The sequence below is a fragment of the Natator depressus genome, chromosome 5, assembly GCF_965152275.1.
Source record: "Natator depressus isolate rNatDep1 chromosome 5, rNatDep2.hap1, whole genome shotgun sequence".
Taxonomy (NCBI): Eukaryota; Metazoa; Chordata; order Testudines; family Cheloniidae; genus Natator; species Natator depressus.
Window position 1 is genome coordinate 16,599,991 of NC_134238.1, and position 72,089 is coordinate 16,672,079.

Below are 72,089 nucleotides of genomic sequence, written 5' to 3' on the forward strand. Positions count from 1 at the left end.
CACTGGGGTTCCCATTGTCTTTCTGGATCCCCCATTAATGCAGGGGGGCTTCAGCCAGTCCATTAACAACCCTTTCATACTGCCCCAGTTACATGACACAAACCCCTCATGGCTCCGGCTCTACCCTGAGACCAGCTTTTTAACCATTTTGAACCCAATGGGCAGCAATCCTTCATTAAAAACTCACGGCCATGCATATGACTCAAACATAGTACAGAAAATTTTCACTTCAGCACAAGAAGTCACGAATTACCAGCTCCCTTTCTAATTTACTCTGATGGACGTCTCTCACACATGAGCATCGGTTTAGTCCACATTGGCTGCTTGAGGGGTAATGTTCTATGCAGCTATTGGCATCCATTTGTATCGCCCCATTAGGAAAGATTACTCCCCTCACCCTCCTGCCTGTCTGGACTCATTTTATTGCTTAGTCTGTCTTGAAAGCAAAGAAAATTAGTTCATAGTCTCTTTATTATCTTCACATTAGAAGCAACACACCCATGGGTACCATAAGGTAAACTAATTTACTTCAGTTTATTCAAACACTACTGAGGAACTAGAAATAACCCTACAATAAAACCTTGAAGAGGAAATCTACATTAAACCACACGCTTACCCCTACTCGGCAGGCTCAGAGGAGCCTCCTCATTGTAGCGAGGTTGCGAGTGTCTTCAGAAACATGGACCCCTTCCCCTGAGATTATTGAGCCAGTAGGTCTGAAATCTAACCCAGGGCAACACAGGAGTCATAGATCATGCTGAACTACAGTTGCTTCCTTGCTGTTCTCTCCAAGCTATAGGCAGAGAGCTTCATTCCTCTCTGGCTGCAGTCCAAGGCTCAGCTCGCTCATTTTTTCCCCACTCACAAACCACCATTCGCTCTTGAATACCTTGAAGTATGTATCCAATATGCATCCTGCAGCTACCATGTGGCCCATGTCAGCTCTAGCCTGCTTGGTGCTCACATGCACCAGTAAGATTCTCTACACAGGTTGTTGGGTAAAAACCTCGGATATGTATTGACCCACTGCCTCCCAACTACTTATGCATCTTTGACCCCGCTAATTTTATTCATCTCTGCCCTAGCCCCTCCTCTCTGAGCACAAAGGCAGTTTATGGAGTCTTTTTTCACCTGCTGCTGTTGGAGCAAGTGGTTTCCGTTGGCTAGCTGGTAAAGCGAGCTCCACTCAGACTGACTACATCCCCTTCGGCTAGGTGATTGTGCAATAATCATCCACGAAATACAAATAGTGTGAAATACACTACATAACTGACCAGCTCCTCAGCTAGTGTCAATTCTTCAAAGCTCCTTTGCCCTTCAATTGAGCTAGGACAGTTGGCAGAAGTTGAAGATCTGACCTATTATGTGTAGCATATTTAAGGCTGTTTATTTAGCCTCTGCAAGCAACAGACAGCATCTACTCAATGGAAGCTCAGTCCAAGAAATCCTCCCTCCCACCTACCTGACCAGAGTGATTGTTGAATGGCTGATGTTGTCTTGAGTTCTTCTGAAGCCATTCCCTGGGGAAAACAGCTAGGTTGTTCTAATTCACCCACATTCACTCCCAGCATAACACTGCTTTGGACTCCTACATGTTCAAAACAGGGAAGCTTCGGTGCGTTCTTCCCCTCACAGGGGATGTGGAATAGAACCCAGGACAGGTGCATTCCCAGCCTAGCACAGGTAGTTAGTACATTAAACGAGAGCTGGTAGCATAAACAAAAACTGAAAACATTTTAAGTGCATCTTTGGAACAAACCCATTTTTTGTTTTTCAGAATGTGAGCAGCTTTGTGTTGTTGTGTGTTTTTAAATAACAGGATAAAAAAGGCCTCAGGCTGAACCTACCTAACCATTCTGGAACCACAGATTAATTTCCACGCAGGGTTAACACAACTCTGTATCCTCCTCAGGAAAACACATGAGTATAGCTTAGTTTTTTCTGTTACAAGTGGGTCTTTTGCAGGAGGAGGCTGAGCTGTTCTAGTAATGTGGACATTAAAGATCCCATGGCTTTTGAGAAAGGGGTTTGCCCCCATATCTTAGGCAAACTGTTGCCTGTCTCCCAGCTGGGCAGTGTGCTGTGGACTGGTTGGTTGCCAGATGCGTTTCAGCAGCACTTGGCTCTATCCTGTTTGGAATGAAAAAGGCAAATGTAACACTTTCACACCCTGCCCTGATGCTTCTGAGTCCATTAAGCTGCTTTATTTTCCATCCTCACACCAAGCCCCTCCCCCCCGCCCCCTTTGTCCATGCAGAGATATTTTAATTCTTAACCTATTTGAGGCAAGGAGCTGGTTGAAAAGTTCTGAAATTCTTTGCAATTTTGTGTGTGAAAAATATGCCCGTTTTAGGCCAACTCTACTTCCTACTTACAGGCCCCATAGCTGAATGCTTTGAACAGTGGACAATTTTTCCACTTACCTGATTTTAAAAAAGGAATCATTGCCCTTGTGGAAGTAGATACATCAGAAAATTAAGCTAGCAGGATATTAGCTCAGAGTTGGCTTTAAAGGAAACTTTAAAACTCTTGGTTTAGTGTTGCTCCTTTTCTCTTTGCCAAAGATCAGCCAGTGGTTTATTTGCTCCCAAACACTGTGTCTGAGATAGGCGATCCAGCAGCCTAGCTCAGGGTAATGAATTGCCTCCCACTACCCCTGCCAAACCTGCTCCCTGGGTGTTGAGAGAACATTTGGAATCACGACTAAGCAATGATTGGCAGCACCTGGGAAAGGTGAAATGTACTAACCACTCAAACATCCAGGAGTCCAGCTTGTACTAAACTCTCTCTCAACACTAGCAACCTCAAGCTACCACCGAATATCTAGTGCATAACTACCACAGTAATGGGCAACCTACAACCTCCTATCTTCCCCACCCCCTGAGCTAAATGAAGCTTAGCCAAAACATCTCCAATGCCACCTATCAATACGCAGGGCCTGTAAACAGACAGCACTGGTGGATGACCTCCTGCTGTCTATAGACAATGGCCATATTTCCATATTCATCTTTGGACTCAGTCATAGTAAGCCACCAAGCTCTATCCTCTCCTCTGTATTAGTCAGCATCTGTATGAAGGGGATCAGGTGAGACAACACTAATGGCAGAGTCATCAGTATTTGCATGACACCTAGCTCTATATTACACCCACAGAGCTTTCTTGGGGCCCAGACACGGTCAACACCTGGAGGAAGCAGAATCCAAGGAAGGTGGAAATATATTAAAGAACTTGTCTCCTTTTGTTAACATCCCCCTGTGCTGACAGTAGCTGCTTGCTATTTTGGGGCTCAATTGGACTTCTAACTATTGGATGACAGGATGGCCTCAGCTATGACAAATGCCCATTTCCACCTGCGTCTGGCAAGAATGCCATGCCTCAGCCTATTGGATTCAAACCTGGCCGTCATGAGCCAGGTCTTCATGAGACCTTGGGCTTAACATTGCAACTGATCTCAGAGTGACTGTCTTCAGTCCTCGGTGATGCTGCCTGGTGGGGAATGCAGCAGCCTATCTACAAGCCACAACAGGGTGTCACAAGCACAAGTTCCTAAAAGATAAGACTCCTGCCTAAACAGCCCGATTTTCAGAAGTTCAGTGCACAATCAGCTCCCTCTTGACTTCAATAAGAGTTGCTGAGTGCTTAGCACTTTTGGGAAGATCAGCCCACTTATTTAGAAGCCTAATTTTAGACTTTTTAAAAAATCTTGACCAAAAGTTATGTAGGAGCAAGTTGCTCAGAGAGGGGGCTAAGAATGCTATACGAATGTAGATTTATTGAGAGCAGCTCCACTGTTGCCCCCCTCCCCAGTGGAATGCTCCGCTCATAGAGCGCTTGTATTTGCTAAACCTCCACCAGACCAAGTTCTAACTGAAACCATACTTAAGATCATCCCAATACCAGGCAGACAAAGTGTTCTTGCATAGCAAGTCTTGGCTCTTTGTGTAAGTGAATTAAAATCTTTACCGTCACTTTTGCTTACTTCTGCCATAACCACCAAGTAGCCCGATATAATTCTTCATGTTTAGGGAGCAGCTTACATTATGGTTTCATGAAAGCTAAATGAAGACGTATCAGAATCACTATCCCCTGCCCCCCATCCCCAAGTTTCCCTTTGCTGTTTTCAGAAGGGAAAATAAAAGTGTCAATCATAAAAGTTCTACCTATAAATCACTTATGTAAGTACAGGTTTCAGACTGGCAGCCGTGTTAGTCTGTATTCGCAAAAAGAAAAAGGAGGACTTGTGGCACCTTATAGACTAACCAATTTATTTGAGCATAAGCTTTCGTGAGCTTCAGCTCACTTCATGCATCCGATGAAGTGAGCTGTAGCTCACGAAAGCTTATGCTCAAATAAATTGGTTAGTCTATAAGGTGCCACAAGTCCTCCTTTTCTTTTTACGTAAGTACAGAAACTCATTCAGGTCTTCCATTGGTGATTCATAAAAGATGTTTGCTGACAGCACTGAAATATATGTACCAATGGCACTTTAGATCACTTTAAAAAACACTAAATTAATCCTCAACACTCCTGTGAGGCAAGTATTAGATCTATTATGCAGATGAGGAAAGCAGAGACCAGAGGTTAAAATGGACAAGGCATCTGTGCCAGGGTTTGAACTCTGGAACTTCTGGCTCTGAGTTCCCGGGTACAGGATTCATTTTTTGTGCCTCAAATGATTTCTAGGCCAGCAGATTTTTGAAAGGTTAGTTCTCATTGGTATCTGCAGTGTTCAAAATTGAATGCATTTATCAAAACTTAGAACAAAACTATCCTTCACCCCTTCTACCTCCCACCAAGCAGAGGAACGGAAGTAACACACTCGCGTTGGACGCACCATGATGTCGGACGCGATTCTAGGTTGCAGCAGGGCACATTTGTGGCACGTAAATGACATGACCAACTAACTTGGCTTAAAATTTGCATGACATGAAAACAAACTTCTACAGAACTTAGGACACATTTAAAATCTTTTTTTAAAAGCTGACACTGCCTTAGCGTTTACAATTTTAATATTTAACACCAAAATCTGAAAGTAAAATGGATTTGGTTTTCTATTGCCCAAGCTGAACTGAAACAAGTAGATTAAAAAAAGTGTTCAGTTTTAATAACCATTTTATTACATCGGTAAACAAAAACTACGGGATTTTTAAAACTGTCAAACAAGGACTTGCCAATGAATTAAAGATTCATAGAAATTGTTTCACCTTTATTTAAACAGAAGCTAAAATACTGAACTTTAGTCACTGATCAGAAGTGTTTCTGATGTAGGGAAAAAAGTGTAATACAATAATTATAAGAAAATCAAAATTAGTCTTTTAAGCTAATTCCTGCCTTGTGCTGGTTAAGAAACAGATTTTATTGGAAAATCAGCTGTATATTTTGATATTATAAAAACATGTCTAATTGTGACATCTTCTCAAAGCCTGAAAAGTAAATTATTCCCTTGCCATGTGACACACTAAAAGAGAGCACAGGGTGAATTCACGTTTTATTTGTCCTCTTCAGGATTCTATCAAGAAAAAAAATTGAGAAAAGAGGAATCCTTAATCCCAATCTGACAGTGGACAGCAACATCTTCTCAGTGTTCCACAGCAACGGGCCAACTGCATAAGAGGCTTGAGCATCTCTAGAGATGCGGAGGAATACGGATGTCAAGGTAGGTGATGATTACAGAGTGGCAGATCTGTCTCTAAAATAATCAGGGCCCAGCATGTTTAGAGGCTTGAAGATAAATAGCATGACTTTTATTCAATACACTTGTTATTGCTGCTGGTAGAGAGCAATCACTTCAACAATATTTACTGGATATTCATTACATCATCATTTCATAACAGCTTGGACTGAAGTACATCATGGTGCTCAAACAACCAAGTGCTGCAGGTTCCAGTCCCTTCAAATGGAGAGGTCAACCGAGAACTCCTTTTCTTGGCAGGGACATTTGTCTTCACTCTTCCCTTTTAATCCTAATGCAGCAGATTCATAACCGGAGCTGCAGCATCCTGCAGAGGCAACAGAATCTTGCCCAGTGGTAGAAATCTCTTTACTGCACACTGTTAGATTATACATATCTGTAAAACACATACATGCCTTCTAGTTCTGGACAGTTTCTGAAGGCAATTTGAGGCCGAGTTCTGTACTCTTACTTGTGTTAAGTTATAGCTCACTGAAATTCAGAGGAAGGGTAGCCCAGTGGTTAGAGCAGCAGCCTGGGTTTCAGGAGACCTGGATCCAACAACTCACTCTGCCTCAGGATTCCTGTGTGACTCTGGGCAAACAGTTTAATTGCTCTGTGCCTCCGTTCCCCATGTGTCAAATCAGGATCATAGCACTTCCCTACCTCTCAGGGGTGTTGAGAGGATAAATGCATTAAAGTTTAAGATGCTCAGATACTACTGTAATGGGAGCTATAAACTCCTAAAATGGATCAGAACTGGGCAGCTTGCAGAGCAAGTTATGGATCAAAATGAGGGTGAGCAACAGAATCTGACCCTTAGTAAGTAGAACAGATACCATGCTTAAGACCTCAATGCATCTGTGTTCACATTCAGTTTAACACCAAATGCAATGCACCTGATATTGTTTACAATTTTCAATTAAATGGGAAAGGCAAAAAAATTATACCTGCAACTTGAAATCAGCGAGGAACTGACACGGCTGAAATAATTAAAGTAAAACACTACTTCAAACAAATACGTGATAATTCTCTTCTGCTGCTGTATGTGTGTGTATCTAAGTAGGGAAATACATTTATCTTAGATGTGCTTGGAACAGAAAATTTCTAAATTATTTTGACGACGTGCTCTCAGATATTACTAGTCCTACATCTAACTTTTCTGAAATTTGGTCAGTCATTGCTACTTTTAAAAGATTATGTGTAAAATTAAAAACTGTTCACTTGCAAAGCACTTCAGCAATAAAACCCCCAAGTTTTAAGGGCGTGAAAGGGAGCTATCAGATTATAGTTTCACAGAAGTGGTTTGAAATGAGAACCATGAAGACAGCAAGATCAGAAAACATTCAAGTTAATGGAAACAAGTCTTTATTAAGTAACTTTTAATATCAGAAAAATAAAACTCTTATAATTCTCTTTACAGCAAATATATAATATCAGTGCTTTGGCCATCATAAGTTAAAGGCCCTTTATCATAAAATATATGGTTTTTAAACTTTACTCAAATTGAATTTATAATCCCTATGACCTCCCTACATATACATAACAAAAAGAGTGTAGTAAAATTAGCAAATACTAAACTATATTGATAGTTTGTCATTGTTAGTTTGTGGTTTATAGAAATGGTACACGCACCTAATATCTGTCGATTCCTTGGCTTATTAGTTGCAGTGTACAATGCAATAAAATACAAAATACATGCTTGGTGAACATTTGTTCATATCTACAAGACTGCAGCTAAAGATTAGGTTTCAATACTGACATTTAACTATTCTACAAGCAATTAGCATTAAAGTTATGCATTACATAATATGCCATCAAGGCAACTCTTATACTGAAAAAATCGTAAAATAAAAACCATTATTTGTAAACTTTTATACGAAATGTAACTCTTCAAGTGGAAATAAAAAATAAAATTTCTGTATATTTACTAGTTCAATACATAGAATTTGTTTTGCTATACTGAGGAAAAAAAGCTTTTTTGTGTCTTGGGAAAAGAACGCTTAAAAAATAATAGAAATTCTACTACAACGCCACTTTGTGTGTGTGTTGGGGGGGGGGGGGGGTTCGTTTTTTTCAGATGCCAGCACAGATTTTGGAACATACTGAGGATGAAGATGCTAGAGACATCCACAGGTTGAAATGTAAGCAGCACATTTGAAAGACATTTTTTGTTGTGATTGGAAACAGTTTTGAAATGACGTAAAATAATTGAAGGGCCATGGTCACAGCTGCTTTCAGGAATTATACAAGAGCACATACATGCCTCCCCCTTTTTCCTTTACATTACTAAAATAAAATAAATATATATATATATATTATATATATATATATTTATATAATGTGCAAGACAAGTATGGATTGAACATAAAAATGCTTCACATTTTGAACTATATAATCTCTAAAATGTAATTTAAGAACACCTTGATCAGACTAGTGAATGGAATGTTAGCATCCTCACTATTAGCCAAAGTATGTGCACCCCAAAGCTCTTATTGAAATGGGATCAAGCCACAGCCAGGTTACTCCACATTCCATTAAGAAAAGCAGTGGGTAGGAATTCACAATGAAGGAGACCAAATCATTCCTGATCCTCTGAACATACCATTGTTCACAAACTGGGTGAGATGAAGGTCAATTTGGCAGTTTCCCTCCCTGCCCCCAATTAACAGTGATCTATTTAAAACTGCCAACAACCTTACCCATTCCCCAAAAAAATCAAACTGTGCATTAACAGGTTATTTGCAATACTGAAGAATTAGGCGTAAGTTGTTGTAAAATAAAACTAAACAAAACCCAAAACCTATTTCAAAACTGGCAGTGTAAAGAAGGCAGCATTGGAAGTGTTTTTTGATACATCAATAATACCATGAACCCTCCAGAGCAGACTAATTCTCTGTTTAGGCTATGGGGTTCATTGCCTTCAGAACTTAGATGTTACCAACTCTAATACAGATCACTAGGAAAACCTGTAAAATTCATTTGTTTTCTTGGTTGTGAAATTGATCTAAAGTTTCCCCCCTACTATTCCTTAACCTTATACCAGATGTATCTCTGATAAATGTGCCATCTGTTTAAACCAAACCGGACAGAGACCATTAGATTTAGTGTTACCGTAGCAGCCTTTTAGAAAGTATAAATTTACTAACAACTTTAGCCTAATCCCAAGAAAACCCAATAACAGTCAGAATTAATTAGGAAGTTTACTGGGGGGAGTACCATTACACCCATGCCTTTAAGAGTTTAAAAAGTCCATATATAATATCTATATATATTTAAGAGTGAATTTGGATTGCCTGAGTAACAGCTGTCTGGCAAACTGGACATGATGGCGTTTCTTTTTCACAGATCTTGTTGGCACATTCCATACAGAAGAGATTGTGGCCACAAGGAACTAGGGCAGCAATAACTTCATTCTCAAAGCATATCACACAGTCATGCTTTCGTCTAGACTCGGGTGGTGAACTGGATGTGGAACCGCCGTTGGAAGAGGAGTAGCTGTTGGTACCATTAGAAAAAGCAGGGATGTATATTGGAAGGCCAACCTGGTTGCATGTACTGGGTGGGTCATTTCTCACTCTCCTAGCAAGCGGATGTTCCAAAGTTTCAGGAAATGTAGGTGACAGACGAGGAGTGGATGGCTGACTTCCTCGACGCTGAGCCTTCATGTTACCAGCAGGGTCGCTACCAAAGCCGGATAGCGGGTTTACTGGTTCAAAAGGGGCCCAGATGGTTTGGGAAGGCGTTGGTAAGGAGTCATAAGCAGGAGAGTCAACTGCAAGATCTTCTGTGCCCACTGAAGGCAATGTTTCTCCAAACCAAAAGTTTCCTGTGCTGAATGGACTCGTTGGGCTGAAGTCAGCCAATCTATTGCTTCCAAAATAGGAATCAGTGGAGCCACTTCCTAAGGAGCTGGAGCTGTCATTTCTATAATTAGAAATCATTCTGGTGCGGCTAGGAGGGACAGGATTGGAAGTAAGCCAAGCAGATCCAAGAGTGCCGCCTTCAAAGCTCACATCTGTACCATTGTAATGGAAATCATTTTCTTCATTCAGCTCTATGTAGTTTCCAGTGCGCATGGCAATATGCATTTCTATTTCTTCACGTGCACGGTCTACATTTTCAGGCATCCCTGTAACCTCAAAGACTGGCTCCTTGTCTCTGCTGGGAGTAACAATGTACGTGTGTGTCTGCTGCTGAATTCTTTTGATTGTAGCTCCTTTGGGTCCAACCACCAGCCCAACTACACGGTAAGGCACCCTCACTTGGACTGTAGTCTGACCTGGCAGGTTGGGAGTACATGGCAACCCACCCACAGCAGGACCATTTTTGTTGCGTGATGCTCTGATCATGGAGAAGTGTTCAGCTGCTGAGAGAATTTCCCTTTTGGCCATGGCTACATCCTCTTTTCGTCCAGTGACGACAAAAATGGGTTCTTCTCCTCGAACAGGGGTCTTAATGTAAGTATTCGTCTTAGCTCTTAATGCTTTTATTTTGCAACCTGTTTAGAGGAAAGAAACACACATTTAGTAAAGAGGGATTTTAGAAAACCACAAGAAAACAGTCTCCTGTTTTAAACTGCTTGCAAGCTTCAAGGGTGAAACCTGAAGCCATCTGTTCTTCTCACAAGTCATGTCAGTGAAAGCAGCAAAAACTTCTCTCTCAATTATGTCCATGTTCATCTGTGGTGACCACAAGGGTGAGACTAACACATTGTGCAGTAACATTATTCAATTGATTTTTCTTAATCATTTTAAAAAGTGTTTTTACATTATGCCTTAATATTACAATCTATTCTGAAGGCAACTCTTCCTAGTGCTTGGTCTATTCGATGAAGCGTTATTTCTGTGGGGCTTTTTCTTTTTTTTAAAAACACATTATTAAAGACCGCACCTTTCCAAGGTTTCCCAGAGGAAAAAAGTGAAATTAAACTCACTGAGATATCAGAGTTGTAAGTGATGCAATTGAAGTTCTCATATCCTGGAGCATGGTGTTTACCGCACCATGATGAATTTTATGGAATGTCAGTTCTACTGACAAAAGCAATCTTCTAATCGGTGTCAACGTTTAAGATGAAAGGACATTCAGTTGCTTAGGTGCATGCTAAGGGTTTACCTGTGACAAGGTGGGCGGGGAGGGGGGAGAGGAGTAGAAATGTTGCTACTCAACTGTTCAATTCAACTCAACTCTTTTCAGCTCTGTCTACATCAGTTACTTTGTGATGAACCTTCAACGTTATGACTGGTAGACCTCCATGAGTTGTAGTAACAGTGGGAACACGAGGCAAGGTGCGGGCAGCCTTTCAATGCAGTGTGAATTAGGCCTACGTATCTGTAGCCTTGTCTACACTCATGCTCCATGAGTTGTTTATATGTCTGTATAATTTATTATACACACACATATATACACGCACACTTTGGATAAATGCCCTCACATTACAGAGCAAATGTGAGATATACATGGCTCCACAACCACCACGTGGCACTTAATTTCCACAGTGCCTGTAAATGTAACTAGAATTCTGTGCGTTTCTGGCTTTGTGGGGTCTACTTCCTCAATCATGTCAAGATGCATGCTAAACACCTGCACAATTAAGCTAAACCCTCGAAAAAAACAAATAAACAAGGCACACCAGCATGCATTAACACACGTTCCACTGACTTCCCTTGCTTCTCCCCATCAGAAGTGTTCAGTAAAGAGAAGTCAAACATTGACAGGAGTTAGGGAACAGACAATGCACACACGTACTAAAAGCCATAGGTACTTTAATCAACATCCTCAAAACATGACATTTACCAAGAAGTGTCATCGTTACCAATGAGCACTGGTATAATTTATACTTTACTCTTGCCTCATTTCATAAGTGGAGACTTCCCTCCCAGCCTGTTGAGTAACAGTCTGCCAGTTTTCTCCTCATACTTAATCTTTGTATATTAGGTGCTTGCTGGGATTTTCAGGCTGTATTTACATAATGAATGCTGAAGGAGTAATAGTTAAAGAAGCTTTACCCTTGTATAATTCAAAGTCTGAGGACAAAATGGCAGGCAGACCTCTTCCTAAAATACGTGAGGATTTTGAGCATGTTGTGCACACAAACAATAAGAACTCCCGCTGCACATCACCAAGACCCAAAAGTAGCCAACAGACTCTGTCAGTGATCTGCAAAAGTTATGCCTACATTGCCTAAATTTACAAGATATGCCTACATTGCAGCTGGGAGCAAGCCTCCTAGCCCAGGCAGACAGACTCGAGCTAGCAGAGCTTGAGTTAGTGCGATAAAAATAGCAGTGTGGACACCGCTACTCAGGCTGCAGCTCTGACTCGCTGGGCTTGAAAGCCCAAGCCACAATGGTCACACTGTGTTAGTTTCATCCCCACTAGTATAAGTCTGTCTACCTGGGTTGGGAAGCTTGCTTCCAGCTGCAGTGTAAACATACCCAAAGGGTACCAACTTTAACATTAGCCGCTTAACAGCCATGGGGGGGAGGTGGGGGGGGAGAAAGAGAAACAATTCAAAGGGCACTTCGGCAAGGGAAATCATCAATTTAAGTTCCCCAAACACTTTGGTCTCAAAACATTACCTACTACGGTTTCAAGTAACACTTCTGATGATTAGAATCGTGTGCACGCATGTGCGTGTGTTGGGGGGTGGGGTGGGGAATCATTACCTCTTGGGGCTCCTCTCCTGATCCTTTCGAGGAGTTTAGAAGCTCAGGGGAGGTCAGGCCAGCTGGCTTTGGGCTTGTGGGCCTTGCGCCAGAAAAATTGGTGTGCAGTGTTCGGGCTCAGGCTGCCTACAAGGGTGGAGGGTCCCAGAGCTTGGGCTCCAGCCCAAGCCAGAACATCGACCTAGCAGTTTTTAGCCCCAAATCCCAAGCCAGCTGCTCATGCCCCGAAGCTTTTATCCCCATGTAAATGTACCCTAAGAAGCCCTACATTGCAATGCTGCTGTCAAGGCCAGAAAGCAAGCAGGTGAGAAGAAGAAACAGGTACAAATGGTGTGGGTGGCACAGTGCCTGTGCCTGACTGCTCTCCTTTGCTGAGCAGGCCCCTTTGCGTCAGCAGGAAGCCAGAAAACCTCAAAAAAGGCTCTTTAAGAACATGAAGGCTTTTCTATCAAATATTCCAGGCTATGCTATGTACAAGGATGCTTGCAGAAAGGGAAATTTTTTAACTAATTTGGTAAAAAAAAGTCACCCCAAAAAATGACGATGTGTCCCTTTCATTTACTCTGTAAAGAAAGATTTTATGCAAGTGATTTGGGAGTGGAGTCTCCTAATATTCATATCCACCTAGCAGGACAACTGCCACACCAGCAATTGAGTGGGGGGGACTAAGAAAAAGTCAGATGGCACAAGCAGTATGGGAGGTTGTAGGTATCAGCTTTTGGAGAAAGATTCAATTTCTCTGCTAACAACATTAAAAGTACACCATAGCTCCTAATTTAGGTAATTTCCTCTTCTCCCTGTACACCCTAGATTGTGTTGTGGGCTTCCTACTCTGAATAAGTGCCCAGTCTGCCCTTGGTTTTTGATGCCACCACAAACACGAAGTTGACAAAGCAACATGAAATTTGCCTCTGGGAATAAACTAGCTCACTGTGAGCCCAATATGCTGCTGCTAAGCTAGTCAATGCAGTAAAGTCTTGTTTATCTGAATGCCCCCAAAATTGAAGTCCTATCCTCCTCATGTGCACCAACTATCCCCGCCCCCCCACAGACACATGCAAAAATTACTTTAATTTCTTTCATTCAACTTGGATAACTGATACTATGCCCTTTATTTCAGAGAGGGTATGAAACATGAACATTTAAAGAACTACTCTAAAGTGTTATGGCTATCTGGCACAAAATGTGATTTAAAATGGCATTTTTGAGCCTATTGAATACTAGTTTCCATAGTGCTTCACCAATCTGAATACGTTACACATTCTAAACAAGTTTCCCTGGTAGCTAGTCTTCTGTCTCCAACACCCAGTCCCTGCAACCTGCAGGGACTTGTAATGTCAGCAGAAAACTCATAAAAACAGTGCTTTTAATAAACTTCAGTCCCAGTACAATTCACATTGATAAGACTGTTTGTTTCACATGTCAGCATTCAGAATGGTGCACTGACCAAGAGGAGCATGGCTTTCTTTTAAGATATGACTCATCAGCCTAGAAAAAGCAAAGCCCCAGATCCGCCTCAGACATTTAAAAATTGGCTTCACAAGAAAGTGGTTTCCACCGAATCCAAGGTATACTCTCAAACTTTATCTGAAGGATAGAAAGAACTGCCACTGAAGGAAATCATCATTAGGACCTACCAAATTCATAGTCCATTTTGGTCAATTTCAGTCGTAGGATTTTAAAAAAATCAATTTTATGATTTCATGGTGGTGTAATGGGGGGAGGGGGTCCTGACCCAAAAGAGGGTCATGGGGGTTGCAAGGTTACTGTAGAGGGGTCTTGAGATTGTCACCCTCACTTCTGCACTGCTGCTGGCAGGGGCACTGCCTTCAGAGCTGGGCAGCTGGAGAGCACTGGCTGCTGGTTAGCCTCAGGAGGTCATCTAGTCCAACCCCCTGCTCAAAGCAGGACCAACCCCAACTAAATCATCCCAGCCAGAGCTTTGTCAAGCTGGGCCTTAAAAACCTCTAAGGATGGAGATTCCACCACCTCCCTAGGTAACCCATTCCAGTGCTTCATCACCCCCAAGGTGAACCAACCTCTAAAGCCAGTGCCATCGCCAGCAGCAGCACAGAAGTGAGGTTCACAGAGCATGGGTGGGGTGGGTTACCATATGTCCAAGTTTTTTTCCCCCAGAAGCCTCCCACCTGGATCAGAAGCTGTCCCAGCCAGCAGCCACAGAGCTTCTTGCAGCCAGGTGAAGTCAGAACATAAGAACGGCCATACTGGGTCAGACCAAAGGTCCATCTAGCCCAATATCCTGTCTTCTGACAGCGTCCAATGCCAGGTGCCCCAGAGGGAATGAACAGAATAGGCAATCATCAAAGTGATCCATCCCGTTGCCCGTTCACAGCTTCTGGCAAACAAAGGCTAGGGACTCTACCCCTGCCCATCCTGGCTAACAGCCACTGATGGACCTATCCTCCATGAATTTATCTAGTTCTAGGTTCCCAGAGGTGGGTCTCACCTGGCTCCTTGAATGGCCCCTGCAGGGGAAGAGGAAGTCCCATCTTTCCCTAGCTAGGGCCAGGACCCCCGACCTTGTCCTTCCCCTACGATAATCAGATTTCATGGGGGAGATCGGATTTCATGGTCTGCGGTACGTTCATGGCTGTGAATTTGGTAGGGCCCTAATCATCATGTATAACACCAGAGACCTATGAATGTATCAATCAATACCAACTCAGTTTAGTTTGCTAGGAAAGCTGGAAGACACCAATAACAGACTATTGTAAAAGGCAATCGTGTCATAACTAGGTCACTAAACCTCATTATATAGTTCTATTAGAACGATTTTTCTATTTGTTTTTACTTGGCTGTTCTGGTTCCCTACCCTCCTCTATTAATCACCGCAGAGGCGATGATGCAAAGCATTTCCTTGTACAGCATACTGCATCTGAACACGATGCCTTCAGTCTGACATGGAATCATTAAGCTATTAAGAGTCATATGGCTACTGTACAAATCAAGAGGTTTCTCAGCCTGTTAAGTCAGAGACAAAAACGCATGCATATGAAGAAAAGGCCCCTCCCCCCCAGTGTCTCCTAATTCTGGACTTGAATAGCTATTCTGATGCAAGACAATGTAGAATAGCCCAGTAACAAATGTAAACAGACATGAACAGTGAAGTCTGACAGCCAAGGAGTACTGTATTCTTTTAGACTGAGGCCTAGTCTACACTTAAATAGATTAACTTAATTGCATCACCAGGGCCATAAAAAATTTCTCATCCTGAGCACTGTAGTAAGGTTGACCTAACCCATGTTGTAGACACAGCTAGGTTGATGGAAGAATTCTTCCATTGACCTAGCATCCACCACTAACTATATCGACCAAAAAACCACTTGTATTGATACTGCAGTGTAAATATATCTGTAACTTGAGTAGTTCCATTGATTTGAAATGGGCCTACAACTGTACTTAACTTTACCACTGAGTAAGGCACAATAAAACTAAGTGTAGACTGGCATAGCTGTTGGCAAGGGGTGAAGGGTTTTTTTTTGGGTGGGGGGTGGTTAAACTGACATAGTTATGCCACTAAAAGCCTCTTGCACATGCGGTTATATCAGATAAGGGGGTTTTATATTGGTATAGTTTATTTTGCTTTGCTGAACATGAATAAAGTTATACCAGTGCAGAAATGCCTCACTTAACGTTGTCCCGGTTAACGTTGTTATGTTGCTGATCTATTAGGGAACACGCTTGTTTAAAGTTGCCCAATGGTCCCTTGTAGTCGTTTGGCAGCTGCCTGCTTTGTCCACAGCTTGGAGGATTCTCTGGAAAAGCAGCCCCTCCTTGTGGGGATTAGAACGGGGGGGGGGGGGGGCAGCAGACCCCTTCTCTCCCCTTCCCCATCAGCTACCTTACAGGGAATTTAGGGGATGTGGCTTGGCAGCTGCCCAGCACCAGTTCAGGTGGCCCTCCCCCCTACTGCCTCTGCCCTGCCCTTTGCCTTAGAGCTGCCCCCGGAGCTTCCTGCTTGCTGGGAGAGGGGGAGAGAGGGGTGCTGATAACAGGATGTCCCCCTGCTCCTGCCCCCCCCCCGATCCCCATACTCCCTCTTCACAAAGTGGAGGAGGGGGACAGGGCTCAGGGACAGAAAGGAGGGTGCTTGCTGGAAGCTGTTGCTTCTTGTCTGATCTGCTTAAAAGGGCAACATACTTGAAGTGAGGTCAGCATACTTAAAGGGGCAAGGCACGTGTCTCTCTCTCTCACACACCCACCCACCCTCATGCACGCACCCCCCAGCACTTTGGAAAGTCAGCACTTGTGCATGTTCTGTCAGGAGGAGGGAGTGGTGCGCCCCAGCTGGATAGCGTGGGCTCCTCATCATGTTCAGTTTTTGCAGGGAAGTGTTTGCAGCTACTACCCTGCATCTATTGTGTTTCCTCCCTCCTGCCTCAGTCCATGTTGCCTTGTAGAGTGTGAGGCTACATTAACCTCAGCATGTTAACCCTTGAGGGCCCAGCTGAGTCCTAGTTCATCATTTAGCAGCAAGGCATTCCCTGGGAAATATTCCACCCTCTTACTCCACCACCTCAACCAAGCTTCACAATCATTCACTGCTGTGTACAATATTAAACAGTTTGTTTAAAATTGTTTAAAACTTATACTAGATATGTATATAATGTCTTTTGTCTGGCGAAAAAAATTTCCCTGGAACCTACCCCCCTCCCCCAATTCAATTCGCTTAACATTGTTTTGCGTAAAGTCGCATTAAGTGAGGAGTTACTGTATAAGACCTTTTATATATGTGTAATTGAAAGCTTGTCTAAATGGTGGGATAATGCGCATTACAAGGGTATGATTTCTAAAGTGCACAAACATGCTGCACATTAATTGGTCCATTTAGACTGCTGGTGTGCACTAAATGTTCTGTAGTGCACTTTAACACAGTGCTGTTACGTTATGTTAACCTGTGCTAGAAAACTTTTAGTTTGCACTAGCATGGTCAACACACTGATGCACTTTAAAAATCACACCCCAGTATGTGCATTGCTATAAAGCACAGACAAGCGCTAAGATTTGCTCCCCTCCTTTATGCTGTCATATTTAACAAGCGTAGACAACACCTAAGTCTTTGAAGGACTGGGGCCTTAACTATTTGCCGGTTGGTTTGTGTGTTCATATCCAAAAAAGGATGTTAAGCCTGAAGTTCTAAAGTTGATATTCCAAGGAAAATGAGAACACTTGGTTTGGCTCATATTTCTCAAACCTCCTCCCCATTTTTCTTAAAAGACAGACTTGTCTGACCAGAAATTTTATAAGCTGTAAATATTGTACTTCCCCAAGAAACGCAATTTGTTCCTTTAGAGCACTTATCTCTCAAGTAAGCACGTGTTTAGGCTCAAATAAATATCTGAAGGACAAAATAGGTCTTTGGCAACATAAACGTTCTTAAAGCCTAAAAACAGATTTGGCATGTGTGTTAGTTTATCAGCTAAGGCTGGGTGGCTCTTACAAATCATGAGTTTAAGAAGAAAAAATATATATAGTGTCAGAAACATGGCTAACCCGAATGGCTTCAAGCGAGGTCACATACTGCATTAGACAAATATTAATCATACGAGTGCTGATGGCATGTTCAGCCTTATACAATACACAGAGGCACTGGAGGGGTAATATTCCAGGACAATATTGCCCAGGAAAAAGGCCTTAGCTAGCTGCCTGATCTAGTTAGTTTTTCCATGTTTTGTAAATATATGTACATTTTAAACACACACAAAAAAAACACAACCCAGGGCATTTAGGATGAGGGTTCAGTTCATAAAGGGGGAGGGAAGAGGATTTGTGATAAATAAGCCTGTCAGAATTACACTAAGAATGTCCTTATTTACCCCCATGCAATCAATTATTAAGTCTTTTTAAAAGGGCAAGAATTTTATAGTGATCGCTCCTTCCAAGATGTTCTGTGTTTGTTTCTACCAGGTTCTTCCACTGTAGACAGAGCAACTCCAGATTCAGAACTGATGTATGTACCTAGCAATTTTACTGAGCTTTTTATTTGTTCAAACCTGAATCTCAAAATATGGGTGTGCAGTGGAGAGGTCTCAACTATACTATAGCTAGAGTGATGCCTATGAGGAGCATAGGACAGCCAAACAAATTTTAAAAGATCTACTAAGTTTTAACTTTTGGCTTCAAGTATTTAAAACACACACAAACCCCCCGCCCCCCCCCCCAAAAAAAACCCAACACCAACTAGTTGAGGAGCAAACACTGATGTTCCTAAATGTAAGAGCAGAAATGGTAACACTAACGTTCTATACCAGTGGTAACCAAACTATGGGGTGTGCCCCCCCACTCCTGTAAGCAGGTGCAAAGGAACATTGGGGGTGGTGGGCGGGTGCACATCACGGCCAAGGCCAGCCCCCCTGGGGGGCAGGGAGGGAGCACCATCTAGCCCAGTTCTGCCCTCTGCTTTGCCCCCAGCCCCAGCTCATTCCCTCTCCACCCCCAGCCCAAGCTCCTCTGCTGAGCCAACTGTGTAGCAATGGAGAGGGGACATGGACACATTCAATTACTGGTAAGGAGGGGCAGGGCAGGAAAAGTTTGGGCACCACTGCCCTATACAGTTCTAATCTATTGTTAATAGGCAATAATAATCATGTCCTTATGGACTTCGACACCATAAACCAGATGAGACAAACTGCAAAGATAACAAGTTTCATGCGCCAAGCTTTGGAAGGGGAAACCTCAAAACAACTTGATAAAAACCATCTAGAAAAGCAACGACTACTGGAGCCCCTTCTCGTGCAGCCCAAAACCGAGGCCTGGTCTACAGTAAAAAATGAGAGAGTCTTAGCTATGTTGCTCATAGCTGTGAAAAATGATGTGCCCTCAGTGCTGTAACTGGGTCAGCCTAAACCCTGATGTAGACATAGCTAGGTTGACCTAGCTACAGCCTATTGCAGTGGTTCTCAAATTTGTGTACTGGTGACCCCTTTCACATAGCAAGCCGCTGAGTGCAACCCCCCCTTAAATATATAAAAAAGTGTTTTTCATTTATAACACCATTATAAATGCTGGAGGCAAAGCGGGGTTTGGGGGTGGAAGCTGACAGGTTGCGACCTCCCATGTAAACCTCACGACCCCCTGAGGGATCCTGACCCCCAGTTTGAGAACCCCTGGCCTATTGAAAAGGTGGATTAACTCCTGATGGAAAAACAGCTTCCTTCAATGTAGGAAGTGTCTACACCAGTGGTTTGCAACCTTTTTACGCACAAGATCACTTTTTGAATTTAAGGGCAACCCAGGATCTCCCTCACCCCTTCTCTGAGGCCCCACCCTGCTCACTCCATCCCCTGCCCCCCCTCCATTGCTCTCTCTCCTCCACCCTCACTCACTTTCACCAGGCTGGGTCGGGGTTTGGGGGGGCGCTTTGGGCTGAGGGGTTTGCATTGTGGAAGGGGGTTCCTGGCTGAGCCAGGCGGTTGGGGTGCAGGAGGGGCTGGGGTGCTGGTTCTGGGAAAGGGTTGGGGTATGGGGTCCCGCCAAGCTGCATTTACCTCAGGTGGCTCCCGGTTGGCAGCGTAGCAGGGCTAAGGCAGGATCCCTGCCTACCCCGGCCCCACAGCGCTCTTGGAAGGGGCCAACAAGCCGGGGGGGGGGCGCACATGGCTCCATATGCTGCCCCTCTGCAGGCACTGCCCCTGCAGCTCCCATTGGCCACAGTTACCCATGGCAGCTGCGTGGGCGGTGCTTGCAGGCAGGAGCAGCTCACAGAGACTCCTGCCCCCCATCCCCAGGGGGTGTGATGGCCGCTTCCGGGAGCAGCTTGGGGCTGGGGCAGGCAGGGAGCCTGCCTTAGCAGCAGACCTTCTGCACCACCAGACTTTTAGTGGCCGGAGAGCGCGATTGACTAGGAGAGTCTTCACGATCAACCAGTTAATTGCGATTGACCGGCTGGTGACCACTGGTCTACACTATAGCACTGCAGTGCCACTGTTATGCTGCTGTAGCATAGACGTACCCATAAACATTAAGGAAGGAACCTCAGTCCCAATCTCCCTCAATTATTTCCTTCCACTAAAATTGAAGTGACTCTTCCAAAGTGATTCTTCAGAACTGGGAATCGGGCATGGATCTGCAGAGGCAATATAGTCAAAGAACACCTACTGTTAAGTAATCCTCCTCTCCTTCCAAAGGGCCTCAGAACATCCCCAATGATGGGCAGTTAACAAGCAGTCACTACCCAGGAATGTGGCCAACAGTGGCAAATGCCAGCTGCTTCAGAGGGAATGAACAGAACAGGGCAATCATCAAGTGATCCATCCCCGTCGTCCAATCCCAGCATCCGGCAGTCAGAGGCTTAGGGAAACCCAGAACATGGGTTGCATCCCTGCCCATCCTGGCTAATAGCCATTGATGGACCTATCCTCCATGAAATTATCTAATTCTTTTCTGAACTCAGTTATACTTTTGGCCTTCACAACATCCTCTAGCAAGGAGTTCCATGGGTTGACCGTGCATTGTGTGAAGAAGTACTTTCGTAGGTTTGTTTTAAACCTGATGCCTATTAATTTAATTGGGTTACCCTTGGTTCTTGTGTTATGTGAAGGGGTTAAAAAAAAAACCCACTTTATTCACTTTCTCCAGACCATTCATGGACCACCCCCACCCCACCCGCAATGGGGGATTTGACAGAAGTCTATAAAACTGAACAGTCCTAGTATTTTTAATCTCTTCTCATACAGAAGCTGTCCCATACCCCTAATCATTCTTGTTGCCCTTCTTGTAGCTTTCCCAATTTTAATATATCTTTTCTGAGATGGGGAGACTAGAAATACAAACAGTATTCAAGGTGTGGGTGTATCATGGTTTTATATAGCGTCTTTATGATATTTTCTCTGTCTATCCCCCTTTCCTATTGGTTCCCAATATTGTCCTCTTTTTTGACTGATGCTGCACATTGAGTGGATGTTTTCAGAAAACTATCCAGGGTGATTCAAAGATCTTTCTTGGGTGGTAATAGCTAATTTAGAAGCTCTCATTGTATTTGTATAGTTGGTATTTTTTCCAGTGTGCATTACTTTGCATTTATCAACAATTAATTTCATCTGCCATTTTGTTGCCCAGTGACCCAGTTGTGTGAAATCGCTTTGTACTGCGTCACAGTTGGTTTTGGCTTTAACTTTCTTGAGTAATTTTGAATCCTCTGCAAACTTTGCCACCCCCGTCTACATCTTTTACTAGATCACTGATGAATATGCTGAATAGCATTGGTCTCACTACAGATCCCTAGGGGACCCTGCTATTTACCTCTCTCCATTCCGAGAACTGAACATTTATTCCTACCCATTGTTTCTTGTCTTTTAACCACCTACTGATCTATGAGAAGATCTCCCCTCTTATCCCGTGACTGCTTACTTTGCTTAAAAAGACTTTGGTGAAGGACCTTGTGAAAGGCTTCTGAAAATCCACACACTCTTATTATTCAAACCCAAGTACACTGATTGACCAGATCACCCTTGTCCACACGCTTTTGACTCCCTCAAAAAATTCTAATAGATTAGTGAGGTATGACTTCAGTCTACAAAAGCAGACTCTTCCCCAACATATTGTGTTGCTCTGTATCTGATAATTCTGTTCTTTACTATAGTTTCAGTCAATTTGCCTGGTACTGAAGTTAGTCCTGTAATTGCCAGGATTGCCTCTGGAGTCTTTTTAAAAATCAGTGTTACATTAGCTATCCGCCAGTTATTTGGTACAGAAGCTGATTTTAAGCAAGAGCTTACATACCACAGTTTGTAGGAACTCAGATTTAAAACTGCAGACCTTCAGAACTCTTGGGTGAATACCATCTGGTCCTGGTGACTTAGTACCCTTGAATTTATCAATTTGTTCCCAAGCCTCTACTGACACCTCAATCTGGGACAGTTCCTCAGATCTATCACCTCAAAAGAATGGCTCAGGCGTGGGAATCTCCCTCACATCATGTGCAATGAAGACCAATGCAGAAAAGCTAAGTGAATTCTTTGCAATGGCTATGTCTTCCTGGAGTGCTCATCTAGCACTTCAGTCATCCAGTGATTGTTTGGCAGGCTTTCTGCTTCTGATGTACACCTCTACGCCGATATAACGTGGTCCTCGGGAACCAAAAAATCTTACCGTCTTATAGGTGAGACTGTGTTATATCGGGATAGGGAGAGGAACCATTCCCTGCTCCAGCTCACCTCCGCTCTGCCTCCTCCCCTGAGCGTGCCGCTGTGGCTCTGCTTCTTCCCAGCCTTGCCGTGCCAATCATCTTGTGCTAATGTGGTAACACTAATTTGGATATAATGAGGTAAAGCAGCCCCGCTCCCCGGAGCGCTGCTTTACCGCATTATATCCGAATTCGCGTTATATCAGACCGCATTATATCAGGATAGAGGTGTACTTCAATTTTCTACCATTAGCTTTTGTTGCTTTTACTAGTTGCTCTTCAGATTCTTTTTTGGTCTGCTTAATTATACTTTTATACTTAGGGAAAGCTTCTCACGCCAACATGGAGCATCTTCACCAGAGATGCACTTGCATGTGTAGACATGCCTTTACTCTGTTTAGCTTTTTTGGTCCTCCTACTCTTTTTATTTTTAAATTGGGGTATACATTTGAACCTCTATTATGGTGTTTTAAAAAATGTTTCCATGCAGCTTGCAGGCATTTCACTCGTGACTGTTCCTTTTAATTTCCGTTTGTCTAGCTTCCTCATCTTTGTATAGTTCTCCTTTTGAAGTTAAATGCTACTATGGTGGCCTAAGTTCCCATATTGGTGCACATAACAAAATTCATTCTGCACATGGGTGGGAAAAATGAGAGAGAACACTGGTGGTGGCATTCAGTATTTCTCCTCCCCCCCCCCCCCAAAAAAAAAACCTACGTTAAATTTAATTATGTTACAGTCGCTATTATTGAGCGGTTCAGCTATATTCACCTCTTGGACCAGATCTTGTGTGTCACGTAGACCTAAATCAAGAATTTGTCTCTCTCCTTGTAGGTTCCAGGATTATCTGCTCCAAGAAGCAGTCATTAATGTTATCTAAAAATTTTCATCTCAGCATCCCATCCTTAGGTGACATGTACCCAGTCAATAAAGGGATAGCTGAAATCCCACATTATTGAATTTTCTATTTTTATAGCTCTCTAACCTCCCTGAGCATTTCACAACCATCACCACCAACCTGGTTAAGTGGTTGGCAGTATGTTCCTAATGCTATACTCTTATTATTCATGCATGGAATTTCTATCCATAGAGATTGTACAGTAGTTTGAGTCAAAATTTTTACTGTATTTGATTCTATGCTTTCTTTCACGTATATAGTGACTCCATTGCTCCTTCCCCCCATACCCTGCACAACCTACTCTGTCATTGCTATATATTTTGTACCCTGGTACTACCATGTCCCACTGATTATCATTCCATCAAGTTTCCGTGATGCCTATATCAATATTTGCATTTAACACCAGGCACTTACTACAATTCACCCATTTTAGTATTTAGACTTCTAGTGTTTGTATACAAGTATTTATACAATTTGTCAACATTAAGTTGTGGGTCTTCGTGCGATTTAATTGAATGGGACTCTTTCATTTGACTGGTTCTCCTCAATTCCGACCTGTACTTTATCAATGTCTATCCTAGGGGATGTCTCTAACCAAACAGTGTGCTCCTCTGCACCTGTTGGCTTTCCCTTAGTTTAAAAAAATAATAAAAAGAGAAATAAAAAAAATTCTCTACCTTTTTAATTTTTACACGCCAGCAATCTGGTTCCATTTTGGCTTTGGCGGAGCCCATCCTTCCTGAATAGATTCCCTCTTTGCCAAAAGGTTCTCCAGTTCTTAATAAACCTAAAACCCTCCTTCCCTACATCATCATCTCTTCCATGCACTGAGACCCTGAAGTTTTGCTTGTGTAACTAGCCAAGTGCGGGGAACTGGAAGCATTTCAAAGAATGCTGCCATGTGGGTCCTGGACTTTAATCTTACACAGCAGCCTAAATTTGGCCACCAGGACCACTCTCGTACCTTTCCCTATATTATTCGTGTCTGCATGTACCAGAACCACTGGCTCTTCCCCAGACCTGCACATAAGTCTGTCTAGAGGTCTTAAGAGATCTGCAACTTAAGGTTATATCTAAACTAGCGCTTTTGTTGGCAAAACTTTTGTTGGTCTGGGGTATGAAAAAAAAACAAACCACCCCGACCAACAAAAGCGCCGGTGTGGTCAGCACGATGTCGGTGGGAGAGCGTTTCCCACCAATATAGTTACCACCGCTCATTGGGGGTGGTTTAATTATGCCAGTGGGAGAGCTCTCTCCCGCCCCCTGGTATAGAGCGGCTACACATGAGACCTTACAGCGGCACAGCTTGATAGGTACAGTTGTGCTTCTGTAAGGTCTGTAGCGTAGACGTAGCTTAAGTCTCCATTTAAAAAATTTTTTTTCGGAGTGACTAAAAACAGAATGAGACCCTCTTCCTCCTTCCCCTCCCCCCAGACTACTGAGGTTCTTCTATGCTAAATATTTCCCATTTAAAGAAAGCTACTGTGACAGTTTGGTGGATGTATCTGTGTCAACTGAAATTCCATTTTGGCTCTGTGAAAGCCATGTTGTATCACAACTTCCATTTTCAATGTAACTTTATGGTGGCTGTGAGCATTCCTTGTGCAGCAGGAACTTCCTACCCAATGTGTCTGGGAAACTGTTACAGCACAATCAAGGGCCATCAACCTTGAATGGCTCTACCTCGGTGGAACAGTGAGTATGGCAGCAGGGCCATGGACGCTGAAGAACTCTGCCCCAAATCTGAGGGGGTTGCAACATGGAAATTCCCCAAGCAGCAGCACAGAAAGGAGTCAGAGACAGGAGTGTTCTCTATGCAAAGCAGGCCATTTCACTGCCAGAAGGCCACGGACTGGGCAAGAAGGCTGGAAGAGTTGCATGGTTTAAAGGACTCACAGAGGCAGTAATGTCACAAAGGACTGCATTCAGGAGTGGTGTTGTTTTGCCATACTCTTAAAGAGTAAAGAGTTTGTATGTATATTAAATTCTTTTGCCAAGTGATTTCTTGCTTTACTCTCCTGCCAAGCTGTGCTGGGGTGTTACCAGAAAACCAGAGCTCCTACAGCCAGGTGGACTCTGGAGGGGAACATGTCTAAGCAGCTGGGGGAGAGGGGTGTCAGGATGGCTGATGCATTTGTTCCAGGATCTAGGCAGCTGGACTTTGGGTCTCATTGCTGTAGAAGACTTAGAAGCACACAGAGAGCAGGCTTGGAACTGGTTGTAAGCAGCTACTTTTAAACAATTTTTTAAGTAAGAATAAGCAGCACAGAGTGAACTTTGATTACAGTAGCACCTACAGACCTCAAAAATTGGGGCTTCCATTGTACCCTTAGGGACTGTACAATCGCACAGTAAGGTTACTGAAAATCTCAATCCTAATCAGGCAAGACAAAAGGCAGGAAGGGAGAGAGGCATAGAGAGGTGAAGTAACTTGCTCAAGTTCACAGCAGTTTGTGTCAGAGCTGAGAACAGATCCCAGGTTGTCTCCTGTGTCCCAGACAGCGACATCTTTCTGTACCAGGCTGCCCCTTGATTGGACTGCATTGTCAGCCTCTAAACCTCAATGATCCATGGCAATTGCACTTCATTCCATATGGATCAGATGATACCCAAAAGAAGAAGGAAAAACAGACGAACTCTCAGGCCTCCTCTCACCTGTGATGCTTTAAAGATGGTGCAGACGTTGACAAATTTGAAGGATCACATGTCTACCTATCTTGTTTTCCTTTATGCTATCATCTTTACTGTTGATTCCTAGTAGGTAGTGACTTAAGACGATGATGCTGCAGACAAATGGCCAGTCCTTTTAACTTTGTCAGCTTCACACCATCACCCATGTCGGCAGTCTCTTTCATAACTTTCCTCTGAATGTTTGAGCCCACAGCCGTGACTCACACAGCCTCAATCGGCAGTGCTCTTCTAGATGGTTCTAAGCTTGTTGCAATGGGGGTATTCACGACTCATGGAAGCAGATCTTGAGTAATTTATTTTTAAAATGTGCGACATCAAGGTAAACAGATGGATCCCTTTGCCACCAAGTTTGGCGTGAAATTAGGTTCAGCCTGTTTTTGAGAGAGGTGGCTACGCAAACAGGAGATGCCTCCTCTTTTACTTCTAGTTGCAAATACAATAGTACCACAAAGCAGAGCCCTGCGGGGAATTTTTTAATCCTGCTTCCATCCTGTCCTGCAATATTCACTCCCACCTGTTCCCACATTGTTCCTTGAATTTTTATCCTGCTCCCACTACTATGGCAGCGGGTTCTGCGGGACCCCAGTCCCAACACAGGGCTCTACCATAAAGGCAAGCAACATTAGAGAAAAGTAAGTTATTGAATGGTACAAAAGTGTAAGTGGAGCTCTGGAGGGACTGTTCCAAGTGGCAGAAAGACAGACAATGTATGGGTCTCGCATGTTAAAGTTAAAATAACTTGATAAAGAGGACATTCTGATCCCTCCGCTCATTAAGTTACCACTGCAATCAGAATTAAGTGTTTAATTACACTGCATTATCTGGAGTCTTTTTACTGACCTGTGGAACATTTCTATACTGACTCATTCTTTACATAGCTATTTACAACACTTTCGTTATAAATTTAGTCATGCTTAGTTGTTTCCTTTTTATAAACGCATCAATGTGCACTCTTTTGGCCTGTGGCTTTATATTTGACTACTTTCAGTACGAGCCAAAAATGCATGCGGCCAAAGGGTTTTATCCAAGATTTTAGACTGTAAGCTCTTTGGGACAGGGCTTTTCTTTATGTGCGTATAGTACCTACTGCCAGGAGTCCTGGCCTTAGTTGGGGCCTACAAATAAATAAGGGATCTATAGTGCTGAACTCCCGACTGGTTGTGGTGACAACTGAAAGCACTCAGGTTTTTGTAGGATCAGGAATCCTTCAACTCTTAAAATGGACTTATGAAGGCTCCTTGCAAAACATCCAAGTAAAAAATTTGGCCCGGGGGGAGAGACGGGACAATGGAGAAATCACTCAAATTAAATGTGATTTACCATGGTAACTGGGGTTCTTAAAGAATTTTGCTTCTGTGGGTTCACAGTGGTGGGATATGGCCCAACTCTACTCCTGTCAAACCTGTGGTGTCTGCACAAGTGCCCTCTCATAGCACTGAGCGGCTGGGGTAAGATTATGTAATGGTTGTGTTGCCCCAACCACTCTAGCAAGACTAAAGAATACAGAAGACATGATGGGACTAGACAGAGGCAACACTCCGAGAGCCACTAATTACGAGTAACAGATTCTTTGAAGGAGACTATTTTCCCCATAGGAAGTCGAGCACAGAGTACAATTCTAGCAATTCAGGAAGGTGTGCTGACAAGTTCTAGTTTACACAAAGATAATAGAACTGCTCTCTGAAAGTGGGCTCTCAAGTCAGGAGAGTAATGCTGTGTAAGTCTGTGTACAAAACAGGTAACAGCCCAGCAGACTGCTATGATAGACATGTTATGAGGTGGGCATTCAATACTGCCTTGCCCTAGAAGTGTAAATTTGAATGTCATGAGGTAGACACCCAAGCCCAAAGCATAGTCTAGTCCTATACAGGCACTGACTGAATGAAGTGTAAAGAAAACTGCTATGCCCTTTAGACAGAGACAGAGGCTTGTGGATTTCCTCACTGACTTAGTCAAATAAAAACTCAAAAACCTTTTGACATCTGGGGCATACGTAGAGTCATTTCCTTTATGTGAGAATGAAATTTTGGAAACTCCACAAGATTAATGGTCTGATTCAGGTAATACTTCATAAAACAAGGATGGTCATTGAGGCACTAGCCTGGGACTATGAATTGAACTTGGTCTCCTCAGCTCTGCCACAGACTGTGTGACCTTGAACAAGTCATTTAACCTGTGCTTCAGTTCTTCAGTAAAATGGGGGTAATAGTACCTGCCCACCTCAAAAGGAGTGCTGTCAGAAGAACAAGTGCCTAAACAGAATTCAAACACCACACCTGGGATAAATCGGGGATGAGGAAAGTCTGCAACTCATTCTTCTCAGGTGTAAGTGCAAATGAAAATAGAGGTAGAACGATAAATATTCACCTACAAGGTAAACACCTGAACTGGCACCCATCAACCTTGTCGGCACCAGCTGGGGTCCCATTGTATAACAGATTCTTTGACCAATGGGAAGACTAGATCTCTACAGTCATCCCCCCACCAAAGATGCCTGAAAACAGAGCTGTCCACTGGCAGACGATATGCTGAAGTGATAGATAGCCTTTTGTAGTCTTACCTCAAGGGCGAGACTTTCAAATCCATTAAGTTGTCCATAATACAGGATATGGAGGTAGAATGTAGATACGGGCTATTTAGAAAAAGCCTTTTCCATTTCTAAGTGTAAAAACTTCATTGAAGATTATTTTCGAGACTGCAGCAGAATTTTCTGCACTTTTATATTACATGTCCCATGATTCAAACAGCAAGACAAAGCAATTCCAGACTGGGATGGAAGGCAAGACAGCAGGTCTGAAGATAATGGTAAGTAATACTGAGGCTCCACAAAAATATCTGTAATAATTACATTTGGTCCATGTTGCAGCAACCAGTATAACTCAGGCTCAGTCTATCTTTATGACCAGTGGTGGAACAAACAGAATCAACTAAGGACATGCACTGAGGCTCATCACAAAGAAGGCTATGGATGCACGGCCCTACTTCTTGAACAGTAGGCCCATCTGTTTAATCCATCAACTGTGATGTTCCTGAAGCCTATGAATGGCTACTGTGTTCTCTTTGCCTTCCAGACTGAGAAATAGGGGATGTCAGCAATCCCATAAAGCCAGTGTCTCCTGTCAGAGTTGCACCTCCTTTTTTGTTCATGTAATATACAGTGGTAGTTCTATTTGTTAGCATTTGAACAATGCAGCCATTGATCAGCGGCAGAGATTTTAGAGTTCACTTTATAACTTTCAGCTCCTGGACACTTATACGGAACTTAGCCTCCCACACATTCCACCAACCCTAAATGGTCAGCCTCCGGTGACAGGCTCCTCAACCAAGAAACATCTGTTAAAATTACAATAGTTGGGGATGGAATACTGAAACACTCACTTCAACACATAGTGGCAGTTTGGAGACAAACTGAAGAATAATCAACATAGCTCCAATGTCATCCATATTTGGAGTGAAATTTATTGCTAACTCACCCTGCTAACTTGAAATAAGATTTAATAAAGGTGTCTCACATGAGGAAGGGCCATCTACTCCATTAGTCTGAGGTAAGAGCTCACTGATTTTAGATTAAGCTCTCAGAGGAAGATACATTCAGGGACACTTAACAAGCTTTATTCTGGAAGAAATGTCTTGGCCCTAGGGTGGTCCATGCTAGCCCTTCTGAAAAGTTATTTGGGTAGGTACAGGGCCCCATTCAACTATCAATACGTTATAAATCTGCAGACTGCAACAGTCTGCAAGTCTCAAGAGAAGAATATGCTAATACCAGAGACAAGTGGCAACCAGTGTGAGGCACTCTGAAAACACCTTTGGCCCAAAAGAAAAGCCAGAGAGCAACACCTTTTATTATTTGTATTACTGTAGCACCAAGGAGCCCTACTCGCAGACCAGGACCCCACTGTACAGCGCCTAGCACCAACAGAACACAGATAGTCTCTGCCCCAAAGAACTTGCAATCTATTTATAAAGATCATCTTCCACATAAAAATGGAGGTATTTTCTGTGAATCACTCCAATAACTATATGAAAGTAGGCACCTTTAAGCCAAGAGTGTTAATTTAATCTGGAGGGAAAAGGTAGGAAACAATGGAAGTTAACCTGAACTGCCTAATGAAGTAGGTCAGTTTTTGGAGGCCAACTGTGGGAAGAAGACAGTCTTAATATGCACCCGATTGCCCAAGCAAGAAAACCGAGACACCTCCCATGTATCCCTTTAGGTCAGAAGGCCCAACTGTCAAAACTGTCAGCTGTCCTCCCAACAGCCATGACAGTACTGATATGTTTTCAATTCAAACCCCTATAGTGCATAACTTCCAAGTTGTCAGTGCCAAAAAAGGGATACTGCTCTCTTGCATTTGAGGGCAGCAGAGGTTCCTGGCAGTTTTGCTGCCTAGGACACAGAGCCTCATATGAAACAGCAGTAGCATATGGTTTGTACCATTACCCTAGGAGATTAAAGTATGAAGGTGTAATGTATTATGAATTCAGGAAAAGTATATGCATGGAAAAATATGGACGGTTAAATACCTGGATAGACAGAGGATATTTGGGGAGAGCTTCCTTTTAAAGAAATATCTGAAACTTGAAATGAAGTTGAATTTTTAATGTCCTGGACTTTTAAGTTACCTTTTTTTTTTTTTTTAAAACCTGAAGCTTCTAAGACCCAACAAGATTTTTTTTTAAGTTGCTGATAAGTTTACAACCCAATGCCAGTTTAAAAGGTTTATGGAATCCCCCCCCCCCCCCCAAAATCATCCTCTTTTTCATTTGCACCTGGGAACTGGCCCTTGACCTTTCATCTCAATTCTTACAAAATAGGTTTTAAAAAGAGAGACACCTTGCTGATCCTGCTGGAACACTGCATCTGGGGTCAGGGTCTTGCTCAGATTGTAAAGTCCATATGTATCATGTGGGGAAACTTTCAAGATCTGGTAGTTTTGCTGATGCAGCTTATGAAATAGTTTCCCCCAGGACCAGTTAGTCCAATGTGGTTTAGAAGTACATTAGTCTGGACTTATATAGATGTTCACACATGAAAATCCACAAGATCTTTGGCAAGGAAAATCTGTACTCTTCAGGTGAGAGTTGGATGGGAAGGTCTAGATGACTGTGAAAAAAACATTAAAATATGTTAACTACTGCAGGTGGTAAAAATGGTTCCCACTCTAACAGTGGCAACAGTTTGTTTTTAAAGCAGTAGCAGTTATGTTATTTACTTTGTCTTCACTACAGCTTTCTATCAGGGGAAGTGTATCCATGGTAGCAACAGTAGGAAGTTTTAGGAGATAAATAAGTCTACTGTAGACAAAACTTCTGTGGCTTATTTTTCCTCCTCAAACTCCTGTATGTCTGGAACCTCTGGAAAGCTTCATCCAATCTCCTTCAACCACTGCCCCCTAAACTACATTTTTGTCCTGTTTTTGTTTTTTAAATTCCCACTTCTATTAGCAATGTTGGGGGCCCAAGAAGGCAGCCCAAGTCAATGGTTTTCTGAGTTTGGCTACAGACTTATGTGACCTTGTTCAAGTTATTTAACCCAACCTTTGTCAAGCCAGTCAGCAGCTTGCTATCCCCCTTTCCTTTCTGCCAGTGCTCAAAAGGCCTCTCTACATTGTGGAAAACTTACGGGTTTTAGAATTTAAAAGGAAAATTCTGCATGAATTGTTTTGGAAAAAAATGCATGAATTCATTGGAACAAATGGTTTATACCTTCCTCCAAGTGTTTTCTAATGGGACGTGAATGCTCGCAGCAGGAAGACTAGGACTGAAACGTATACGGCTATGTCACTAAGGCCACATCTAAACTATGGGTGCTAGAGGCGCATAGTATGGTGCCATAGCTATGCTGCTATAACCCTGTTGTGCAGATACAAACTACAACGACTGGAGGGGTTCTTCTGTCACTGTACAAACACCAGCTCCCTGAGCTATGGGAGCTAGGTCGACTTAAATGTTCTTCCACCAACCCAGCTGCATCCACACCAGGGATTAGATTGGTTTAAACTTTGGTGCTCAGCGGTGTTGATTTTTCAAGCCCCAAGCACAGTAGCTATCTTGACAGGTTTTAAGTATAGGCCAGGCCTGAAGTAGCAACCCTCAGTGAAGCGTTGTCTACACGAGAAGTGCACATTTGCAATTTACACATCAACAGAACTTCTGTAATTTGCACTAGTGCAGGGTGTCCACACGATGCATCCTCGCTAGTGTAAACTTGCTGAATATATCCACACAACACAGCTCCTTCAGCTTGGACTACACTTTAAAATTAGGTCAACATAGCTACAGCATTCAGAGGTGTGAATGCACACCCCGAGTGCCACTGCTATGCCAGCCTAACCCCTGGTGTAGGCCAAGCAAAGTTGACAGAAGAATGCTTCAGTTAACTTGGCTCCCGTTGCTCAGGAAAGTGGAGTTCTTACAGTGATGAAAAAATCCCTCCTATCGCTGTAGTTCCTTATCAGCGCTACAGAGTTACAGCAGCATAGCTATGGAGCCGTACTGATGCCGCTACGCTGCTCCTAACAGGGACATGGCCTCCAACTGCTCCAGTATCTATGTCAGTTCCCAGCACAAGTCCCCAAAGTGGGAGTAGCAATCCAGAAAGATAAGTGCTGTATCAATATTTTGAAGTACTGCATAAGTTGTATTTATATATTAAAAATGCTAAGTATTTTGTAAGTTTAAATATAACTGGCAAATAGAAGTCAGCTTACACCTTTTTGTTATGGTATATAAAGAATGCTAGCAGTCCATTCCCCCGCCCCCTGTTAAAAATTCAGCTTGGCTAAAAGAACTTTTTTGTTAAGTTCCAATCACCCTAACTATTCTTTTCAAATACACACAATAAACATACTCTTCAGACCCCTGTGAGTCCTCCAGGAAAACCCACACCAGATTTGACATTCCTGATATTTCAGCAATTAAACCATCAGGGAACATATTAAGAGAACACCTTCCGGGTTCTCTTTGTACATAATAGAACAACAAAAAATGCAAAAAGACACAAATCCAATTGTTGTAAGCTCATTCACAGGTCACCTTGAAATTGCATCAGCACTGCATACAAATATTCTTTTTATTAAACAAAAATATTATAGAAACAGGAGACCCATGCACAGTGTTACAGAAGCTGTATTAGTTCAAAACCAGAATGCAGCCAGATGATGTTCAGGAGATATGATGGGATAACCACATTCTACAGTGTAGCTGCAATGTCCTTACTGGAATGGATAGCAAGGCAGGCAGAATTTAGCATCAAAATTCTCTAGTACAGCAGTTCCCAAACTGTTGTGCGTGAGCTTGATGGTCTATCCATTCACCTCAACACACTTTTTTAAGAAGGCAGTACATGAACAAATCAAGTTGGGATCACTGCTCTATCAATACATGGCTAGACTGTGTCTGTGTGAGAACACAGTTCTATTCAATAGACAGGTATTTCTAAATACAAACTTTGAAGATTCCTTTGATAAGTATACCACTTCTATACCAACTATTTGTTTAGCTATCTGAAGTATAGACTTCCTTTAATGAGTTGCCAATACATTTTTAAGAAAACCAATGCTTTTATGCCAGTGTTTTTGGTAACAAAAAATAGTAATGAAAATCCTGAGTTCTCTTTTCTGCTACTTGTCCTTTTCTGAAGCCATCATTCTGTTTTTGGCATGATCTTCTCCACTGCAACTAAGTGTTATCACAAACTAAAAAGTATGATGTCAGCTGAGGAGCAAAAGGAGGCAGAGCAGATGAACACTTCAGGAACAAAGATCCTGTCTTCATTGCTCTCTTGGACACGCTTTTAAAGAAAGGGTCTCAGATCTGTGTATTCGACCCTGTTGCATGGGGAATCAAGGGACATATTCCTACTCTAATAATCCGTAAACATTTGATTTTGAAGTTTGTTAAATGAACACTTCAACTACTTATACAACAGAAATGATTAAATAAAAAAAGGTATTTGTGTATAGGCTTTTCATGAACAAATAAAGAGAAAATCCTTGACCTGAGCAGCTTACAGTCCAAACAGGTAACAGACAAAGGATGGAGGAAAGTAAACCCAGTGAATGAACGGTGTTTAGAATGCATCTTTAGCGCTTCACTTATTTTGTATTATTTTAACTCACCCTTTGACTCAAACAGCAAATGTAAACAAAGTAATATAAAAAGGGAAATGGAACAGAGTGCTTTTGTTTAGGCACCCGTGTTTGATCATTTAGGCCATCCCCCTTTATAAATTAAAAAAATGCTTTTAATTTTCTTACCAGAAACACTTGTGCATGAAATGATCTTACCAACACCCCCATCTTTCTCTCACCCTGATACCACAAGAAAGTGACAATACTGAACCTGTGACATCACAAGCATGACCTTATCACAAAAGCATGATTTGAAAAACAAACATGTGACTTTGCAGTAAGATCAACAGGAAGCAAAAACTGGAGCGTGAGGGCAAGAACACTTAATCAAACACGCAACAGTTAAAAATAGCAACAAGGGAAATAACACATTTATTCCCCCCATTAAGTTTGCTCATGGTGGAAGTCTCATCTTATTTGTCTGAATGAGCATGAATGGAAGTTTGTCATAATAAAGGACTAAGCATGCAATTCTGCAAACATTCAGACAAGTGACTATCGTCATTCACATACCCACAGAAGCCAATGCGACTACTCACATGCATGTGTTTGCAGAAACTGGCCAAAAGTCAGTAAATTTCAAACTCAATTTTACCACAAATTGTATTTTTAAAAACCCCCACCACACTGAAAGCAAAACAAACTATTTTTACTCAAGCAGATTATATTGAAATGTATGGTTTAACGTTTCACACACACAAACAAGTAATCACCACTAAATGTAGGAGCCTGAACTATTCTTGCACTCAGCTCTTTATGCAGGCTTCCCAGGCCATTCCAGTCTCATGTTCTATTACACGCAAGGGCCCGTTCCCACCAGCCCCAAGCCCCGGTTATTGTATCCCCAGACAAAAAGACAGATTGGGGGAGTTAGTTTAAGGGACTGGTTGGAGAATTTATCCCACTGACTGAGAATGAAGAGAGGCATCCATTCAGCTCTTTCATGCCATTATGCAAACCTGAATAGCTGCAGCTACTAAAACTGAAAAAACCTTATCAAGTTTAACCAAGCAGTCTTTGATTCTAACAGCCTGCCCAGAAGAAGAGATTACAGCCCTATCCGTTCACAACACTACTGCTGTCTCCCTACAGTGGCTTGTGCTGGTTTATGCTCCAGCAGTTGTCCATCTCCTCTCCCCTGAGATAAGCTATACTATACCCCTCCATGTCTAGTTAGTCTGTTAAGCAGACTCCAGTTTCTCATTTTAGCAGAGCTGTCCTGTGCCAGCTCAGTTCTGCCATCCTGCCCCACTGGTGCACCTAGGCTTCAGGCCACTTGACTGGTAAATTTCACTTCCCCAGAGTCCTATCCCTTTTAGTATAAATACTCACCACCACCTTGCCTGACCCAGTGATAGCTGATTGCAGTGGCTCTGGCATTCTGCAAGGTTCCCCACCCCAGGCACTACTGCCCATTGCCCTGGCAGAACTTGCCTACCAACCTACTGCTCACCCCTCACAGAACTCATCCCACCCAACTCCCAGCCAGAACTGTGGCCCAGTCCCAGCCCCTGCTCAGCTCACCCATCTGCCATGTTATTGCCTATTCTCCTGGCAAGGCTCAACCCTCACCCTGCTTCTCCTCTGGGGATATCAAGTCTCCTGGCCAAGGTTCACACCAACACACGCCCCCTCTTCAGGGGCTGGTCGCCAGCCATCTTCCGTGGAAAGCCCCCCACCTCCCAGCAGATCCTCAAATCGGCACCCACCTGGCTGGGGCGCCCCCTCCCGCCCTCCAACCGCAGACCCAGAGTCCCCGGCCCCCCCCCCTTGTAACATCCTCCCACGGCCCCTGCCAGGCTGCCCACACCCCCACCCATGGCGAACACCCTCAGGGGGCTGGCCCGGGATTACCCCACCCGCAGGGAGCCTGCCCAAGCCCTCCCCAACGTCTCCGTCCCAGGCACCTCACCGGGGCCTCCCTGCCCCTGTCGGGCCAGCGCCCCACGGCCGAGGCTTAGCCGGGCCTTCTCTCGCACAGCCGGGCCGGCGGCCCTCCCCCTCGCCGGCGGCCCTCTCCGCCCCCCGCAATCCTACCAAGCGGGAAGGCCTCACCCCTCGCCCGCCTCTCTCCTGCTGGCCTCGCCCAGGCCCCGTCCCCGCTCTCCTCGGGCACGACTCCCCCTTGCGCGGGCGGGACTCACCCTGACGGCCGACGATCTCGGCCACATGCTCAGAGCTGGGCACCGGGACGCACTCGGTGGTGTTGACACTCTTCCTCCGCAGCAGCGCCGCCTGCTCCCCGTTCAGAGCCGGGGCCGCCGCCGGCCCCCCGCCTAGGCCGCCACCGTAGGCGTGGGACAGCATCGCCGCCATCATGCCCTGGGGATCGTCCGCCCCGTACAGCACCCCGGCCACCGCCGTCTCCTGGGCATCGAAGGCGGCGGCGGGGGACAGCAGCACGGAGCCGAGCCCGGGCAGCAGCGGGTGAGGCGGCGGCGGCCCCCCCGGCGGCAGCTGCGAGGGTGAGGAAGAGGAAGACGAGGAGAGCAGCAGCGAGGCCGGGTCCTCCTCCTCCTCCTCCTCCTCCGCCGCCAGCAGCTCCTCCTCCAGCTCCAGGTCCCCTTCGTCCTCGACCTCCTCCGCCCCGTCGGGCCCCGGCTCAGGCAGCGGGGGCAGCCCCGCCAGCCGCTCCCGGGCCTGCTGCCGGGCGGCCGCCTCCCCGCTGCCCGCTAGGCCGCGATCGTGGAGGCCCAGCCCGGCCAGGCACTCCCGCAGGAGCAGAGTGTCCGGCTGCTGGAGCAGCAGCAGCGGCGGCGGGGGCAGACGCTGGGCCTCGGCGGGCTCCTCCTGGGGGCAGGCGGCGGCGGCGGCACTGCCGCTCGGCATGGCCGGGAGCGGGGGCGGGGGGGCTCGGCTAGGTCCGGGTCCTGCTGCCGCCGCCGCGGAGCCTAGAGGGGCAGCGTCCCCTCCATGCCGCTGCCGGGGACACCGAGTGACGCGGGGCACCGGGCGCGGCCTGGGCGCTGCTGCCGCCGCCGCGCTCAGCGCTTCTTTTGTTCCATCGCTTCCCACTCCAGAAAGAGCCGCAGGCGGCGGCGAAGGCAGCTGCAGCCCCGCCCCGCCCCGCTCTCCCCGCCGAGCGATTGGACGGTGGAGCCGGTGCCGGGGCAGGCCTGGGAGAGAAGGAAAGCGCCCTCCCCCGCGGCCCCCGAGCAGGAGCAGGCGCTGATTGTTGGGGCGGCCCAGCGCTTATTGTGACGGCGACGGGGCCGGGCTGGGTCCCCCTTCCTCCGCCTCCGGCCTGGGTCGGGTCAGGTCAGGGCGGCCCCGCAGGCGGCGGCGGCGGCTCTGCTGCTAGGGGCCGAGGCATCGGGGCTGGCGCAGAGAAAGGCGCGGGGAGCGGCCACAGAAGAGGTTCGGGCGTCTGAGCATGTGGGTGGCTGGCTGGAGAGCGGCCCTAGGGGGGCTGCCTGGGCCCGGAGTCCGCATGTCCTTAGGGTGCGGCGCTGGGTGCCTGCCTGGCTGTGCCCGGACTCGTGTGTCCCGGGAGCGCGCCGGGGGGTGGGTGTGTCTGTCTGTGGTGCGTGTTCCTGGGGCATCTAGAGTAGCTGTGAGTGTGTGGTTTCCCCCGCGTATCCCCCCCACCTTCTTTTTTCACATGGGGAATACCTATCACAAGCTTTTCCAGTCTGTGTCCAGAAAGTCTGAGTCCCTTCCGATGCTGGTCTGTGTGCTGAGATACTGCATTAAGGTCTGGGTATCATTCGGCTGCTTTTGTGTTCAACCATAATGGGGTTCACTCCTGCAACAGTAACAGCACTAACTGCACTTGCAGAGTGATATTGCCCCTTTTTGGCCTGAGCAACTAGTAAAATGTCAGGATCCTGGGGATGTCCAGGTCAAAGCAGAAATTGATGAAGTCTGGTATTCTCTTTGATGCATCTGTTATTTACAAGGAATGTATAAAGTCCTGCTTCTCGGAGCACAGAAGGAACTAAGAACAAAAGGAACAGTTTTATAGCGTATACAGACTCAAGCCTCTTTAGTCAACAAACTCCAAAACTTGCTCTTTCTTGCTTTTCCCGGTGTCACACTACTCACCATTTGGCTTTCTTGCCATCTACTTCTGCCTCTTGCTCTGTTCTTGGCTGTCATTGGTGTCTGGCTGTGTGTTCTCTCTCTTCCCCCCACCCCACCCCACCCCACCCCACCCCCCGCTTGAGGTATGGGCCCTTAACCGTCTCTTACTACCTTAAATGAAGGGCACATTCACGTATCAGTTTGAACAAGTTTTTAACTCAACCTATAACAAGGCTTCACCCAGCTCATAGTAGTATTTTCAGCCTTTCATGTAAGCTGTGCACCATCTTTCTTTCTAAATATACTTGTGGCCATTTTCCTTGAACCCTCCAACAAGTTTCACAACTCTCAAACAATCTTCTCCCAGAAGTAAACGAAAGCCTCTGGCTAATATTCTGGTATTTTCCAGTGGCATTCCTCACCAAAGGAAATCTCCCGTGGAGCTGTTCTATTAATCACCCCCAATGAGCAGTGGTAAATATGTCGGTGGGAGAATGTCTTCTGCCGACATAGCACTGTCCATACTGGTGCTTTTGTCAGTGAAACTTACATTGGTCGGGGGTTGTTTTTTTCCACACCCCTGACCGACAAATGTTTTGATGACAAAAGTGCTAGTGTAGACAGAGCCTAATGTGTATACATGTTTGCAGGTTCAGGGCTAGGGTAGTAAATTAATCTCATGTTAAACAAAATTCTTCCATTATTATTTTTCTTCTTCATTCTGGGGCTTTGACCCACATTAGGATGTTTACTCATTATAGAGCCGGAGGAGTACCAATTGTTCTTTCTGCATGAGTGGAAAGAACAAGAATTTTTCCTGCACTTTTGTTGGTCCAGTATCTGCACCCTCTTCAGTTTTTCCCCTACCACAAACAGTGTTTTTTGTTCATTCCTGGTACAAGAGCCTCAGTAAATCCACCCTATTTAAGGCATATTATTGAATACAGCCAAAGAAAAAAAAAAAAAGTAAATCTTATTACATTTGCTTTTGTTATATTTTCTAATGCAATAATAGACAATTAGCATACAAGTGTTGGTGGCTGTGCAGTTTATCTGTCTCTCACATTTGTTCAAACAATTCAAGTGGTTGTCAGCCATTAAAGGGAACCATGCAATGCAAATCTTAACTGGAGAACAGAACACATAATCCAGAGTGAAACACCTTCAACAGGTAAGAGTCCCACATCAGACAAGTCCAGTGGCTAGAGCACTGTCCCAAGAGATAGGAGACCTTTGTTCAAATCCCTTCTCTCATTAGGCAGAGGTGAGGAATTGAACAGAGGTCTCCCATATCCTGGGTGAGTGCTTCAGCCACTGGGCTAAAGTTATAAAGGAGGTTTCAGAGTAACAGCCGTGTTAGTCTGTATTCGCAAAAAGAAAAGGAGTACTTCTGGCACCTTAGAGACTAACCAATTTATTTGAGCATAAGCTTTCGTGAGCTACAGCTCACTTCATCGGATGTGATGTATGTTTGTTTGTGTGTGTGTGTGTTTTGGGAAAGGGGGGGGTGAGAAAACCTGTATTTGTGCTGGAAATGGCCCACCTTGATTTTCATGCACGTTGTAAGGAGAGTGGTCACTTTGGATAGGCTATTACCAGCAGGAGAGTGAGTTGGGGGGGGGGCGGAGGGTGAGAAAACCTGGATTTGTGCTGGAAATGGCCCAACTTTATGATCACTTTAGATAAGCTATTACCAGCAGGAGAGTGGGGTGGGAGGAGGTATTGTTGCATGGTCTCTGTGTATATAATGTCTTCTGCAGTTTCCACAGTATGCATCTGATGAAGTGAGCTGTAGCTCACGAAAGCTCATGCTCAAATAAATTGGTTAGTCTCTAAGGTGCCACAAGTACTCCTTTTCTTTTTGCGAATACAGACTAACACGGCTGTTACTCTGAAACTTTAACAAAGGGACCTTCCTAGCCTTCTCTGAGTAATCTAATTAATTAACTCATCCCAGTCTATCTGCCTTGCTTCCAAGTTCTCTGTAGAAATAACCGCCAGATCATTTAACCTTTTCTGCCCCATGGATGCTCTTGCTTAGTTTTAGCTTGCTGAAACACCTTTCATTAGCAGCTACGGTAACAGGAAGACCGCAAAATTATCCAGTGCTGTTTCTTGCATCTAAAGACCTTTTGTGAATGTAGCTAAGGAGATCAACGGGTGCCTTCATTTCCAAGTCATCCTTAACAATTTGCTTGCAAAGACTGGTGAAAAGCTCAGTCTTGTTCTCAACGCTCCAGAGTTTACGTCTTCAGGATAGCTGCTTGGTGAGTTGTGTGTGTGCTTCTTTAGTCTTCACTCCTGATACTTTTAAGTTTCTTGCCTATGAAAAAAGCAAACCTTTTTCTGACTCCATCATACTTATGAATCGTATTCTCCAGCTGTGTTAATATTGTGTCTGTGATGGAGTTGAAAACCTTTCATTCAAAAACTTTCAAGATCGGAGGACCTTTCATCTTTTGCAAGTTTACCTGGCATTACTCTCCTCCTTTGAGATAATTTCTCTTTGAACTGCATGGATATTGCTAAACGTTTGAAAACAAGTATGAGCCATACCAACTGGGAGGAAGAAATTAATCAGAAAAATATGAATGGTAATGGGGAATTGTTTAAGAAAACTTTACTAGCTGCCCAAAAACCATGATCCCACAATTGAGGAAGGCCATATTGATTTAAAAACAAAAACAAACCACACCAATCTGGTTTAGAAGGGAAGTGAAGGCAGCTATAAAAAAATACAACAAATGGAAGAAAGGGGAAGTTGACAGTAATTAATATAATTCAGAAGCTATGAATTGTAGAAAATTGATAAAGGAAGCAAAGGGACACAATGAGAAGTCTATGGCTAATAGATTTAAGGACAATACGAAGGAGTTTTAAAAGTATATTAGTAACAAAAAGCATCCTGACTATGGTATTCGTCCATTACTAGATGAAATGATAGAATTATCAATAATAATAATAATAATAATGCAGAATAGGCAGAAATGTTCAATAAATATTTCTGTTATGTATTTGGGGAAAACAAACAGATGATGTAGTCATATCATAATGCTCTTTCAATTCCACTAGTATCGCAGGAGGACGTTAAATAGCAGCAACTAAAGTTAAACATTTTAAAATCAGCAGGTCTGAATAACTTGCGTCCAACAACTTTAAAAGAACTGTCTGAGGAGTTCACAGGACCATTAATCTTGATTTTCAATAATCTTGGAACACCAGGAAAGTTCCAGTAGACTAGAAGAAAGATAATGTTGTGCCAATATTTAAAAAGGCTAAATGGGATGACCTGGGCAATTATAGGCCTGTTAGTCTGACATTGATCCTGGGCAAAATAATGGAGCAGCTGCTATGAGACTTGATTAATGAAAAGGAGGGTAATATAATTAATGCCAGTCAATGTGGGTTTATGATATCTTTTCTATGACATTGCAAATTTGATGCCATATACTTAGACTTCTGTATTTGACTTGGTACTGCATGGTAGTTTGATTTAAAAAACCTAGTAAGATATAAAATTAACAAGGCATTTATTAAATGGATTAAAAGATGGCTAACTAGTAGGTATCAAAATGTAATTGTAAATGGGGAATCATCATCAAACAGGTGTTGATCTTATCGAACGCATCAAGAACACACTCAACCTGATTTTGAAATGGATGGATTGCCACAAACTTTGCTAACCATCTTGTCATGATTTGGCATTTTAATGTAATGCTAATAAGCTTGTTGGAATTAATATTTGAAATTAATATTGATGAGAAACCACCAAACACTAATTTAATCTAAATTCCTTCATTAAATCCAAAGGCCAAATGGTATTTGTACCATTCCTCTAAATATTCCTAAAAACCTAAATAATAAGCAATTTACTGCACCCAATAGAGTAACAAAACATTTATAGGCATTTAAATGATCAAGATACTTACACTGTGGTCAGACAAATATTGGCAATAAACCCTTTAAGAGTTTATTTTTTTATACCCCTTAACAAACAGGTAACGTCATTGCCAAGTACTGACTTTAGCTAAAAACCAGTTTGAGACAGTTCACCCATATATCCAGTCTTAATTCAGATAAGATTTACAACCTCCTTTCTTCCCAAAGCCTTTCCTTTTTTAAGATTTACAACTTCCTTTTTTCCTCCCCCACAGCTTTTCCATTGCACCTGGCTTCACATAGGCTTTAAGACTGGTGTGTAGTTTGGTAAGGGCCATGTTGGCTTATTTTAAGATATATTCTCTTTGTTTTATTTAAAACAATCTGTAGTAATGTGTACTGGTCAGAGGCCTTCTTTTTAGAAATTTCCTTCTCATTTAGTTATTCTTTCAACGAGATATTCTCCCTACTTTATTCCTTCTGGCTTTATAAGTTATTTTCAAGGCCTTCCTTCTACTTTCTAGTCGGGGCTTTCTTATCAACACATATTTCATTAACCAATCTTCAGGTAATTAACTCTAATTCTTTAAGTTCATATTTATCTTATAATGCTTTCTCTACACATCCCAAAACCTAGCAGAAAGCCAATAAGAGGCTTTACAATCTTTGAATAATAATTAAAAAAAAAAGAACAAATTTGTGAATAACCATTGCAGCAGTTTCTCCAACAAGATTAACTGAGCGGACAGCACATGGGATGAAAGATGCATTCTGATTTACCTGCTGAATTTGATTTTGAACAACTTTCTGTGCATGTTGCCCCATTGTCATAGTTTTGTCCCCTTCAATCAGCTGTATCTAAGCTGTCTTTTTTCAAGCTTCTCTAAAATAATCTGCGTAATGCCCCCTCCTATTTTGGTGTGGATATCAGTGAAATGTTAGTATACCTTAACAGTGGAGACAATTGTTCCATTGGGGATATGTCTGCAGTGCAAACAAACAGAAGAATTTAGCTTTCCTAATCTTGTCAAAAATAGTCTCAATTTTCTTTCAATCCTACTGATAAATTCACTTTGAATTTGATTTTATAAGAACATCACCCTTTGTGGTGCCAGCCTTAATTGCTTCCACATGCTCTCGCAACACCCTATCATACCTTGGTAAGCAATTCAGATAACCCCCCAAAATTACCTTTACAAAGACTAATTGCTTGTCTGAATCTTTCAGATCTAAACACCTCTAACTTTACAGCAAAATATCCAAGAGACAATACAAAATATTGTGCCATATGTCCTTCTGCATCTGACAGTAGGTTTGCACATTTTTGTCAATTGTGTGACCCTTTTCCATTCATTCTGCAAGTTCAGTCTAGCGAGTGTTTGCCTCCACATGTTCTTTTGAACGGTCACATTGGCATACTCATGCATTAAAATGGAGAGTTTCTGAACCCAGTTTTATGGTTTGCAGAGAAGATGAGGAATTTGACTGGAAAAGCAAATAAATGAAACAGAACAAGGAGGCAAGAGTCAGACTGCTTCTACGAAGACTGCTGGAGTAACTCCCCCCTAGGAGTTTTGACAAAGAACCGTGCTTTAATACTTGCCTTTCTTTGTGTTTGCTAGGTCAAAAGCCTTGTTCTAGATTAACAACAGGACCATTTTCTACCAAAAAAACCCAAACAAACCCAAAAAACCAAAACACAAAATCTCTCACTTGTGGCAAAAATTCCACCCCACACTTCCAATAATCAAACCAGTTTCAGTGCCCTCATCCATAACAATTGCATTAGCAACCAACGGGAAACTTTCTGTCCAAGAATCAGAGACTCCAGGACCCAACAATTCAGTTTCAAGTTCTGTGTTAGAATCAGACTCCAGCACCCAACAAGCCCAAATGAATGTCCTCACTAGCTAAGGACGGCTCAGAAGTGCCAGTAGCAGAACCATCGTCAGACTGTTCACTATGTACACAGCTGTAGCAGTTCACGGACTCACCAGTGCGGCGCCTCCTGCTGGTCATCTGGGAATTAGCTCTTTTCCAGCCTCGGAGCGCCTCCTTCTGGGCAGTGTCTCACCTGCCTCAGGCCCCCCGTGTTCCTCCCAGACCCCAGTGCTCTTTACCTTGGAGTGCTGCCCCCTGGGTCTCCCCTCCCAGGGGAACACCCAACCCACTATACCCACCTTGCCTCAGTGGCTACTGCCAATCATCATCTAGCCCCCACTCCACTGGGGCAAACTGCAGTCTGTCATGGTCACTCAACACTGGCAAGGAGGTTGGACCAGCTGCCTCTGCCTAACCCCGGGCTGCACCTCTGTAACTCCAGTACCTGCTTTGGCCTTTAGCAAGGCCTCAGCCTGGAGGTTTGCCAGGCTGGAGCTCCCCAGCTCCTCTTGCCCTTCTGCAGCACTGTTCTACTTCTGGTACCCTGAGCTCCCACACAGCAAGGTCCTTCTCCCTCCAAGGCTGGAGAGAGACTCTAGCCCAGCTTCTCCCTGTGCCCTTATAACAAGGCCAGGTGTGGCCTGATGGGGCCTGGCCCCAGCTGTGGCTTCCTCCCCAATCAGCCCAGCCTTCCTCTATCAGAGCAGGGTAACTGCCCTGCTACAATTGCCAAACTTCACACCTTTCAGGAAACTTTGCAGACCAAGCCCAGTCTTCTGATCTTCTTTTTCATAGGCCTGCTGCAGCTTGTGCTTTTGAGCACTGCTCTTGTGTTTGTAGGTATTCATGGAGAAAATGATGGTTGCCTGTAAGAATTCTCCAACCAATGAATTACTAGGTTTGGAATGACTGTGGTAGCAAGTAAAAGGTGTAACTAAAATTCTGAGAGAAATCGGGTGAAAGGTCATAATATGGCAGTGAAACTCAAACTTATATCAAGTAAAACTAATGACCCAGAGTTCAGGAATACAGATAAGGTCAATTGAGGTCAAGTGAAGGGAGCAGTTACAGAGAAGGCTAGCGACCGATGACCCGAAGAAAAGAGCAAGTAGTATAAAAACAGGGCCCTTTATGGGTCCTGGCCTTGTTCCACTGGGGCTGTATGAACCCTGCTTTGCATGGCCCTGGTTACTTGTCCTCACTTTCAAGGCCCTTCAGGACCTATCCCCACCCTACCTGTCATCTCTCATTCAGTATCAAAAGGTTGACTCCCACCTCTGATTGGCCCATGATGTCAGCCCCCATCATGCAGTTGTTAAATTTTTAAACAACCACCTTTGTGCTTCCTCCCATGCTGACCCAGACACTTGGGAGGAGCTCCCCATAAACATCTGCAAAACTAACTCATTCTCTTCCTCCAAATCAATCCTTAAAACTGAAACTTACTAACAGTTTGACAATGATTAGGCTGATGGTGTGCTGAGACCATACTATCACACTGACCAGTACTCTCTCATTCGTTGTACTCCCTAGTTGGTCTGTTTGTTGTCTCCCTCCATTGTTTCTTGTCTTATACATAGATTGCAAGTTCTCTGTGGGCAGGGACTGTCTTTTTGATCTGTGTTTGTACAGCTCCCAGCAGAATGGGGTCCTTGTCTATGAACGGGACTCCTAAGCACTCCAATAATACAAATAATAATAAAATAATGATCATTTCACATTCCCTTGGGCATCCATATTCTCACTATAGCAAACACTCCCAATGCCAAAGTTATCCAGCTGCTAATATTTTGCATTTAAGTCCATTGTCAAGTTTAAGGGCTACCACTATAATTACTGTACTTTAAAAATAATTCTTTTGCTACAAACACTTTTTTAAGCCATGCAGATAAATTATGTCATTACTTATAACAGATCAGAAGTAACTTTATAAAAAACGTGTACTACAATAGGTAACTTTTCTTACTCTTCCCTCTCAAATCTCCTCCCTCCACCCTTCAGTACACCTCAGCAAGAACCATCTCAACACAAACTTTAGAGTTCTTTAGGTTACTTTCCAAGTGTACCTGATTTGCAAGATCATCAATCATTTTTTAAAAAATACCTCTTGGCCCAGATCCCTGCTGAAATCTCCTCATTTATAAATGTCAATTAGTAGTATTACAATTGGTTTTAGAATTCTGTAATTCTAACATAGCAGTATTTGCTTGAAGCTCTCTGCTGTTTGAGCAGGTGTTGATCCTACTGGGAAAGGGTTTTAAAAAAGTTATTTTGACTTCTTGGCTCGTTACCCTACTGAGTATGGCACTATGGGAGAGAGATGTTCTAAGGTGTGGGCTCAGCAGTTATAGGGAGGAACCCTGGGGGCAGTCCAGCCTGGGTAGAAGGCATGAACTGATCTTTATCTTATTGTTGCTATCAGTCTTTGTTAATAAAATTAAATAGCAGGATAGGGATGAATTTGAACATTACATACTGTATGGACTGGGGTTGTAGAATTGGTTGAGAAAGGCACCTGCTCACACCAGTATAACATTTCTTCTAATATATTAATGAATCCCACCTAAATTGAAGATTCTCCTTTGAATATTTTATTGTATGCTTCATTTGGTGTCTGTGGTATATACTTTATGTATATGGAACCAGAGGTGTATATTTTCAAAGCCAGAGCAGTGCTTTATGGGGGGGGGGTCTTCTGTCTGGGTATTCATGGAGGTGAGTCCTGGTTCAACAACAAAAAATACACAACCGTGGCCCTGTAGAACAACATTTCGGTGCTTGGGCCATAGTCAGTGGCCTCCACAAAGCTGGATGCTGTACCTCTACCCGTGATCACATATGGACAGCAGCCCAACTGATTATATCATCTTCATAAAACAGAGTATGTTTGGGTTTTTCAGAAGCTGAAACTGATCTCGCTTAGAGGGGAACACTTGATATCCTATTATTCACCCGCTGTAGCTAGATCATATGTATTTACAAGCAGAGGATTATGAGATTTGCAAATGTCCCTCACCTTAGATGACCTGGAGTCCTATTCAGATAGTTGCAGCTGTAAGCTGGAATCCATGCACCTTGTCACTTAAAATTACCAGAATTAGTGTAATCACCCTTACACCCTTTAACTGACTCAGGACTGATTCACTATGGCCTTACAGATAGTCATCTATGAACTGGAGAAATAAGTAACTGTTATCTTTGGACTCCATTCTCTCCTTTGTGAGGGAAAACGTATAAGGAGGAAAGACTTTGGGAGATAAAACTTGTGATGTTTCCTATGTGTGAGCATAGAAGGGTGGAGTGGTTTCAAACACACATTAATGGAAGAAGCTGGCAGTTCTGCTTTCTTTCAACTTCAGGTTGTATTATTGTGTTGTTTCCTCTGTGAGTTTTGGAAGGAGAGAAGCCTAACCAGCTACCAAAGGAGCCTGAGCCACTTTAATTTAAGCAAAAAACAGACCAGGAGTAATACAAATATCTCAAAGGCTTTCATTAGTGCAGAGAGACAGTAACCAGGAGGCTGGTTTCATTTCCATCCAGGCTACGGGAACCACACCTGTTTTGGCCAGGACAGTCCTCTTTTTAAGCTCTGTCCTGGATGTCACAACTTTTTTGGCAAAACTGAGCATTTGTCCCATTTGCTCTTTCCCGACGGGGAACACAGAGGAATGTCCAGGCAAGAGCAAATGGGACAAATGCCCAGTTTTGCCAGAAAAGTCATGATGTCAGCTCGGACAAGTGGCAACACCGGGTGGTTTGGGTTGTCAGCCGGGGGGGGCTTGAACTGTCGGCACCACACAGCAGGGCTTGGGCGAGCAGTGACGCAAGGTGGGGCTTGGGCGAGCAGGGATGCAGGGTGGGGCTCAGGCGAGCAATGATGCCAAATGACTCAGGGGGGCGCAAGTTGCCTGGTGTCGCTGCTTACCCAGTGTCCCATTTTCACTTTAGTGAAATATGGTCACCCTGATTTAGGCAGGTTTCTTACCTTTTTTTTTTGTTGCTACTTTCATTTTCTCCCCAATTTTGCAGTTTTAGCTCTTTTTCTTTCTCCAAGTCATGTTCACATCCCTTTTCCTGTTTGTCTCACATGTTTACCCAGCTTCCTGTTAGTTTATCTTCCCTGACTCTGTTTGCCTGTCTCCTCAGGGGATCTCCTCCTGAAGACAACCTTCTTGAGACTGCTCTGCCAGGAAAATAACCCTTCAGGAGAGCCAATCTCTCTGGGCAACCTAATGAGCACAGCTGGCCTGAAGTAGGCTTCCTGCTTGGCTATGATGCCTAATTGGTTGGCAGAGTCAGCAAACTGTCTCTTAAGCCCAGCAGTCAAAGCATTTGTGCATGGCTGTGATAGCTCCTGCCCTGTCCCCAGACTTGTCTCGCTGCAAATAACCCGATTCTGACCTTTGGCTCAGATCCTGACCACTGACTTTGGCTGGGACCCTTGGCTTTGGCTTCTGGCTCCCGACTCCGACTGTGACCTTTGGCCTCTGACTCTCACCTGGGTTCTGATTCCTGTTGTAACCACTAGGCCTGACTCCTGTGCCAACCGCTAGGCATGACCACCCACATCCCAATCACATGACACTTTCCTTAGCTTTGTCCAACAGCCCCACTCCCAAATGGCATGTAACAATCCGTTTCTAACATTCTAATCTCCTGTTTAAAGGGATATTAACCAAAACATGACCTTGCTGTTTAAATAGCATGCAGAGTGGAGAAGAATATCAGTCCAGCTGTACCCTGTTGTCTTTTACTGGGGAAAATGCATCTCTCTGTAGTGGAAACTAAACCTGTGCTGCTATTGTATTATATTTTTCCTTTGTGAATTTAAATAAGTTTCTCATTCTCAATCATGTTCGCAAGTCAAGTAAGTTACTATCATAGTGCAACTCTCCACAGACTCCAGCACTTGGTCATAATTTGCATAATCCCCTAAAGAGAGCTGGTCAAAAATTGTCTTTTTTTTAAAAGTTTAACAGCGAGGGTGGTTAACTATTGGAACAAACTACTGAGGGAAGTGGTGGATTCTGCATATTTGAAGTCTTGAAATCAAGGCTGGGTGCCTTTCTTGAAGATATGCTTTTAGTCGAACATAAGGTTTTGGGCTGAAAAGAGGGGCATCTGGGTGAAATTTTATGGCCTGTGTTATACAGGAGCTCAGACTAGATGATCTTGCATCCAAGAGTTTTAAAAGAGCTGGATGAGGATCTCACTGGACCATTAATGTTGATTTTCAATAAGTCTTGGAATACTGAGGAAGTTCCAGAAGACTTGATGACAGTTAATGTTGTGCCAATTTTTAAAAAGGGTAAATGGGATGACCTGGGTAATTATAGACCTGTAAGTCTGACCTTGATCCTGGGCAAGATAATGAAGCAGCTGATACGGGACTCAATTAATAAAGAACTAAAGGAGGGTAATGTAATTAATGCAAATCAACATGAATTTATGGAAAATAGATCATGTCAAATTAACTTAAAAAGAAAAAAGAAAAGGAGTACTTGTGGCACCTTAGAGACTAACCAGCATGAGCTTTCGTGAGCTACAGCTCACTTCATCGGATGCATAGCATATCGTGGAAACTGCAGAAGACATTATATACACACAGAGACCATGAAACAAAACTTCCTCCCACCCCACTCTCCTGCTGGTAACAGCTTATCTAAAGTGATCATCAAGGAGGGCCATTTCCAGCACAAATCCAGGTTTTCTCACCCTTCCCCCCCCCTTTTTCCCCCACAGACACACATACAAACTCACTCTCCTGCTGGTAATAGCCCATTCCTCTTTGAAACCTCTCTTTATAATGCGCATGATAATCAAGGTGGGTCATTTCCAGCACTAATCCAGGTTTTCTCACCCCCCCCCACACCCCCCTCCAAAAACCACACACACAAACTCACTCTCCTGCTGGCAATAGCTCATCTTACAATGTGCACAGCAATAATCCAAGTTTAACCAGAACGTCTTGGGGGGGGTTTGTAGGAAAAAAACAAGGGGAGATAGGCTACCTTGCATAATGACTTAGCCACTCCCAGTCTCTATTCAAGCCCAAATTAATAGTATCCAATTTGCAAATGAATTCCAATTCAGCAGTTTCTCGCTGGAGTCTGGATTTGAAGTTTTTTTGCTTTAAGATAGCGACCCTCATGTCTGTGATTGCGTGACCAGAGAGATTGAAGTGTTCTCCGACTGGTTTATGAATGTTATAATTCTTAACATCTGATTTGTGTCCATTTATTCTTTTACGTAGAGACTGTCCAGTTTGACCAATGTACATGGCAGAGGGGCATTGCTGGCACATGATGGCATATATCACATTGGTGGATGTGCAGGTGAACGAGCCTCTGATAGTGTGGCTGATGTTGTTAGGCCCTGTGATGGTGTCCCCTGAATAGATATGTGGGCACAGTTGGCAGCGGGCTTTGTTGCAAGGATAGGTTCCTGGGTTAGTGGTTCTGTTGTGTGGTATGTGGTTGTTGGTGAGTATTCGCTTCAGGTTGGGGGGCTGTCTGTAGGCAAGGACTGGCCTTTCTCCCAAGATTTGTGAGAGTGTTGGGTCATCCTTCAGGATAGGTTGTAGATCCTTAATAATGCGTTGGAGGGGTTTTAGTTGGGGGCTGAAGGTGACGGCTAGTGGCGTTCTGTTATTTTCTTTGTTAGGCCTGTCCTGTAGTAGGTGACTTCTGGGAACTCTTCTGGCTCTATCAATCTGTTTCTTCACTTCCGCAGGTGGGTATTGTAGTTGTAAGAATGCTTGATAGAGATCTTGTAGGTGTTTGTCTCTGTCTGAGGGGTTGGAGCAAATGCGGTTGTATCTCAGAGCTTGGCTGTAGACGATGGTGTGGTCAGGGTGAAAGCTGGAGGCATGTAGGTAGGAATAGCGGTCAGTAGGTTTCCGGTATAGGGTGGTGTTGATGTGACCATCGTTTATTAGCACTGTAGTGTCCAGGAAGTGGATCTCTTGTGTGGACTGGACCAGGCTGAGGTTGATGGTGGGATGGAAATTGTTGAAATCATGGTGGAATTCCTCAAGGGCTTCTTTTCCATGGGTCCAGATGATGAAGATGTCATCAATATAGCGCAAGTAAAGTAGGGGCGTTAGGGGACGAGAGCTGAGGAAGCGTTGTTCTAAATCAGCCATAAAAATGTTGGCATACTGTGGGGCCATGCGGGTACCCATAGCAGTGCCGCTGTCAAATTAACTTGATTTTTTTTAAAGAGATAAGTTTGGTTGATAAAGGTAATAGTGTTGATGTAATAGACTTCTGTAATTTGATTTGACATTTTGATTAAAAAATAGAACAATCTAAAAATTAACATGGCACCCATTGAATGGATGTTTCCAGGGGGGTTCTGCGGGGATTGATTCTTGATCCTATGCTATTTAATATTTTTATTAATGACATGGACGAAAACATAAAATCATCACTGACAAAGTTTGCAGATGACACAAAGATTGAGGAATTGGTAAATAATGAAGGGGATAGGTCACCGATTCAGAGTGATCTATATTGTTTGATAAACTGGGCAGAAGCAAACAATATGCATTTTAATATAGCTAAATGTGAACGCAGCTCATACTTAAATGATAGGAGATTCTATCCTGGGAAGCAGTGACTCTGAAAAGATTGGAGGCCATGGTAGATAATCAGCGAAACATGAGCTCCCACTGTGACACTGTGGCCAAAAGAGCTAATGCGATCCTAGGATATATAAACAGGGGAATCTTGAGTAGGAATAAAGAGGTTATTTTATCTCTGTATTTAGTACTGGTGCAACCACTGTTGGAATCCTGTGTCCAGTTCTGGGGGCCAGAATGCAAAAAGAATGCTGATAAATTGGAGAGGGTTCCGTGAAGAGCCATGAGAATGATTAAAGGTTAGAAAACCAGCCTTATAATGGTAGACTCAAGGAACTCCATCTATTTAGCTTAATAAAGAGAAGGTTATGGGATGATCTGATTACAGTCCATACATACCTACACAGGAAACAAATATTTAATAATGGGCTCTTTAATCTAGCAGAGAAAGAAAAAACATGATCCAACGGTTAGAAGTTGAAACTAGACAAAGTGAGATTGGAAATAAGGCATACATTTTAATTTAGCCATTGGAACAATTTACCAACAGTCAGGGTGGATTCACTATCCCTGACAATTTTTAAATGAAGATAGACAAACATCCAAACATACAAACACTCCAAAGAGATATTCTCTAGGAATTACTTTGGGGAAGTTCTATGTCATGTGTAACTCAGGAGGTCAGACTAGATGATCACAGTGGTCTCTTCTGGCCTTAGAATCTATGAATTTGTTGGAATTAATTTTCCTAGTCTTTATATGAAGTGTTAACAATCCCTGGAAATGTTCCTATCCCAGGGATATTAATTCCAAACAGGAACAGTGTGGTGGGAAATAACAGTGCTTCATCCGTAATACACTAATCCCTTTTATTTCAGGCTATGAAATATTCACAATGGTTAAAGTATGTGACTACCATCGTGGCTGTGTTCTGCCAGTCACATTGTGACCCTTGGAGCCCCTCAATACCAACTGGCAGAGGGCATACCCTACTGTGACTCACATCAGGCCTGACACACTCATTGCCTCAATACACTGTTGTCGTAATCTGTATCTAAAAGGTGTCATGTAAAGTATGATATGCAAACTAGTAACACACTGGTCCCAAAAATAATTATGTGGTGTATGTACATAGTGTATACAGAGAGTTATATATGTGTGCTGGAAATCTGTTCTCAAGCTGCGTTTGGCAGACAGCGCATAAGCCCAGCCTGCCCTAAACAAAAGAACATGTATTTACTTGTTTGAGGACAATGTAAGTATATTTACATATAAAGATGAACAAAGACATCAAGCCAACAAGCAGGGGCGAAGAGCATCTAATCATTAATTGGGGGGAGGGATAGCTCAGTGGTTTGAGCATTGGCCTGCTAAACCCAGGGTTGTGAGCTCAATCCTTGAGGGGGCCAGTTAGGGATCTGGGGCAAAAATTGGGGATTGGTCCTGCTTTGAGCAGGGGGTTGGATTAGATGACCTCTTGAGGTCCCTTCCAACCCTGATAGTCTATGATTCTATGATCATGACGAGGGATGGAATCTGTACCGAGAAAGCCAACCTGGCTCTTGAGACAGAAACAATAAACTTTGGGGAATATAAAGACAAGCAAAAAACCATTTTGGTTATCCATCACTGAAGGCACTTCGGATTCAGCACCCTCTGAGCCTATGAAAGGTGGATTCTTTTGGCTTGGAAGGCAAGAGTAGCTAGAAATTGACTAGGTGAGAACCTGTTGAGACAAAGATAGTAACTTGCTGAAATTAAGGTTTAGTCACTAGAAAGTGGGTTTGATTTTGTTTTACTTGTAACCTTACCTGTTTCTTTTATTCTTACTATCACTTAAACTTCTATTCTTGTTTTGTTTTATTACAAAACCATCTCAGTGCTTTGTATTACAGTGACTCGTAAGCCTTCAGCTAAACTAACAGGCTAGTGTTCATTTTGTCTCTTTGGAGGCAGAGAACGTAATGTCTGTTGAATGTCCAGTTAGAGCAGTGGTTCTCAACCTATTTACCATTGTGGACCGCATGTGGGGCCCACACTGTGTTACGTGGGCCGCATCCAATAATACCTGAATGACCCTACTGATGTCACATGGGCCATATCTCTGTGCTGACTGGGCCGCAGGTTGAGAACCACTGAGTTAGAGGGACTGGATACTGCAGAGAGATGTCTCTGGGGAAGTTGGGAATTGGGTTCACTGACACCTGGAAGGCAAAGTTTGTACGACAGTGTGCCAAAGAGTCTGGTGGCCAGGAGGATGAGCTAGTGTGTCAGGGAGATGACATATAGCTTAGCAGCTGCAAAGCTCTCACTTGCTGAGGCTGAAAGGGGTAACATAGTGGCTCACGGTTCTCAGTATCCCAAGCAAGACATCATATGCACCAAGATGTGACTAAGCATGGATGACACCAGCGTCCCCTGATGCTGGTAGTGGTGATCTTGAAGCTCACAATGAATGACGTAAAAGCCTCTGTTTGAGTGTGTGACTCCATGAGCCTGTTCACCCTTTCAGCAGAGCTGGTTAGATACTGTTTAAGGCTCCATGCTTCCCCTGCCCTGCATCCATGTGGAAGGAGCCTGTGCTGGTGGAAAGGGGAATTACGTCACTGCAGAATGTTCTCCTCTCCCCAGGCACCGCTGATGCCCCTTGATGAGGGTTCCAGCTCAGCAGAATTGGAGGCTGTGGAGGAACTAGCTTGGCTTCTTTGACCCCCACCGTGAACTGAAGGGGCAAATGGCCTAAGGATATATTAACTACTGCAGGCGGCACGCTAGTCCCGCACTTTGTGGGGAAGTAGTCTGGAAACAGTTATAATCAATGAATCCCTGACAGCCTGGCTCCAATGGGCCAACACTTCCTGGGAGCCAGGACTGAATGGGCAGAGGTTCCCAGAGATGGCACAGAACCTCCAAATGACTGACCCTGTGTCTCTGGCAGCTCCCCTGAGAGTCACCCCAATTCCAGAGAATCTCTAGCTGACACCCTGATGGAAGATTTCCCAGCAAACTATGTGAAGGGCCCTTAGAGATTAGAATTTGCTCACTGGAGAAAACAAAAGTTATCTTGTTTACACCTTATTGGGCATGATTTCAAACCTGTCCTATGCCAGAAGACACTCACATGGTCAGGTGGTTCTCTTAGTTGTATTCTTTCTCTGTTCTCCCTTTCTTCCCTGACATTGTTCTTCACACCAACACTTTACCCTGCTTCCTGCTAATGTTTCCTCCATACTTTCTTCAGACTTCCCTGTACCTCCCTGGCTGCCCAAACTCAGTTACTATTCCCCTCTGTCCAACAGTCATAGAACCACCCAGCACTTTCTGATTCCAGCCTTCTGTCCCTTCTTCTTAAAGGGAATAGCATGAGTTAAAAAACAATGGGCCAAATTCACCTCTCAGTTGCAGTGCAGTGACCGGGTGCACCATCTTCCTGCATTCCAAGGAGGGTGATAAGGTCAGGAAGCCCTAGAACTTCAGACCAGGAAGGGCAACGAAACAGCTGGAGTCCATTAGCCTTTCTAGAGCATATCAAAGGAAATAAGCCAACAGCAGGAGAGTGCTAGAAATGTCTGAGTAGCCCAGTGTGGCATTGATCATCAAGGACTTGGAAACATTACAGATTTCATTGTAAAACCATTCTGGTTAAAGACTTTTTTCATTTTCCCTTCCAGGGAGTAAGGTTCAGGAACTGTGTTTGATTTCCCTCTCCTGGTCCCGCTCCCCCCCCCCCCCCCCAGACTTTTTCAGTTCAACCTTAAGAAGGGAAGGAATTCCAAAGACAGGCTATAAGCCAAATACAGACCAAAGGGCTGAACTTTACTTTATTCAGAAAAGGGAAGAAATCCCAGGGGCTTGGGCCTCACTCTTTAGGGGCAGAGATCCCAAAGGGTCTTTGGAAGTTAGTACAGAGTTTTGTGAAGCTCATCTTGACTACTGCTTTTGTTCAGAGCCCAAGTTGGGAGCTCTCATGTTCATGGTGGGGGCCCCTCTTAGCAATGAGAGACGACTGCTGGCCACTTGATCTAAAATATTCTGGTATAAAGCCAGAGTCACTCCACTGACATAGGGGAGTAATTCTAGCTGTAATTAGAGCAGAATTTGGCCAAACACCCTCTCCATATATATTCAGTGCTGCAGCCAGCAGCCACACTACTCTCTGGCAGCATTTAGATTGGGAATATGCCTTGGAGCCAGATGGTTTCTTCTGGCAATGAAATAGCGCAATATCCCTCAAGATGCTAATTCCCTGTTGTAGGGCACAGTGCTTAAATTACATTTTTTTAAATAAAATGTGAAACATCAGAACTTGACAGCTGATTTTATAGGAGAAATACAGATAAAATGTTGATAACATTTTAAGTCAGCTGACTTCATATCAGGGTCTGACACATCAAAGGGATTTTGCTTTCTGAAAAAACACTGTAAATGGGCTCCCGGAACAGTCAAACATAATATCATGGAATGTTCTTTGCAAGTGGAACACCTGAGAGGTGTTCATGCTACAAACAACCAACCATTTACTTGCACAAGGAAAAGCTGCTCCACCTTCTTAGCTTCAGAGGAAACAACAAACCATGCCTTTCACCTGAGCCTCTTGCATTTGAACTATTTCAACAATATTTTTAACACTACTTGAGTCTCTTAATGGGTAGAGCATAAACAATGCAATACTTCCCTTTGTGTACAATATTGTTCTCTGCCATGGGTTTTCCTTTGTTCAGGCACTCTGCCATCGAGGAGACAAATATGCAAGAGCAAGTAGTCAGCAGTGTTTACACAAAGTCTCCTGATGCAGAACAGACTACTTAGGGAGTGACACAAATTATCTCATAATTCAGTCTGCCATCCTCTTTATCCCTGAATTTGGTTTAGCATCTAGGGTGCAAGTTATCGTGTGGGATTGGAGCTGGCCAAATTATTCATTCTGACCTGCTTTTGTTTTTTTTCCAACTAATGTATCCATAGTTGATTGTTTGTTTGAGGAACTACTTATACATTCACCAACCTATAGGAAGAGGAAGCTGTAAACATTGACTATTAACAGAATGTGACTAACAGAATTAGTTGCCACCCAAGCACCCTCTTGTGGCCAGAGGTCACTGTGCAGCACCCTTCCTATGTCTCCCCTCTTGGTTGTCCAGTAACACCACATCCACAGTCCAAAAGGTAGTTAAAACACTCCCTTTTGATGATCCAATTTATTTAGTCTTTACCATCCATCCAGGCCCCATTTGCAGTTCAGTGTTACTCCCTCCCCTTGGCAGGGGGCCCCAGCCTCCTTCCGACAGCAGGGTTTCAGTTCACCATCTCTCAGGCTTTACCGAGCCTTCAGGCTCTGACTTCAAAACTCCCATGGTGTCAGCATCTTCCTCCTACTTTAGCAAGCTACTCCGAGTCCTCCTACCTAGGGCAACTCCCTTGGTCTCAGGATCTTCCCTGAAGGATCCTTTCCATAATCTCTACCACAGGAAGTAGTTCCTCACACGATACACAGTAAACCTGGTGGAACTCTTTGCCAGAGGATGTTGTGAAGGCCAAGACTATAACAGGGTTCAAAAAAGAACTAGATAAGTCATAGAGGATAGGTCCATCAATGGCTATTAGCCAGGATGGGCAGGGATGGTGTCCCTAGCCTCTGTTTGCCAGAAGCTGGGAATGGACGACAAGGAATGGATCACTTGATGATTACCTGTTCTGTTCATTCCCTCTGGGGAACCTGGTATTGGCCACTGTCGGAAGACAGGTTAGTGGGCTAGATGGACATTTGATCTGACCCAGTATGGCTGTCCTTATGGGTTCGTAATCTTCACTGTAACCTCCTGCTGCCTTTTATAGGGGAATGAGCTGTCCTCCACCAGGCCCCATCCAGGCTGTTAATGTGGCTCAGGTGGGTTGGAGCACTTCCTTCAGGAATCAGGGCTGGCTGGCCACTGGCCTCCAGCCCTTAAGGGGAACTCCACCCTGTCATAATGACCTAACTCACTTGCTGTTGCTTCTGCTCCCTGTGTGGATGACTGAGAGTGACACACAAAATAATAGATACCCTTGTTTGTCTGCAAATACAAGCTAGTTCATGCAAATGTTCATGAACAGTGAATTTAAAAGGGGCATGGACTCCCCACCAGCCTGAAAGCATGATGTGCATCCCTGTTACTAAAATGGCTGGCAGATGTTTGAAAGGGGAGCACCATATTTTTAGGGATCTAAATAGCCAGTCCCTGCTGCTTCATTTTTCCCACTGGGTGACATAAGAAAAGTAGCTTTTTTTCAGAGGCTGATAGGAAACAAATTAAGCCACTTGGATTGCATATCTGGCCATGCTTAGATACTATAGGTTTCAGAGTAACAGCCGTGTTAGTCTGTATTTGCAAAAAGAAAAGGAGTACTTTAGATAAGCTATTACCAGCAGGAGAGTGGGGTGGGGGGAGAGAAAACCTTTTGTAGTGGTAAACACCCATTTTTTCATGCTTTGTGTGTATAAAAAGATCTTCTATACTTTCCACAGTATGCATCCGATGAAGTGAGCTGTAGCTCACGAAAGCTTATGCTCAAATAAATTGGTTAGTCTCTAAGGTGCCACAAGTACTGCTTGTCTTTTTGCGAATACAGACTAACACGGCTGCTACTCTGAAACCAGTTATTTTAAGAAGTTCATAGACTTTAAGCCAGAAAGGACCACTGTGATCATTTGTCTGCATAACACAGGATTTACCTACAGGCATTTCTGTAGCATTCATCACTGTCATATCTGAGTGCTTTAGTTATGCTGGCTCAAGCACACTTGAACAGGCAGAGTTATGTGGTATGTCAAAAGCAACCGAAGACGGGGAGAAACTACTATATCACCCTGAGCTGGTAGACTGGAGGTGTTGAATGGGTTGCCGTGAATATAAATAACTGGATCAGCATAGTTCAACACTATTTCATCAGGTGTGTATTACAAGCCTGCCAGCTACAGCTAATGCATATTAAATTCTTATAATCCTTCCTTATAAACCAATCCCTCCAGCCCCTTAATCACTGCATTGCATAAGGAGTGGGGCTTTTGGTGGGCATATACGAGCGAAAGCTTCCTCCAAGTCGGTTGCCATCAGAGGCTCCACTGAAGCCCAAGGCAAGAAAGTGGAGAGCTCCTCCGTTCCACGTGGGCAGGAAAGCATTGCCACAGACCCAGACAAGAGCCCAAGATTTTGTCTTTCTCTGAATGGTGGTGAAATAGTGCCTTGTACTTGACACTCCAGCTGCCATTCTCCACCTCAGTGGCTTTAAGCTGATGAATCAACAGTATACTAATTGTTTCAGCTCTCAGAGCAATGGGGTTTGCGAGGCAGTTTAGTCATGCCTGGAATTTGTGTGTCTGTAATTCGCTCTCTGCTGAGGATTACAGGCATGTTGCTGTCTGGCTAGCTGAAGTATAGCACTTCCCTTGTCGAAAAGTATTCAGTGCAACACTAGAATCTGCCTCATCATTGTGCTCTCCGTGCAGCTGTTAGAACATTCACTGTGTGAGGCTAGCCCAGAGGCAGCCCCATCACACAGAAGTCAGAGCTCCTTTTTATGTTTGGCTAAAGCATCTGCTACCATCGCTCCAGGCTATATCTGAGGCCCCTCTGGAATGTGGGCGTGGAGCAGAGGCAAAAGGGAGAGTCCTTCAGGTAGCTTTCAAAGGAATGCTTTCCAAACAAATCAAATGGCCATGTGCTGGACTGATGAGATATCTTGAGGGATCCAGTTAGAAATAGACAAAATATTCCATTCTTAATTGTCTTTCCATGTGTAGCCCCAAAGCAACAAGGGTTATTCTTGGGATTGACACTACTCTGATCTGCTCATAGTGGAGTAGAGAATGGTGGTAGGAGTATCAAGATAACATAAGAGAACCAGGAAGATTTGGTGGGATAATAGCAATTGCAATTAGGCAAGGCTGATTATATATACAGCCCTTGAGTGCTTTACAAACTGAAACAGAAAAGAGACGAAGGGACAATTTCAACCATCGCAAAAATGCAGCCACTTCTGCAACCCAGCGTCTGACACATGTGTGGCACCAATTTAATAGCAAAGAGCAGCACTGCAAAACAGATTGTGGCAAGGAGAAGGAAGAATAATGTATGCACTTGAAATTGTCTCTCCGCCTAGTCTGCACATAGATTTTCCCTGAATTTCCCAGGGGAAGTGAGTAGTTCTTAGACACCTCCCTGCTACCATTCTTCTCCTTCTTACTATCGTGACAGATATGGCAATTTCCTGGACAAATCTTATTGAATTAAGTTAAAGTTTATTGAATTCAGTTTTTGTATTTTAGGAGGTCACTGCTTTAAAAATGCAAATATGTATGTATTATTGTGAGACTGTAGGTAACTTCTCTAGGAGATGTAGCCAATGTAAACTTTGGAAAATGTTATGAGCTTCAAAGGACTCTGACACAACGTGCTGGACAAAGTTAAGTGGGATTCCTGGGAAATACTTGGGAGGAGAGGAAGGCAACATCCCACCTCCGCAGCCATCTTTTTGAAGCAGCACCCAGAGGAGGCATCCATTGTCAGCTGATTGATCACTTGTTACATAAAGACAAGCGCAAAAGCCCAAACTGGATAAACACGTGACTCACAGATTCCTGTCGGTGCTTGTTCTGAGCCAAGGTGGTTATGAACTTGTGACCTCAGAAAAACCTGTTGGTGGGGTTTGAAGGACTGTTCACCTGCCAGAATCCTTGTTGGAGTCAGGGATGATCTCTGGTAACCTTAGCATGCGTGTAGCTTCTTTTATTGTTCTTAATATATTTTCTCTGTAATGCTTTTATCTTAAGAATAACTGTGCTTGCTTACAAAGAGTGTGTGCTAACTTAACCGTGGGTAATTATGCTATTTATAGCCTTAGAAGGGAAAGCACAGCACAGTCATTGGCCTGCTTAGGCACTCTATATGGCTTAGGAATAACACAGTGCCGGCAGGGAACTGGGCAGTCTGGAAATACCCTGGTCAAGAGGGAGAGAGACGTGTGTCTCCGGCCAAGAGAGGCGACATCTGGGGAGCCATAAGCCTGAGCGTGGGTGCTCTTTCTGGACCACAGAAGGGGAATATAGGGGCAGCTGCCCTGAACTCTGACAAGTATCACTTCCAACCGTTTGATGTCTTCCCCTCTTCTTGTAAAAGTGCACTACCTTCTCCTTAGAACCTCCAGCTTTTGACTTTTATTTGATTTTTGTAGTTTATTGCAGTTTTGCTCTAATCCTTCCCCATCACCTTAAAAGAGAAAGATTGCCTAGTAAGAGTCTCCCCTCCCTTTCACAATTCCATAACATCCCTATGGCAACTACAGTAATTGCTTATGTGAAAAAAATAACCTTAGTAATGCCGTTTTAACTGTCTTTAATGTAGTGTTGTCTCGTCTCTAAAAAAAAAAATCAAACACACTGTCTACTTCTGCTGTTCATTTCATCTCTCCCCACCCACCTGTTCTGTTCCTCTCCTTCCTCCTGCTGTCCTGCTCATGCTTCTGGGCCATCTGGTCCTTTCTTTCTTCAGTCTCTTGATGTGCTTCCCCGCAGTCTGCTTTTCTTCCTCTCCGGGCGTACTCAGTGACGCCAGCTCTCTCAATTTTTGTTGCGAGTCTCTTGAGACGTGCTGTTTTTCTTTATGCCCCAGCTCCTGGAGTCCTCTGATTCCATGACAATCTCAGCTTTCATTTAAAAAACAAAGCACATTTCTAGCTCTCATGGCCGCAGAGAAAACATGAGCCCTGAAGGTTTGAACACCAGGAAAGAAATAAGTAGAAGTCCACATTTATTATTTTAATATCTCATGATTTTTTCAGCTGATCTCAAGATTTTGGGGGTCCAAACTCAAAATTTTTGATTGCTTAGAGCTCACAATCCTACATATTGCCCACCTCTCTCTGCTCCCCTAGGCGTATTGCCTTGTTCCTTTCTCTCCTTCTACCTTGGACGTGCCTTTCAAGTGCTGTCTGGCAGCTCCAGTCCTAATGGTAGCTCCAGTCTCTCATGGATTTTCCTATTTCCCCTCCTCTTGTTATTTAACAGTAACCCCTAGTAGGTTAGGCTGCCTCTGTCTCCAGCTGCTTTTACAGGTGGTCAGGCTCCTTCTTGCAATGAAAAGCCTGGACACCTGTAGAAACAGCTGGAAACGAGGAGAGCCAGCACCAAATCACCAACTAGCTCTCTGTGGACTTCCAGACAGCCTGCAGTGGTTCCCAAACCACAGTCTGGGAAACTTTGCTCTACAATAGTCCCTTGGAGCCATTTCTTAAACACTGGAATTCAGTTGCTCACAGCAAAGTATTATAAAGTAGCTCTTGTGCTGGTAAATGTATTTATTTCTTCAGCTTGGGATATTTTCAGGCTAGAACAAATTCTGCTGGAGTTTTTAAGAAACCAGGCTGTTTATATGAAATCTGGGGTGGGGATGGAAGGTGAGGGAGTGCAAGAGATGAACAAACACAGTGGAGAGGAGGGTTTGTCCTGTCAACTAGGAAAAACAATCTCTACCAAATATCCAGGCCAAGCAAGATGACCAGATCTCGAGGCCAAGGAAATAGATATTTTTGGCACACCCCCTAGTGGAAGCAGTGGTATGTGCCTGTGAGTGCAGGTGCCAAGGAGTTTACACTTCCCTCCCCTCCCTTGGAATGTGATTAGCTCTTGGAAGGCTAATTCAAAGGGAAGCCATCACATTGCATCCCCCCGAAAGACAGTTGCCATCCCAAATCCTCAACCTGGCCATTTTATTTATGGATGTGATAACTTGTTTTTACAGATGGCTTGAATAGTTAAATCAACTCCACACAATCTTGGCACAAGATTCCCCCTTCCCACTCCTGTGTGTGATCTCAGCCCATACTATCCATCAGACTTGTCAGTGCACAGACATGATTACAGTCAACTAACACTGAATGCTAGACAAAGTTAAAAGTGATGGCAGTATTACAATGTCCATGTTTACGTAGCTGCTTCTTAAAAGAGTCTGCCACAGATCTACAGCATTACAAGTAACAGATCTGGAAACCTTTCAGATCTAAGTGTACTGGAAACTCAATTCCGAGTGGGTGTAAAACATTGCCATTCTGATATAGCAAGGTAGTGGAGAATTAGGCTCACCGTCTTCTATTGTGATCTGGCCTTAGATGAGAGTTAACATCACAGGATTGCATATCATCTGGTGCAAGAAAATATTGGTCTCTTACATGGAAATCATGTGTATCTGTTGATAGTATATGATGGCTGTGACTGGGAGGTAGTGATTGGATTAGGAGCCAAAACAATATGAATTTAGCAAAGGGTATTGCCAATCTGGCTCTAATGGAAGGTGTATATTTGTGCCTTGTTATCAGTGTAAATAAATTTACTCTCTAACTTGGGAGGAGGTGAAAAGGTTAATTGGAAAACAGCTAATCAACAGCTGCACTGAAGCTTGCTGATAAAAGTTGATTACTTTGACACTTAATTGGCTCCTTTAAAATAGAGCTTCCAATTTAGAAACAGTTCTAAAAAGGTATTTGAATATGATATTGATGATGATATTGCAGGTGGGATATGCACAAGGGACAGACATGGATGTATTGTTGGTGAGAAACAAATGCTAATGTATCTGACCACAGCAGGGTTCGATTAAGGCAACCCTGAGGCATAGGGACACCATGAAGCTCTCTTCCCACAGCCCTATTGAGATCTCTGGATGGAAGGTGTTATAGAAGTACACAGTATTATTATTATGTACTCTCAAGTGTCAGTTGATAGTCAATTAGAATAATAGAATATCAGGGTTGGAAGGGACCCTCGGGAGGTCATCTAGTCCAACCCCCTGCTCAAAGCAGGACCAATCCCCAATTTTTGCCCCAGATCCCTAAATGGCCCCCTCAAGGATTGAACTCACAACCCTGGGTTTAGCAGGCCAAAGCTCAAACCACTGAGCTATCCCTCCCCCAATTAATTGTCCAAAGTTTTCTAGTTTGCAGGTAATGCAGATTTTGCCATTAACTTCAAAATTCCAAATGATGACTAAAGCTTCTCTCTTTTCTCTCATACATTTGAGGAAGGGGTAGTTAGAGGTATTGTGTGGAAACTGGGGGTCTTTATTTGTGTGTGTTTGATCTGGTCTATTATTAATGACAACTGTCATCAATGTTAATGTATATTGTCATTAGGACACTCAGTGCCCCATATGGGTCCCCTGAGAGTGTGAGAAATCTAATTCAATGAGATGCATGTGCACTGGTTACAAAGGGATTCATGCCCATGTCCAAATGAAGAACTGGATCTTAAAGGAGGAGACCTAACAAAACTAAAGCAAAACCCATCAGATTTCCTTTGTGAGGCTACCTGAGACTGGAACATGGAGAACTAGTTCTTAATAACCTTTTATATGGACACCTACCCAAATCCATATTTTTTCTGTCCTAGAGAAACTGGCTATTGTCTTATGTTTATGAACATAAATAAATTTATGGTTCTATATAATAACCTAATATTTTACATCAAAAATGGTGAGTTGTGATGCTGAGGTTACACAAAATGCTGTTTCCATGAAAGAAATGAATAAATAGGTCCTGCACCATTATCTATGTCTCTCAGCAGGGATGTCAGATACCAGGGTATTTTATTTTAAATCATTTTACATGCATTTACAAGTGGGCAGAATAACCAAGGTTCAGGGTGGTTGCTCTACATATGAGATATTAGTTACCATGAGGGTTCTAACTCAGAGAGGTAGCTACTAAATTTCATATGGCTATAGTCAGGTTTTGCATTTCTACATGGTCTTCTTTGTTTGTTTCCTCTCCTTTCCTGGAACTAGTTTATGGGAGCAGGCCGTGCTCATTGAATACAGAACGCTGAAACCTCAGCAATAATGTTGTGAGATTATTCTGAGAATTCCAGGACATGCTGAGGTGAGCAAGTGGCAAGTGACAGGCACAGATGTCCCTGGGAGAGGACTAACAGGGACTTGGGACTGGCCGTCTTTGTACTCTTCAGCCAGCATGTAGTTCTAAACAACTGGCTAACACCGATAAGATCATTGCAGCAGCCTTGATGGCTTTTTTAACATCTTCTTTGCTGTGTCTGGCCCTTCTTACAGGAAAGCTCTGTAGCTTTCAAACAGGTTGAAACCAGTAGAGGTCTATAAGAATGTAATAGGTTTCTATAGAAATTACCCTAAAATTCTATAGAATGGCATAGAGACTAATATATTTTATAGGCTTTTTGAAACATCCTCTAGGATTCTATGGAAAGGCTGTAATTCTCTACAAAATACTATAGGGATGGTGAAAAAAAAATCATGTACATAAGTTATCATTTCCTGTTAAATTCACTAGGATTTTTCTATGGTGTGAGATGGGTGAGGGCGTATGTGAGACCTACATATCAAGTTATGCAGTCAGCATGTTGTAGGAGTATGTACTCTGATTCTTTCCCAGCATTTCCACAGTTCCTGGTGGAAATACTCTGGGCTGTCTTTGAGGCTGGTTGGAATAGGGGCTGGCATCTCTGAGGAGCATCAGACTTTAACCCCTAAAGGCTTAGGTCTGTATTTTAAACTTGAGAAAGTCCAATATTTGTTTCTGTTGTAATGAGAACACTTTAATGATTGATATAAAGGACAGGCTCATGTCACTGAGGTCACTTGCTGAGGTGAGGGGAGAGCAGAGAAGAAAGTGCTGTTTATAAACACGCTTTCTTGGGATGTTCTGTTACTTTTGCTCTTGAAATTCACTGCAGGCTAGACTCTCACCTAGGAGTTCTCTGTCTGAGAGCAGGTTTGATATTTTATGTACTCGTTGTTTACATGAATTAATTTCCTCCAGGCTCTGATCTGAAGCCCATCGAAGTAAACAGAAAGATTCCCATTGACTTCAGTGAAAGCTGTATCAGCCTCTTAGGACTTGATCCAAAGGCCAGTGAAGTAAATGGAAAGGTTCCATTAAAGTTAATGGTTTTTGGATCAGGCCTTTAATTTGCTGGATTGGGCATTTTTTTAGTTAGAACAAAAGATGTTTTGGGGTCAGCTTCGCATCCTTACTTGTATTTGCACTCTTCACACCCCCACAGTCCATTTCAATAAATGTCTTTCATTATCATTATTATAATATTATAACACCTGGAGACACCAACAGAGGTTGGGCCCCATTGTGCTAGGGGCTGTACAAACACAGTGTGAGACAATCTCTGCCCTAAAGAGTTTCCATTCTAAACAGACAAGACATAAAGGAAGTATTATCATCCCCATTGTACAGATGGGCAACAGAGGGCACAGTTCCCCACTGCACCAGGGGGCAGAGCAGGGGAGGTGATAGGGAGCCAGTCAAAGCTCCCTGATTCTTTGCTGTCCAGTCGAGGAGTAAGTTAAAGCTCCAAAGGAACAGCTTTAAATCATGCTGCCGGCAGAAAACTTTCCAGTAGCAGAGAATTGGGCATAGTTGAGCCTCACTCTACCTGTCCCACCTCTGATAGTGCAGTGCCCGCAGGTATGGAACTGGCCTGGGAAGAGATAGAGCCACCTCCACCAACTTTACATCAGCTTTGGATTCATGGACCAGAGAAATTAAATGACTTGCCCAAGGCCACGAAGATGTGGATGGTAGAACCAGGACTAGAGCCCAACCTTCTGAGGGCTAGACCAGTGCCTTAGCCACCAAAGCATCCTTCTACTCCTATCTACAGGGCTGGAAACGAGACAAGGTCCCTGCCTCATTTATTACTGTGTGCAAAGTTCTTTGCAATGTCTGAGTGAAAGGCATTAGATAAAGTCAAAGTATTATTCAATAGGTACGTCTATATTGCAACCAGAGGTATAATTTGCAGCGTGTAGACATTCCTGCACTACCTTTCATCTGCCTAGCTCACTACAAATAGCAGTGAGGGTATGGCTGCGCATGCTTTAGCGGGTGCTAGCAATCTAAGTACATACGCAGAGGTTCCAGGCAGGGCTGGATTTACACCTTATGCGCCCCTAGGCACAGCATCTTCCGCGCCTCCTCCCCACCCCGCCTAGAGCTGACCTTCGTGTTGTCCGTATGAAATGAAAAGAGATATAAACACAGCCTCCCCGGGAAGGCATGAGATCCTTCGCCACACACACTGCTCCCAGCCCAAGCTGGGGCACAGCCCATCCACCTCAGGTGAGGCACAAAGGGGGGGACTGTACCTCTCCCCATGGCAAGCGGTCCCTGGGTGTCTTCCATCCCTCCCACAGCCCAGGGTGGCAGTGCGCTCCGGCTCTGCCTGGGCAAGTGAATGGGGTACTGGCCACTCCCCTCCCTGACATGGGGCAGAGGCAGCAGAGCGACCGAGATTGGGATGGGGCTGGGATGCTCCCAGCACTTTCAGCAGTCGCTGCACCCGTCCGCGGCTCACTGCGCCCCCCCCAGGCGGGCTGATTCGGATGCTCACCCTGCTCCAACCCCACACGCTAGGCAGCCACCAATCCACACCAGGAGTCCGGCCACCCACAGGGTAACTGTGTATATATTAACTTTAACTTTTAGGCACTCCTACCATGCCGGCACCCCTAGGCATGTGCCTAATTGGAAATCCAGCCCTGATTCCAGGTGAGTTTGAATAGCCTGTTATGCCATGTTTCCACTGCTATTTTTAGCAAACTGGCTAGATTAAAGTTAGTGTGGGTATGTCTACATGAGCTGCAAATTATGCCTCTAATTGCAGAGTAAATGCTTCAGCAAACTCTGGAAAAGTTGGTAAACAGCAGCAAGCATTTGCTAAATATTTATTTTCTTTATTGCAATATGAAGCCTCTTCATAAATATTTTGGCCAATACCGGTGTAATTTCTTCCCCTTTCAAATCACCAGAGCAGAGGATGGACACTAAAAAATACATACGGTAGCTAACAATCTCCCACTAACAGCAACTCATGGCGATTATTTTCTTGTACCTGATCTGATGGGGAGGAGGCCTCCCTGTCTGGAGAAATGTTGCCATCTGTAATGCTGGATTTTTAAAAGCGAAACCCCCATCCCCAGTTACATACATAAATAGTAACATATCCTCCCATAGGGCCGATGACACTGCTGTAGGGCGGAAAGCACAAAAAGTTCTCTTTTCTTTGCATCCACCACTCAGAGGCTAGGCAGCAGCAATCCTTGTGCAGACTAATCACCCCAACCGGTTAGACAGGATCAAGTGGGACACGGTCTCACCCAGGCAGCAGAGATGTCTGTGTACAGAGAGGTGGGCAAGTTGCATCCCTTTATGTGGTGTAGAAATGTCTACATTGATCTTGTGTTGCTGGGAAGTTCAGTGGTATGTGGAGCTCGAGAACTCTGGCCTGTGCCTTACAGAGCTCTTATTGCAGAATCTGTTGTAGTTGCATAGAAACATGATGGCAGCTCTCAGCAATGCAATGCTGTGTCCCTGATTTGATCAATATCTGCAGGGATTGAACCTGGGAATCTTAACACGCTGAAACTCTACTGCTTGAACTAAACCAGCCACCTCTATTAGCTAAGGTTGCAGGAGGCTCAGCAGCCTCTCTACAGTGTCTCGGGCCTTGGCCAGAGTGGCACATTGAGTGGGTGTGGGTTACACACGGTGATAGGAGACTCTGGAACTTCTCCAATTTAGCATGTCAAAAATCAGTATTTCTATCTGAAACCTCAGACATCTGCTACATCTCTTAAAGGAGGGAAGCTATGCCTAAATGGGTCTTTTCCATTGGTAACTTCTATGATTGGTATTGCACGCTGACAGAGCAGGCCAAAGAATACACTGGGTCAAGCTCTAACTTTAGCAGCTTCCTTCTCGAGGCAGCAAAGCATGGAGAGCCTCAGCGGCATGACTGCAAAGATATAAAATGCTTCTCAGAGCCCTATGGCATGGACTAAAGGGAAGCTGACAGGAAGTGAGAGTGGGTGTGGAGGGGAGACTAAAATGGAATGAAAGAGTTTATGCTTCTATTGATTTCTTTTCCTTTTCTCCCTTTTTAAGGGAGTGCTTAAACAAACAAAACCCTGCATAGAAAAATAGAAACATTAAATAACGTTAATGTTCCAGCTTTCGCTGCAAAACTCTGGAGAATCAGATTTAAAAATGTAACATCCCTTTTTCCAACATCCTGTCAGACACTTGGCAGTCTGGAATATCCCCAGTGATGGTGTTAGAGAAATACCCCGATTTCCCACAGGTATATACTTGTTTAAAAGCCTTGTGTCTGCAGTTAATGAATTTGGTTGAAAAAAAGAAATATCGGGTATAAAAATCTGGTTGACAAGACAATAAATTAAATTAAATGAAAAGACCTTTTGCTTGTATTTGATTAAACAGCTGAAGTTTTTGAGTAAAGATGGATCATGTGGGAAGAACTAAGAAAAAATAACGGACATACATTTTGTAATTATAAGTAGGGCTGGTAGCACGTTCTCTATTGAAACAGTTTTTTGATGGAAAATTGGGTGTTTGACTAAACAAGTATTTTCAAAAGATGTGTGTGCTTTGTGTGAAAAATTCTGATTTTTGAGAGAAAAATGCCCTGCCACCTGGCCCTTTCTGGTCTTCAGATGGAATATGAAATATTGTGCTCCCATAGGACAGGCTTCTGACTGGCCTACATCTCCCATCATGCATTGTGGCCATGAGACTGCTACGATGTGCTGCATTCTGGCATATAGGGGAGGATAAGAGCACGAGGCACCTACACTACAACTCCCATGCAGCACCACAGCACCATTTCAGAATCAAAATGTTTCAATTTTTTGGCCAAAAGAAAGTTTTTTTCCATGGGAACCTCCACCGTCTCCAATTTTCTGACCAGCTGTAATGATAGGCATCCTGGTGTAACCTATGGCCTCGATTGCCTCCACTCTGCTGTGTGCCGTTACCCTTTCTTTTACTGCTTGTATAAAAAACCACCACCCCTGTACTGCCAACTTTTCTGTTGATCTATGATTAAAAAAAAACCTTAACAACTAAACCACCATGTTCTCCTCATGCTATGGCCATTGGATATCGTCATTTCTGCTCTGCCCACAGGGAAAGATGATATGTTGTAATATCTAAAGATAACAGTGTGAATAAAGGATGCGTTTTAAAAAAAAAACAAATGGCACACATTCCTTCCGTCTCCATGGGCACAGCTGAGTGTAGCTTCCTGATTTTATTTTCTGCGGGTGGGTTTATGCTCAGCTTGAGCTCATTATTTGAGCTTTTTTTTTTATTTATTTATTCAGATGTAAAATACAGAATGTTCATTGTAGGGAGCAGAGCTTTCCCACAATTTATTTCATTTTCTGCCACTGTTGGTCTGGCCACTTTATAATCATCTTGTGAAGTGTATTGATGACATCTGATATTATAGCTTACCACTTAATGTGTAAATGTTTATGATATACTGTACAATGCAGGGCACCTTTGTATTGCGCATCATGGAAAGCATCTCAATCCACTGTATAGTCAACTAAACTAATAAAAATTACAGGACTAATTTAATAATTGAACTGTAGCATCTTCCATAAGAGATTTTACACCATTTTAAAATGCTTGTGAGGACATTATTTTAAACATAAAAACACTCTGGGTGAAATTGGAGTTAATGGCAAAACTTTCATTGGTGTCAGTGGAATCAGGATTTCATTCTCTGGATCTAATCCTACAAGGTAGGGAATTCCAGACCTCAAGGAAATGGTTAGATAAGGATCAGATGCTTCCTTTCTCTGGTCTGTAATGGGTATGAATGATTTTTAGGCTTATGGAAAATGTGTGAACTGGACTATCAAGGTGGAAAAGCAATGAAGGACTTCTTAGGGTAATAGAAGAATCTGCAGTCCCAATAGTGTGCCTAGACCTGAATTCAAACCACAATGTGTCAAAATGAGGGTGAAGATAGTTATAAAGCTAATGGGACATTCTTGCAATAACCTTTCCCTATCATATCAGCAGTAGAACGATAATTGCCCAGATCAATGGGAATATAAAGATCTTCCTTTAAATAAAGGTGTCACAGACACTGTTAAGTGCAGGTGGTCACTCCTGGGATCTAAGAGAGGAGTTAATTACCACTGTAGGATGCCACAAATACTCCTGTTCTTTTTGCGGATACAGACTAACACGGCTGCTACTCTGAAACTGTAGGGTAGGCACTCCATGTCAGCACCATTACTTAGTGGTCAACGACCGATAAGGCAGGTAGTGGCCTGCAATTGCATAGCTAACACCATTACCATTACCACAGCTCCTATTCTGATTTATGTCTGCCTTTTAGTTTCCTCAGTGTATAAGAAACCTTAGCTGCCAGTAAGATCTGAGTAGGCTGTTGTCAACAACAAGTGGAGATGTCTATATGAGCCTGAGGGATAGACTCCCGTGTGGTTACTTTAGTACCCCTAGAGAATGCAGGAAGGAAGGGCCTTTAACTGTGCCCCTGAGGCTTGGCTTTCCTGCCTCATAATATTAAATCCAGAGCTACTGTTTGAACAAACAAGTCACCTGAGAGGAATAGGATCTCTACAACACCTCCTCTTCCTCACCTTAGCAGCTGTGTCCAAGAAGTCATTAAATGAGCTTACTGCACTAACACCTGCACCCTAGCCTCTAACAAAGTAATTAAGTGATATGTGTTTCCTCCTGACTGCAGAGACCGAATGATATTGGCTTCACCTTAAAATCAGACAACATGACACATCCTTGGATGGTCTAAAAGTAACCATCTGCATAGCTATCCACGTTAACATGGCATGTATAACCAAAGAAGATAAAGACTTGTTGCATTTTATCTCATCAGAGGCTTCAGTCATTTGGGAAATTATAATTGCTGAGTGTGGAAAGTAATCAAAAGTACTTTGGGAACTCATTCACAGGTCACTCAGGCATCGCCCGGTGGAATACACAAACTAATTTTCACAGTGGCAAATTTTGGAGACAGAGTGAAGATATCAGATCTAGCAACAGTGTAAGGTCATTAAAAAAATTGAAACAATATAACTTGCAAAATAGACATGGCTCTCAATATTTTCAGCTACAATAGTGATCCACGGTTTCTTTCACAAATAACTACTCCAAAGCAAGTGAGTATATTATCAGGGGAAAATACTAGCTTCTCCTAGATTATTCCTAACATCTAGACTATTTTATATGTAACCCTTCTGCCCATCAGAGTTGGCAGCAACAAGGGCCGGGTTCAATATCTAGGGGATCCATTCCAATAACACAATGCAAACCGGCTCGAGCCCCCACCCAGTGACCTGGGACAAATATATACCACCCCCGCTGGGCGCCTCCAAGAGGCAATACTTCCCCTCTCGCAAGCACATAGTCTGAGTGTAGCAAAAAAGCCTTTTAATAACAGAGAGAAACAATGTGGCATTATGTTGGGGAAACACCACCAACAGGATTCATAACACAACCCATGAGCAAAAAAAAACCACCCCAAGCAAATTGGGGCATGCCCCTTTCCCTCGGGTTCTTGAGTCCCAGCACCCAAACGTCTCTTGAGTCCAGCAATCCACAAATCACCCAAAGTCCAAAAAGTCCAGCCCCAGAGTTCAAAAGTTC

General features: G+C 43.7%; 1 protein-coding gene across 1 annotated transcript; it reads right to left on the reverse strand.

Moving 5' to 3' along the window:
- Window positions 1-7,733: 7,733 nt before the first annotated feature.
- MEX3C (mex-3 RNA binding family member C) lies at window positions 7,734-37,036 on the reverse strand. The gene is made up of 2 exons (XM_074952367.1): window positions 36,352-37,036; window positions 7,734-10,172 (listed from the first exon to the last, which is right to left on the reverse strand). Exons 1-2 carry the CDS (start codon window positions 37,034-37,036, stop codon window positions 8,947-8,949), a joined length of 1,911 nt encoding a protein of 636 aa, XP_074808468.1. The 3' UTR covers window positions 7,734-8,946.
- Between the last annotated feature and the right edge of the window lie 35,053 nt (window positions 37,037-72,089).

Coding starts and splice junctions, on each gene's coding strand:
- MEX3C (XM_074952367.1), bottom strand. CDS start 37,036: ATGCCGAGCGGCAGTGCCGCCGCCGCCGCCTGCCCCCAGGAGGAGCCC. Junction 10,173..36,351: donor CGAGATCGTCGGCCGTCAGG/GTGAGTCCCGCC, acceptor TCCTCTAAACAG/GTTGCAAAATAAAAGCATTA.